The sequence below is a fragment of the Elephas maximus genome, chromosome 25 (genome assembly GCF_024166365.1).
Source record: "Elephas maximus indicus isolate mEleMax1 chromosome 25, mEleMax1 primary haplotype, whole genome shotgun sequence".
NCBI classification, from domain to species: Eukaryota; Metazoa; Chordata; class Mammalia; order Proboscidea; family Elephantidae; genus Elephas; species Elephas maximus.
In genome coordinates this window covers 36,441,806-36,502,753 of record NC_064843.1, presented here as the reverse complement: position 1 = coordinate 36,502,753, position 60,948 = coordinate 36,441,806, and the positions used below count along the sequence as shown (strand labels likewise).

The 60,948-nt window shown below is 46.3% G+C and overlaps 1 protein-coding gene and 1 non-coding gene across 2 annotated transcripts; both read left to right on the top strand.

The window, feature by feature from the left end:
* Positions 1-3,397: 3,397 nt before the first annotated feature.
* On the top strand, positions 3,398-31,416 carry BPIFB4 (BPI fold containing family B member 4). The gene is made up of 16 exons (XM_049869490.1): positions 3,398-3,503; positions 4,723-4,785; positions 5,254-5,773; positions 6,724-6,828; positions 7,736-7,879; positions 11,195-11,258; positions 11,719-11,779; positions 12,863-12,954; positions 14,558-14,761; positions 16,321-16,374; positions 18,972-19,142; positions 20,832-20,899; positions 23,252-23,294; positions 25,321-25,384; positions 27,840-27,916; positions 31,393-31,416. The coding sequence occupies exons 1-16, from the start codon at positions 3,398-3,400 to the stop codon at positions 31,414-31,416; spliced, it is 1,860 nt and encodes a 619-aa protein (XP_049725447.1).
* On the top strand, positions 22,919-23,026 carry LOC126067863 (U6 spliceosomal RNA). Its single transcript, XR_007515477.1, has one exon. It is a non-coding gene; the product is annotated as a U6 spliceosomal RNA (small nuclear RNA).
* Positions 31,417-60,948: the final 29,532 nt, after the last annotated feature.

Below are 60,948 nucleotides of genomic sequence, written 5' to 3'. Positions count from 1 at the left end.
AGAGGACGGGGCTGCAGCTGGAGAGCAGGTGAGCAAGGAGGCTCAGGGAGTTCCCAGTCCGGTCGAGGGTAAAAGAATTCATTCATTCATTCACTACACTGGCGTATGTGCCCATGCTGGGCTAAGTGTGGGCTACATGCCTGTCTTATCTGGAGAAAAGGCACCTCATTCTGGGGTCTAAAGGGCCCTGGGTGGTCCAGAGGAAGGGTAAGGGCTTGGGGTTATCAAGGAAAGCTTTCTGAAGGAGTTGACATCTCTGCACAGTTTTGATCAATGGAGTTGGGAAAAGAACATTCTAGATGGTAGGGACTGCACATGAAAAGGCCCGGAGACAGGGAGGCCAGGGGGTGATGAGAAGGGAATGGACTGAGTGTGGAAGGCAGATCGTCTTGTCTTGAATGTCAAAGGAAGAGGTCCAGGTTGTACCTAGGGACAAAGGTAGCCAAGGCAGGTCTTGAAGCTGGCAGTGACTGCCTCTGCGGGGTGGGAGCAGAGATTGACTGGGAAGAGGCAGAAGTGAACTTTCTGGAGTGATGGAAATGCCCGATATTGTGATAGCGAGTGGGCTATAGGTTTGTACAGAATTGTCAAAATTCGATGAATGAACACTTGAGATTTGTGCATCACACGGCATGTAAATTTTACATCCGAGGAAAAGAATCATAAACAAATCTTGAAGCCTAGGTAATGGCAGGCATGTTAAAGTGTTTAGGGGCAAGCGTACTGTGGTCTGCAACTTACTTTGAAATGCATTAAAAAAAAAAAGGCAGATTAATGGATGGATGGGTAGATATGTGATAAAGCAAGTATAACAAAATGATAATGGTAGATGTAGGTGGTGGGCATAAGATGACAGATACACAGCTGTTCGCTATTCAAGTCTTTCAACTTTATCATATGTATGAAAATTTCTTAATGAAATTTTGTGGGGAGACCTTTTGCAGGACAAAAAAGCCCATTTTCATGTTTTCCACACATAGGTGGAAAGTTTGAGGGGACAGATCTACATCCACCTCCCTTAATCCTTCAATCAGACCTGTGAGGCAGGTTTTACACCCATTTTACAGACAGAAATCATGTGAGGCTCAGACAGGAGAAGTGGCTGGCCCAAGGTGACACAGTGAGTTAGGGGATGAGTGGGATTTGAACCTTGGTCAGCCTGGTCCTGAGTCCAGTTCTGGGCACATCCTGTCTACCCAGACCGTGTAGAGCTGGAAATGTGATGCATTTGGGGGTGCTTCTGGGTCCCCGATCTAGGGGGCCTAGCTGGGGTCTCCAGGAACGTGCCCAGACCAGGGGCTGATAAACCCCAGCTCATGTGACGCCATTTGGGACTGAGCACAGCTCTTGAAATTAGCCACAAACCGCAAACCCTTGTGGTTTTGAGGCTCAAGGCCTGATTCGCATAGCAAATCTGAATTCCGGTCTCTGGTAATTACACAGTGTTTCCCTCTCTGGATCCAGGCTCAGACTCCAGCTGGTATATAAGGCTGACCTGTGAGCAGACTCAGCCAAGAGCAGAGGACCCGGTGAAGGGGACCTTCCTGGACTGAGCTGCGGGGACCTCTCAGGGGTAAGGAGGATCCCCTTTCTTATTCAGTGTCTGGGCTTGCAGGGGAAGGCTGAGGCCTGGGGAGGCATCCGTGTCTGAGGCAAGGAAGGGAGGGTCCCAGACTGGCAACCTGACCCCTCTCTGAGCTTCCTTTATCTTGCCTGTAATATAGGCATAGTCATGAGACCCTTTCAGAAGTTGATCAAAAGGGCCCTAATCACCCTGATTACATGCCGGGGCAGAGCCACACCCATCTTTTCCATGAATGCCAAGTACCTAGGACTTTTGCTGCCTCCCTGAGACTCCTCATTTGCTTGCTGATACCAGAAATCCCTCCGCTAGTGTCCATCTTTTTAACTGAGGGTGGCGATCTCTGTTTGAACACAGCTCTCAGGTGAAGAAGCCATTAAAAAAAAAAAAAAAAGGCCTTGGATATATCAGTCCTTCATATTCTAGTATAAACGAGTGCCTCCAGTTCTTTCCTGGGAGCAGATGGGGATGGGGAAAGAATTTGGGGAACTTCCAGAGAACTGGGAGCAGGGAAAACAGGAGAAGATACATAAGTGGAGGAGGCGGAAGGCAAGAATTTCACAGTTTAACCGTGTTGGGAGGCCATGTCCCGTGTTGATTACCTGAGGCTGGTGAATGGGTAGACCAGGCTGATGGAGCAAGAGAAATGGGCAAGGGCATGGAGGCAACACAGTTGAGTTTCCTGGAGACTGACCAGCTTGTCTCAAAATACCTGCTTCACCCATCCCTCCAATCTAACATTCCTCACCCACTTCTTGGGGTCTGAAATAATAGTCCAAAAACAATAACAATAGCTGCTGTTTATTGAGTGTTTACCAGGTACTAGAGGACCCTTGGTGATGCAGTGGTTAAATGCTTGGCTGCTAATTGAAAGGTTAGCAGTTCAGACCCACCAGCCATTCTGTGGGAGAAAGATGTAGCAGTCTGCTTCCGTAAAGATTTACTGTCTTGGAAACCCTATGGGACAGTTCTATTCTGTCCTATAGGGTTTTTACGGATTGGAGTCGACTCGACAGTGATGGGTTTTTTGGCACTAGGTACTAGATATGGTGTGTTAGTGATTCAGAAGCAGAGTTTCAAAAAAGATAAGGTCTCTTGCCTAAGGATTAGAACTCAGATAGCTCTGATCACCTGGTATAGAAAGGTCTCCTCCAAAGAGGTAGAAAATGATATTTGTTGGCTGGGTGTATGGGAGGATGGCTAGATGTATGTGTGGATGAACTGATAAAAGGCTGAACGGATAGATGGATGGATGGATGGATGGACATATGACTGGCCTGCTGGCTGGTTAGATGATGGATGGATGGGTGGATGGCTGGCTGGCTGGCTGGCTGGCTGGCTGGCTGGCTGGCTGGATGGATGGGTGCATAGATGAATAGGAAGGGGAGAATGGATGGTTGGATGAGTAGAAGGATGGATGAATGGTTGGATAGGTAGATGCTAGCAAGTGTTCCCCAGAGCCTGCCTGATCAGTTTACTATTTCACATAGAAATCACCATTACCCTTCCACCCTTGAGGCTCCATTTGGAAATCCCAGCTTGGGACATAATCCGACATCCCACCCTGGGACAGTTTGGTTATTGATGTCTGCCTTGTGTCCCCAGATTCATTTCAGTTTGAAAAATGCAGGAAGTTTCTGGAATTCTGGGCCCTACCCCACTGTGTGACATGGAGTCAGTTTCCCCTGTCCCTGGGCCTCAGGGTCCTGAAATAGCTCATGGCAGGGCATGCCTAGCTCCCCCTGCTGGCCATGTGATGGTGGTGACGAGTGACCATCTGATACCGTGTCTCCTTGGCAGGGAAGCAGTGCCAGCATGTGGACGGCGTGGTATGTGGCTGCCCTATCCGTGGCGGCTGTGTGTGGCATCCGCCAAGAGACAAATACTGTCCTCAGGGTTACCAAAGATGTGCTGAGCAACAGTGAGTCCAACCCACAGCGGGAATGGACATGGGGTGGGCAGGGCAGAACAGCCAACTCTGAAGGACCCTCATCCTCATTGGCAGATTCCACATCAGATGTTCAGGCGACTTTTCCTCTCTGGGCCTCAGTTTCCACCCCCCCCCCTTTTTTTGGCTACCACTTCCTGAGCACCTACTTTGTGCCAGGTGCCATGCTGGGGACATTATATTCCTGTCTCTTGAGGCAATAGAGAGCAGTAATTGAGAACTTGGTCTCTGGAGTCAGTCTTCCTGGGGTGCAAATCCTGACTATGTGACCTTAAGTCCATGACTTGAGTTCTCTCAGCCTCAGTTTCCTCATCTGCAAAATGGGTGTAATTATGGTTCCCATCGGGGACTGATAGGAGAACTAAATAAGAAGACCTCTGTGAAAACTTAGCACAGTTCCTGGTACATAGAAGGCCCTCAATTAGAGGGAGCCATAGTTATTCTTGCCTCCAGTTCTTAGGACCTCTCTGTGTCATCTGGCAAACAAGGCACACTCTCTGCCCCAGTGTCTGCCTAAGGCAATCATGAGAATAGGACATGAGATTGTTCCTAACTAAGAGGTCACTGAGTATGGCACAGGCCTCAATTTCCTTATCTATCAAATAAGGACAATAATTTTGGCTTTGACTATTGCCCAGGCATCAGTTGAGACAATGCATGAGAAAGATTTTTTAAGCTGTAAGGTGTGGAGAGATGGCCTTTAGGTGGCTCAAATAGTTCATGCTCAGCTGCTAACCTAAAGATTGGCAGTTCAAACCCACCCGGTTACATCTTGGATGAAAAGGCCTGGTGATCTGCTTCTGATAAGATGAGAAGCAAGAAAACCCTATGATGCAGTTCTGCTCTGTAACACACACGGTTGCCATGAGTCGGAATCGACTCAACGGCGACTGACAACAATAACAACAAAGGGTGGAGCACTTGGAAGGGAGAGTGAGGAAGTGAATCCATCAAGTTTTGGCTGAATGATGTCAAAATCTCATTAAAACCCAGTAGCTACTGAGCTCACCTAGGAGGTCAGAGCTAGACTGGCTGAAGGAATCATCTCTTTTGGCCTCTGCATTTATACCGATTGGAAAGTGAGGTCCAGAAAGCCTAGCAATGCTCCTGCTCTGATGCTCCGGGGGCGGTGCCTAAGGGCTGGAGGTGGTAGAAAGAGGAAGTTCTGACTGATGTCTTTGCCTTTCTGCAGCCATTTCGGGCACCCTGCAGAAAAGTGATGCCCTCCACTCGGCCCTGAGAGAGGTGCCATTGGGTAAAGCTGGTGGTGATGGTGGTGGGCCTCTCCTGGGGGGTCTGCTTGGTGGAAGTGGAGGCAGAGGTGGCGGGGGAGGTGGTCTTCTGGGAGGCCTTCTTGGTGGTGGGGGTGGAGGTGGTGGCAGTGACCTGTTGGGTGGAGGCTTATTGGGTGGTGGTAGCAGCAGTGGTGGAGGGCTGTTGGGTGGTAGTGGTGGGGGGTTGTTGGGTGGTAGTGGTGGGGGGCTGTTGGGTGGTAGTGGTGGGGGGTTGTTGGGTGGTGGAGGTAGCAGTAGTGATGGTGAACTATGGGGGAGTACTAGTGGTAGTGGTGGTGGGTTGCTGGGTGGCAGTGGTGGGGGGTTGCTGGGTGGCAGTGGTGGTGGGTTGCTGGGTGGCAGTGGTGGTGGTCTCTTGGGTGGTAGTGGTCTTTTGGGCGGTGGCCGACACCATTACGATGACTACAGACACGTTGAATTCCCCCGAGGTGTTGGTGGTGTTCCCTACAACGACTTCCATATCCGAGGGCCACCCCCAAAATATACCAATGGCAAACAGCTTGGTGGTAATTACAAGTATGGTCACATCGAGACCAACGACAACGCCGCACAGTTGGGGGGCAAATACCGATATGGGGAGATTTTAGAGTCAGATGGAAACATCAGGGACCTTCGAAATAGTGACTACCGCAATGCCGAGAATGCGTATGGTGGCCATAGGGGCCATGGACAGTACAGGTCAGCAGAGGGCGCACCAACCGTTGGCAGGCTTCACCGGAGAGAGATTCGGCCTGGAGAAATCCCACCTGGAGTGGCCACTGGGGCCCTGGGCCCAGGTGGTTTGCTGGGGACTGGGGGTATGCTGGCGGCTGATGGCATCCTATCAGGCCAAGGTGGCCTGCTCGGCGGGGGAGGTCTCCTTGGTGACGGAGGACTTCTTGGAGGAGGAGGCGTCCTGGGTGTGCTCGGCGAGGGCGGCATCCTCAGCACTGTGCAGGGCATCACGGGGTAAGAAAGGGCTGGTCTCAACTGACCAAACTACAAACAGGGGCGCTCACCCCCAGAGGCCTGGGGTTGGGGGAGGGATGGTCTTTAAGTGCCCATACACTTCAGGGCTTGGTGTCAAGACCATCTTCAAAGTCCCAGGTTACATGGTTTGGAGTCTTGCCATGAAACAGTCTGAGCTGAGTCCCAACTCGACCTTTTATATTTGTTGTGTAACTTTGGGCCATCCTTTTCCTCTCTCTTTGAGTTTCAGGTTCCTCATCTGTAGAATGGTCATAGTAATATAGTTTAAATGGAAAAAGCCCAAGGATTTAAAATTACATGTATAATTTCAACTGTGCCAGCCGTCTCCTCATATTCATTATTTAATGAAACAAGTACTTAGAGTTCTTGCTACGGGTGGCACACTGTGCTTGCATTGGGGACATAACCCAGTGTTTGGCCAAGAAAAGATACCTCTCCCCTGTCCTCACAGAACTTGCAGGCAGTTGGGGTGCATGGGCATTGAGGAAGAAGCCTGTAAATAATGATGCAATTGCAACAATGACAAGAGAATTTCATGGGGTGATGAGGATGTGTGTATGGGGAAGCTCACCTACCTTGGGAGGTCAGGGGAGGCTTTCTGGAAGAAGAAGACTTGTGCCGAAGTCTGAAGAATGCGCAGGAGAGACTCAGGTGAAGAGGGGCAGGGTCAGGGAGAAGGAATGGCATCTTTACATGGAAAAGAGATTCTGAGGAAACAGAAATGTGAATGGTGGTCCCTGGGCAGTGGGATCACAGATGGTGGCAACTTTTGCCTGCAACTTTTTTGTTTTCCAAGTTCTGTCCATGAACCTCAGGTCTCCCGAGAGTCAGGAGGAATGAATGTGGGACAGACAGGGTGTGAGGGAGGCGCTCCCCAGGTTGGGGGGGGGGCTGGCCTCCCCAGCGCTTTCTGCCCCCATCCCGTGTAGGCTTCGCATTGTGGAGCTGACCCTCCCTCGGGTGTCTGTGCGGCTGCTGCCTGGCGTCGGCGTCTACCTGAGCTTGTACACCCGCGTGGCCATCAACGGGAAGAGGTGTGTGTCCTTGGCCCTGGAGGCGCCCCTACTACCCCATGTCCTCACTGGGAGATCTTGGGCATGTCATCTCCTCTCTCTACACCTCAGTCCCTTGGTCCATAAAATAGGAATTAACAAGCCAGTGCATGTCTTGCCTCAAGGTCATCTCGATGTCTGTGTTGGCAGTGAGGGCAGCCTAGAGCGGTAGTTAAGAGCTGGGAGGCTGGAGTCAGGTGACAGCTTAGGTTCAAATTTTGACTCTCTCATTTACAAGCTGCATGACCTTGGTCCAATCTCAATGTCAGTGTGCCCTAGTGTCTTCCCCTGCAACAGGAATAATAAGACCACCTCCTTTTCCAGATGGCTGTGGCCATAAGTGAGAGGAGGCAAGCAAAATGCCTCCCTGAATAGTGCCTGCCATGTAAAACCAAAAGCCTGTCGCCATTGAGTTGATTCCAACTCATAGCAACCCTACAGGACAGAGTAGAACTGCGCCATAGTGTTTGCGAGGAGCGACTGGTACATTCAAGCAGCTGACCTTTTGGTTAGCAGTCAAGGTCTTAACCACTGTGGCACCAGGGCTCTGCCTGCCAGACAGCAGGTACTTATTAGGGGACCTCAGAGGGTGGGCTTTTGCATAGATTTATCCCCATAAGATGAGGTCAATGTCTACAAAGCTAGGTGGTTGGATGGTTACCTTGGAAACCAGAATTTATACATGGAGTTCATTTATTATTATTTACTTTAGGGATCAAAGAAGTTTTCCTGGTTTGGGACCCATAAAGATCAGGAAGAGGCATAACTGATGGCAGGCAGCAAGGGCAAAAGCCTGAGGTGGGGAGGTGCCGGGCTGGCCTGGATAGTGTGAACTGCCTGGCGGTTGAGGTGTGACTCATTGTTTCCCTGGCCTCTTGGTCTCATCCAGTCTTATTGGCTTCCTGGACATTGCTGTGGAAGTGAACATCACGGCCAAGGTCCGGCTGACCATGGATCGAGCGGGTTATCCTCGGCTGGTCGTTGAACGATGTGACACCCTTCTGGGGGGCATCAAAGTTAAGCTGCTGAGAGGGTGAGTACCATTGGAAAGGGGAGTGCCTTGGGAGACGGTAAAGTGGTCTGTCTTTGGCAAACAAAATGGTACCACCCACCTACCCATGGGCACTGGTGTGGGCAGAAGAGTGATTCTGCAGGAGTCGTGAAGACTCATGCTGAGCCATCCATACTCTTACCTCTGGCCCTGGTCTAGCGCTTCCATGGCTGGGCACTAGGTGGTGTGCCTTCAACCCAGGATGTGGGGCTTCAGCCAACCTGAAGAATAGTTTGATGATACATGCCTGCAGCTTTGCAATCCCGATTGCAATCTTGATTCATAATGATTAAGAGAATAGGCTCTAGAAGCTGACTTGGGTTCAAATCTTAACTCTACCATTTCCTTGCTGTGTGACGTTGGGCAACTCAGTTGCCTTCTCCAAGCTCCAGTTTCTTCATCTGTGAAATGAGAGTAATTCTTTTCCCCTTGGGGATTGAAAGAATGGTATAAAACATTTAGTGTAGGATCTGGCACATTTTAAGAGTTTATGAATATGTATCTAACAGGGGTGGCATGTCCATTGGTGCCCCAGCTCCTGGGGAAGTTTCTCTGTTGGTTCTGTTCAATTCAAGCTTGGTCAGGGCATGAGTTTTTTCTATCACACCCTCGCTATAAAGTAAGGCAGTCCCTGGGTTATGAGTGTCTGATTTATGTACAGCCCATAGTTATGAACCAACCCCCATAAAGCCTATTATATTAAAAATTTGAGGTATGTACACTGATTCATAATAACAAATGGGTGCTACTTTGCAAAGTGCATCAAAATATTATTTTTATTATTACTGTATTATTATGTTAAAGATGTTTTAGTGTATCCGAAAGTGTTTCTTTAATGTTTTTTATGCATAGAAAGATACAGTATATACTATATAATAAGACAAACATTTGACTAACTGACCTTAGATACAAATTGTACCCAACAGTTCGAACTTATGTACAAATTTGACTCAAAGACAGACTTGGGAATGGAATTTGTCCATAATCTAGGTATTGCCTATAGCCAAGTTCTCACTTTCTGTCCAGATATGTTTCGTGTGTCTCTGTATTAACTGCTACGCCGTCCCCAGGTAGTGGTCTTGGACAAGCACACACTCAGGACTGCTCAGAACTGAGTCCCTTTCTCTTCATTCCTTGATCTTCATCGTGGGAGATCCTTCTTTGGCCTCTCTCTTCCAGGCTTCCGGCCCTCTGCTCCTTCCCCTTCTGTCTTATTAATTCCTTGGCCAATCCCGCCGGCATTCATCTTATCTAGACTTTGGGAACAGAAAAACTCATTGTGCAACTTGATTCCAAATCTTTCTGATTCATATCAGCGTCTCTGAGTCTTTGTTTCTGGTTCAGGGTGGGTAGAGGCAGGGAGAATTGGCCCCTGAGGCCCCAGTGAGGGGAACAAGGGGGACAGAAGCACACCTTACATATTTTCACATTTATGTTTTTCACTAGAAAATATATTTGGTAATACATGGGTAAAAATCTAAAATGATAAAAATGCCCAGTGGAGAGCCTTCCTCCAGCCCTGTCTCCCATCTGCCCTGTCTCTCCAAGCTCACCATGGATCTTCCTTTCTTGAGTTTCCTTCCAGGTTCTTTATATAAATGGGAGCAAACATGAGCTGTAGACTCTTATCTTCCATCCTCCTTTGTCACACAAATGGGTGCATACTATAGATACACACTGTTTCACACTTTGCTTATTTCATTTACTTTCTTTGGAGTTTTCTGTATCTGGACATGGAGAGCTTCCTTGGTGTTTAGCTTTTTTACAGCTGTGTAACAGTCTATTATCTGCATGAACTGCCATTTATTTGCCCATCCCACTCTTGTTGGGTATTTCAGCTTGCCTAATCTTTTGCTCGAATGGGGCTACAATGCATAACCTTTTATGTACACCATTTCACTCATGAGCAGATGTGTTTATTGGATAATTTCCTAGAAGGGGAAAACAGTCTGTGCCCTAAATACACATGAATGAACTTCAAACTATGCCCCTAACACACGTACACACACATGCACATATGCATGCATGCTTACGCACACTCATGTGCACACACATGCATGCACACACATACACAGACACGTGCATCCTCAAGGGCCTTCTCACCCCAGAACTGGAATCAAGATAAGGCCCTGTAAGGCGGATCCACTTAAATGGAAGACCGAAGTGCATAGTGAGCTTTGGAGGAAATGTTCTAATTAGGATTTTACCTGAAGGACTTCTTTGCTTTGTCCGACTGGCACAACGTTGGACAGCCAGCTACAGCCTCTGCAGGCGGGCACAGGCAGCGCTCCGTGGAGGTGGGGTGGGGACCAGTTTTTAGGAGTCAGGTTGTCAGTGATCCCTCCTGCTTTGCTTCATTCAGCTAATACCAGTTCTCTGGTGGCGTAGTGGTTAAGAGCTACGGCTGTTAACCAAAAGTTCGGCAGTTCGAATCCACTAGGCGCTCCTTGGAAACTCTATGGGGCAGTTCTACTCTGTCCTATAGGGTCACTGTGAGTCGAAGTAAACTTGACAGTGTATAAACAACAACAAACTGGGCCATGCTTCCCTCATTACCCCTATCACTGCAGGGCCTGTGGAAACATATACTGGGATTACAAATCTATCTGTCTGCCTATCTGTGCATCTTGTCCATGGGTGAATTGCTTATTTTTGCCCTTAGTTAACTGGCTAGGAGGTTTAGTTAAGAGTTGTGTAATGTACTTAGAACTTGCTCTGGGCCACTTCTCTGGACTCAGTTTCCTTGTCTGAAAATGGGTCATGTCTCCCAATCTTTTTCGGACCGACAACTAGTCCTTTCTCGTGAACCACATGACAACATTTTATTGGCCAGTGTTCCTCCTTCCCTCCCTTCCACTGACATTTACTGAGTACCTTCTATGTACCAAAACCTGTGTTAGATGCTTGGATAAAGTAATACACTCGTTTTCCCTCTTGGAAAGTGACGCAAAGCTGCAGTGAACAGCCCATCAGTGGGTCCGATGAGCAGGAGGGAACCAGGGTTGTGATGACTTTTGCCATTAAAAGTGAGAAACATCACAGCCTGGCCCATTGTAGACCTCAAAAAACATTTGTCTGTTAGGAATGAATGAGTGAATGAATGAATGAAACGCCAAACAATTTGCCTGGGTAGCCTGTCCTTTTGGCCCAGAGTGAAAGTACAGTGTCCTTCCAGCTTTATAGAACCATGTTCCAACACCCAAGGTTCTCGCTGGGCTAGGAACCCCAGCGTGGACAAGCCTGATGAGCCCCTCTGTGGCTGTGAGCCTTGTCCTCATTCTACAATTCTCTCCTTAGTCTTCTCCCCAACCTTGTGGACAACTTAGTGAACCGAGTCCTGGTCAATGTCCTCCCTGACGTGGTAAGAACCTGTCCTGGGACAGGATCAAGAGACTTAGACTTTCCCCTGTCCAAGGTGCCACTGTCCAGGCCCCCTCCCTGGGGCATGCAGATGACCCAGAGGGACAGAGGGAGCCCAGGGCTTGGGGTTATGCTCTTGGAGCCTGGGCAGGACCCTGAGGAGTGTAGAGGGGCAGATTAACGAAGGAGGGAGGTGATGAAGCTGGAGACTCACACCATTCTGGTTTGAATCCCAGCTCAGGCACTTCCCAGCTATGTGGCTAGTCACATCCTCTCTCTGAATCTTAGTTTCACTGTCTTGTAAAATGGGAATTATGCTAGAACCTTCCCCACGATGTGCCTACCACCCAGCAAGCAGTCAGTAAATGTTAGCTACTGGTGCTGTTATTACTGGTGTACCCCCCTCCCCTGGCCCCCGTGACATCACTGGGGTTTACTTCATGGCCCTTTCTCCCTCACAGCTCTGCCCCATCGTGGACGTGGTGCTCGGCCTTGTCAACGACCAGCTGGGTCTCGTGGACTGTAAGTCCTTCCTGCTTTGCTTCATTCAGCCAACACCTATTAGTGCCTGCTCTGGGCCCAGCCCCAGGGAAGGCCCTGGGGACGTAGAGATATCTGGGGGGGAAGGTAGCACAGGGGGAGGCAGACCCACCATCAGGCCCTTGAAGTGTGGTGGGGTGGTGTCTGAGAGAGGGGCCAATCCCCCCAAGTCCCAGAGGGAGGAGTTTCTACATGGACCTGGAAGGCTACAGCCCTGGACTAGGAGTCAGGGAGCTGGGTTCAAGCCGTAGCTCAGCCTGAGAGCCAGGTGAATTTGGAAAGACTTTTCTCAGTTTCTCCATCTCTAAAATGAAGGGTCTAGCTTCAAACCACAGAGGGACTGGGCAAGTGAATAATGTGAGGCACTGTGGAGACTGTCCAGGTCCTCAGACCTGGGAAACAAGGACCAAACCCCAGCCCCTTCCTGGACCTCTTAGTGAATATTGCTGGGCTCACTCCAGGGCTGCCCCATACGGTTGTGTAGTTCATGCACTGCACAGTCCCAGGGGTCTCCTTTCACGAAGGCCACATGTCAGCATCTCCAGTTGTATCTTGCAGCCTGTATAGCCATACAGGGCTGTCCTCTCTGATAGTGCCCCTGCTTCTCTGGGACTCCATGGAGTTTGAGGATGACTTTCTCAGGCAGGTAAAAAGCTCTCCTTCTGTGGCCAGGGATGAGGGAGGAAAAGGCCAGAGGTGGGGCTGTTCATCACTAAGCAGTCAGAGAAATGTCAGCTTCAACTCAGCTCTATTTTGTGGATCCCTAACCTTCCTCCCTGCTGCACATTGCTTGACAGTTTACAAGGCTTATCATTGTTCGGGATCTCACTGAGCCTCCTCCATGTAGTCTGAGGTGTTACATTAAACTCATTTTACAGAGGAGGGAACTGAGGTTCCGAGAGGTGTAATGACTTGCCTGAGGTCTTGCAGAAAGGAAGAGGCAGCGTTCTTGCTCTTTCCTCAGTGCCTGAATCTGGAGCCTGGGCCCCTGGCAGCATGGCACGAGGAAGGAGGGCCTCTGGGTGGGTTAGGGGGACCTCCTAGGACCCCTTTCTTTGCCTGCAGCTCTGATTCCTCTGGGGATATTGGGAAGCGTCCAGTACACCTTCTCCAGCCTTCCACTTGTGACTGGGGAATTCTTGGAGCTAGACCTCAATGTGAGTACCTGGGCTTTGGAGCAAGGGGAAGTAGCTCTCGTCCCTGAAGGCAGGGTGTGGGTGAGGGTCCCCTAGGGTTCCTGCTGAGTGCCTAAGAAGCAACATTTGGACGTTTTTGAAGCCATGTTAGGAAACATTATCACTGCCAACACTTATCAAGTGCTTTACATAGATTAACTCAGTCCATCCTCATAGCAAACATATGAGGTAGGCACTCTTACTGAACCCATTTCACAGGTGAGAGGGCCGAGGCACAGAAAGGTGAAACCACTTGTCCGAGGTCACACAGTTAATAACTGTGAACTTAGAATCAGAACTCAGACAGCCTAGCTTCTAGCTACTAGAGCTGCTGCTACAGGCTTGAGTTTGCTAGAGGAATGATATGGCCAGCAGGGTGCTATTAAGCTTTTAACAGTGGGCTCTTCCCGATTTAAAAAAAAAAAAAAGAGCCCTGATTTATAGTGTTTGCCAATTTGTGTGCTGTAAATACTCCCACCATGGCTGATTTCAGGCTACTGATGGATGTCACTGAATGTGGGTGTGTACAACTGGCTCTCATGAGCTGGTATGAGCTGGCTCCAGCATATCACTGAATCTGGCCCCTAATTGTACATGGGCACACACAGTGTGTATTTCTCCTAGGCTGCACAAACATGGATGCTTCCCCTACTTGCTCTACCAGATACAGAGGTGCAGGTGTACACACATGTTCCCCTGTACACAGTCACACCTGTGAACACATACATATGCATGCCTAGTATATTCATAAACACTCATTCAAGAGATATGGGTACCTGCTGTATGCCAGGTCTGAGGGCTGGGCGATGGAGGTCCAGTAGTGAACAACAGAGACAAGGTCTTCCCCTGATGGAGCTTAAAATCTCTTGGAGGGGACAGATCATCAAAGAATCACTCAAAAAATGAAATTATAGATCATGAGTGCTATGAAAGAGGATCCAAGGTTATCAGGCCTAAAGCAGGAGGATATTATCTATCTAGGGAGATCAAAGAGTACTTCCTGGAGGAGGTGACGCTTGATCTGAAGCCTTCCACATGAGTGGGACTTAACAAGAGAAGAGTGTGTGGGATGGAACAACACGTGCAAAGGCGCCATAGTGGGGGTGGTGAGGTGGTGTGAGCAACTGACAAGGCTGGGCTGCGGAGGGTGAAGGACAGAGTGGCTGGAGATGAGGCTGGAGAGGCCCTCTGAGGCAGATCACACAGTGCCCTGTGGGCCACGGAGAGGAGTGTGGTCTTTAAAGATCGTAAAAACCAATGCGTATTGTGCAGACAGATAAATGTGCTAATTCATTATGGCAGGGGTGAGGTGGTAGTGAATCTCTGTCATATACATATCTAAAATATATGGTAATGTGCCATGGCATAATTATAAGTGATTATAAAGCAGGAACTGCAAGAGTTTCCATCAAAAATTGAAGAAGAGTTGGGGGCCATAAAGGAAGAAGTCACTCAGGCCCAATGGGTTTAATCAGAGAAGGCATCCTGGAGGCAGAGTTGCAGCTTCACCCCAGCCTTTGGCCTCCCCCGTCCCTTCTTCTCCCTGTGCCCCTCCCCATGATTCCTCTCCTCTCTGTTCCCTCAGACTCTGGTTGGGGAGGCTGGAGGCGACCTCATCGACTATCCACTGGGGCGGCCAGCTATGGCTCCCAGGCAGAAGATGCCAGAATTGCCCCCCATGGGCGACAACACCAACTCCCAACTGGCCATTTCTGCCAACTTCCTGGGCTCAGTGCTGACTCTCCTGCAGAAACAAGGGGCACTGGATATTGACATCACTGATGGCATGGTGAGCCATGGCCCCATCAGGGGGTGAGTGGGCTGGGCAGCAAACAGCTCCCTCTTGATCCTTTCCTGTCCCCATAGCCTCAGGACAATTTCTTTAAAGTGAGGACTGTAGACAGTTCACCCCTTGACTCATCTTCAATTCCTGGGTATGTAATCATTGTGTCAGTGTTTACCCAAGCATGCTGCCCAGGGGGATTTTAGATGGTTCACAGACATGGCATTAGGTGACATCAAATCATAATACGGTGAGAAAGTTGCTCCCTATTCAATTTTATTCCAAGCCTTTTTAAAAAGCATAATATATGTGTATATATATATATGTATTTATGTATCTCAGTATAAATTTTTAGAATAAGAAACTAAACGATACGTAAACATAAACTACCACCCATAGGTATGCTCCAGAGTTATTTTTCTCCCCAAGCCTTCTCTTTTGAAAATTTTAAGCCTTTAGAAAAGTTGCAGAGTAGTGCAATGAACACCCATGTCCCCTTTACCTGGATTCACCAGTTGTTATTATTTTGCCACATTTACTTCCTATCTGTCTGTCTATCTACCTACTCACCTATTTGTTGTTTTTGAACAATTTGAGTTTTTCAGACATCATATTTCACTCGATAAACTTCACTATGAACAAAGTGTTCTCTGAGGAAGCACAAGACAGATCATGTCAAACTGATTCCATCATGAGGAAAGTCTCCATTTGGTCCCAGTGCATAGCCAGCCCTCTCTTGCACTGATTAGTGCCCTCTTTTTAACTAAGACAGAACAGGGATCACACTCAAAGCCCTACGCAGGCAATAATATCCACCTAGAACGTAATGGCATTGTTTAGTTTTTATTGCATTTATTTTTAAAACTAGTATCTCTTTCTGTCAAGTAGATCTAGCTTCCCATTTTTAATAGCCTTATGAATTTCCTTTAAAAAAAAGAGCATTTGAGGTTTTAAAAAATAATTCAATTTAAAGAAGAGAGTAAATAAAAGTAACAGGTGGCTCAGGGATATGGTAAAGCCAAAACCAAACCTGTTGCGGTCAAGTCGATTCCAGCTCATAGTGACCCTATAAGACAGAGTAGAATTGTGCCATAGAGTTTCCAAGGAGTGCCTGGTGGATTTGAACTGCCGACCTTTTGGTTAGCCGCTGTAGCTCTTAATCACTAAGCCACCAGGGTTTCCCAGGGATATGGTGCAAGTCATGAATGCGGTGGACACTGCGTTATGCAAATAGGACTTGCTGGTGCTCACCTTGTTTGAATACAAAGTTACAGTTTTTAGAGAAGACAGATTCAGGATGCCTGTGATTCGGGTCTTGGCTCCTGCTCTGGAAGGGTGTCTGTGGTGAGCTTAACTGGCCCAGGCCAGTGAAGCCCAAAATGGCTACTGTGGACCATGTGGCCTGCCGGATGGGCAGGGCCTCCAAAGGGCTCTTGCTGTTTCTTTAAGGGGGAGAAGATGCCGTCAGTGGTTGTCTTCGAGCAAGTAGGGGTTTAGTCACTGTGTAAGGAACTCCTCTCTGTCCCTGTACCCTCAGGGACTCACAGGACTCTTCTGTCTTGCAGTTTGCAGAGCTTCCTCCGCTTACCACATCCACGCTGGGGGCGCTGGTTCCTAAGGTATGTAAGGCAAACGGTGACGTTGTCTTCAGGCTCACCTTCCTTCCAGCTGTCCCAGGAACCAGGTTGGAAGGGAAGGTGCTCACCGCTAGAGTGGGGTGCCCTGGTCCTCCTTGAAATGCAGTGACAAAGGCTTGGAGGCCAGATCTCTGTGACACGGTTGGGGTGGAAAGATCCTGAGCTCTAGCAGTGGACCAGCCTGCACAGATCTAATCCTGGCCTGCCCACTTCCTCACTGTGTGACTTGGGGCAAGACACTTGACTTCTCTGAGCCTTAGTGTCCTCACCTGCCATAAAAGGATACTAACATCTATTCCACAGGCTCATGGATGAGGGTAAAGGGGATAATGCATATGCCATGCCAGTCCAGGGCCAGACACATGGTGTGTCCACGGTGGCTTAGAGGGGAGAGCCATACCTTTGGTGTCGACAGACCTGAATTTGAATCCCAACTTAAAACGTTCCGACCATATTACCTTGGACAAATGACTGTCTTTCTGAGCCTCAGTTTTCTTGTTCAGAAAACAGGGTGATTGTGGACCTGGGATCTGAACCCAAGCACAGCGCAGGCATTTGACAAATGTTAAGTATTGTTATTGTTGTTAACAACTATAAAACTGTTAAAAAAAAATTTTTTTTTTTTTTAAAAAAAGGGAAGGAAAAACAGTCTTGTCCAATTAGTGTCCCTATACAGTTGAAACAGAGACAGGGTCTTTCTGGTCCCTGCTCTGGCCCCAGGCCCTTTACACAGCACCTTGCTGAAAAAAAAGTCCACACGCAGTAAGCATTACATAGGTGTAAAGGGTTGCTGTAATTTACAGGCATTTTCGACAATTTTCATCTCTTCTCGATGTGCCCTGTCTAGTTCTGGGTAGAATTCCAAGAAGGAAGCAAGGGAGGAGAGGGCCTCTAGGGGAGAAGAGATTGAAAAGTCTTCCTCCTTTCACCCCCTCCTCCCAACAATCTACAACAAACACCAAACTCAACAAATGATCACCATCACCCTCATGTGGTTGAAAGCCAAATGACAGAAGCACACTTTATCGAACATCGTGGTAACTAAGGCAGCTCAGGAGGCAGGTGGACCCCTCAATTAACTGAACCTTTCATTTATTGAAGCACCTCCCATGTGCTCTGCACATGCTTATGAAATACTTTGAGAATCCACTCATTTGGTTCTAATCACCCATCATCCACGGGACCATTAGGGAAGCGGACACCCCTTATACAGATGGGGAAACTGAGTCTCAGTGGCAGAGCTGGGCCAGAACAGGAACTCAGGCCTTGAAACTGGACTGGGTCTGTGAGAAGCGGGCTTGAGGATGGGCACAGGAGAATGTGTCTTGGAGACACAGGCTGAGGTGGCATCACTGGGAGAGGCTGGAGCACAGCTGGGAAGACATCCCAGGTCTCCTGCCTCTGTGAGGGGAGAGGGCCAAGTTACCTTCTGGTGTCCCATGAGTGAAAGTGTTGCTAATTCTTAGAGACTCTGTGGGTTCCAGTGGGGGTGGTTGGGACATCCCCTTCAAAAAGCTAGTTCACCAAATAGTTGGCTTGTTGAAAGCCAGTTTGCCAAAGGGTGAATTCACTGAGTGGCCAACTGATTGAACTGACCAGGTTTACCAAATGACCAAGAGCTTGGCCAAAATAGTCTCCACCTTAAATGTGCTCAGGAAAATGAACAGATTAGTCTTAGGACCATGACCTGCAGGGCCATGCATTGCATATGGAAAGCTTTCCATTTTAACAGGTTCCTTTATATTTCTTTTAAAAGCAATTTTATGGTTTTGCCCATATATTTACATTTATTTGGTATATTAAAAAGAGTATCCCTGAAAATATATATTTTTTGGTAAATCAGTTATTTAGTAAGCTTGGCAAGCTAGACATTTGGTGAATTGTCCTTTCACCAAAAGCTGAGTAATTCGACGATCAGTGTGCAGCAAACAGGCTCAGATCCCTTCCACTCTGGGTCTCAGGAGCCCCAGCAAATCCAGGTGGGTGAGACAGCCCTGGCTTTCCTCTCGAATTTCGCTAGGAGACGCCCTGAACTGTGGGCTCCCTTGCTGCAGGAAGGGTGTCCGGAGGCAGGGGGAGAATAGGAAAGGGCCTGAGCTTCTGAGTCACACAGACCTGGGATTGAATCTCAACACTCCTGCTGGCCGTGGACAATTGGCCCTGAGCCTCAATTTCCCTCTGAGCCTCAGTTTTCTCACCTGTCACATGGAGAAAATAACACTTCATGGAGTTGTGGTGACAATTTGATGCTATTTTCCATGTCCAGCCCTGATCCGGTGCCCACAGGAACCCCACCTTGGCAGAATGCCAGGCCGTGAGCAGTTCCACGTGTTGGGCGTTGACCTGGAGGCTTTGCCAGCACTCTTATATTTCATCATCACAAAGGGCCCGCGTGAGAGGTCCAGGGAGGGCAGCACCTTGCCCACATCCCCCAGTGGGCCGGGGCTCTGCATGCTGTTTGTGGGACTCAAGCTGTGATGTTGTAGAACCTGAAGGCACCTGAGCGTGAAGCTCCTGTGCTATATGTTTAGAGGCTCGCTGATGACCCTCCACTCACCCTGACCCGGTGCCACCCTCAGGTCTTTCAGCAGTACCCCGAGTCTCTCCCACTCACCATCAAGATCCAGGTGCCGAACCCGCCGACGGTGACGCTGCAGAAGGACAAGGCTCTGGTGAAGGTGTTTGCCACAAGTGAGATCATGGTCTCCCAGTCCAACGATGTCGAGACCACCATCTGCCTCATTGACGTGGTGAGTGTCTGGGGGTGGACAACCCTCAGCTGGGCCTCAAGACGGCCATGTAGTCCCCTGGGACCCACAGATCCCTTCAAGTCCCCGTGCTTGGTCGCCAGCCTGGTGACTGTGTGAGTGTGGCTTTAGGGCCAGATGATGCCTCTATTCTTTTACCACTTTTAGCTGCATGTCTCTGGGTGGGTTACTCTGCTCTCTGGGCCTGATTTTCCCACGTCTTTTTCGCTTGCCTCAGTCCTACATATCCTTCAGTCCTCAGCTCAAACGCCGCTTCCCCAGGGCGATCTCCCATGCCATATACAGTCAGAGCCCCAGTTGTTCCCCACAATGATTGTTATCCTTACCATTACTAATGCTATCACTTGAATCTGGTGAGAGATTATTTTTTTTCATAAAGCCAATTTTTTAATTTTGTTTATTTTGGGGGGTAGGGGTGGGGAGGGATTTTCCTACCAAAAGGCTTCTTACTTGGAGAGGGAACGAGTAGGGACCTTCTATGCCCTCTCCTAGGGGGCGGGACAGTTACGATTGGCAGGGAGGATACCCAGTCCTATCCGCAGTGGGTCGTCTAAAGTGGGTTTTGTAGGCAGCAAGACTCGTCCCGTGTTTTTTTTTTTTTAATTGTGGTAAAATACCCATAACATAAAACTTTCCATTTTAAAGTGTACATTTCAGTACCTAGTACATTATCAACATGGTAAATCATCACTGCCATCTTGTTCTAGAACTTTTTCATCACTCCAAAAGGAACTCCACACCCAGTAAGCAGTCACTCCCGTTTTTCCCTTCCCGCCAGCCCCCGGTGACCACTATCTGCTTTCTGTCTCTGTGTATTTGTCCATTTTGGATATTTTATACAAGTGGAATCATACAATATTTGGTCTTTTGTGTCTGAATTCTTTCACTCAGCATGTTTTCAAAGCCCACCTGTGGCCTGTATAAGAACGTCATTCCTTTTTTATGAGTGAATACTATTCCATCGTATGAATATACTACATATTTTCTATCCATTTCATTAGTTGGTAGACACGGGGGTTGCTCCCACTTTTTCGGCTATGGTGAATAATGCTGTATGAACAACTGTTTGAGTCTCTGTCTCCAATTCTTTTGGGTGCGCACCCCAGAGTGGAATTGCTGAGTCATACGGTAACTATGTTTAACTTATTGAAGAACCATTGGACTGTTTTCCATAGTGACTGCACTGTTTTATAATCCCATCAGTGCACGAAGATTGCAATTTCTCCTCATCCTCGCCAACCGTTATTTTCCTTTTTTGTTGTTGTTTTTGACTTTTTTAATGACCATCCCAGTGGACCCCTCTCTTTTAGAACTGGCACGTCTCAGATAAACTTGGTAAACATCTCACATCCCAGTCATTGGTATCCTGTGGCATTTGCCCTTCTGAGAAACGTGCACTCAGTCCTGGATGTGACTTACTTGTGAACAATAGTGAATGTGGGCAGTTTGTGATTTCTCACTCCCAGGAGAGGGAAAAACCATCCATTACGTGGTGAGCATTGTTGGAGGTCTCAGCTTGTAAAGGGGAGTTGACCAAGGCCTTGGGAACAGCGTGTTGTCATGCTCAGTGTTCATGAAGCACCTGGGCAGCACCCAGCACACAGTGGGTCCTCAGCAAACAGTGCTAATTTTATGACGGTGCTGATACTTTGTTCTTCCCTTTCCCTGCAGGACACAGACCTCTTGGCCACGTTTTCCGTGGAGGGAGATAAGCTCATGATTGATGCCAAGCTAGACAAGTAAGGGAGTTTCTCTGCCTTGGGCTCCTGCTCCTCAGAAGGGCAACTTTGGCAGTGCTGTGGCTGTGGCCGGCTCACAGAGGGGCCACCAGGGAGCCTTAGGGTTCTGCTGGCATGGCTGTCCGGGGCTGAGCAAATCCAGAGGCCTCGAAGGTGGAAATGGACTGTGACTGTCAAGTCTGCTAGCACATGCTGGGCAGGGTGGGTGAAGCTGTGAGCTTAGTAGAGAGAACCTACTGTCAGCAACGTCAATGACATCAATAACAATAATGATGTGTGCCAGCTCTGCTCTAGGCACGTGATGACTATTATTTTGTTTAGCTCTCAAAATGGTCCTGTGAAGTTAGGGCCATTATTCTCCTCTTTTAAAGAGAAGAAAACTAAGATCAGAGAGGTACATTTACTTACTCAAGGCCACACAGCAAGTACATAGAGAGGCTGTGAGCTGACATAGGCTTATCTGACCTAGAACTGTGTTAAGTGGTTACAGCACAGGTTTTGGAGCCAAGAAATATGGGCTCAAATCCTGATGTGACCACCAACTGGCTGTGTGACCTTGGCCAAGTGGCTTTGCCTCTCTGAGCCTGTTTTCTCATTTGGACATGGGGATAGCAGTCCCTACCTCATAGGAATCATGATAATAATAACTATTATTTATTGAATATTGTCTGTGTACCAGGCATTGAGCTATGTCCTAAATGTGCTTTAATCCATTTAATTGTTGACATCAGCCTATGGAAGTGTTATTATTAATTCCATTTCAAGACTAAATGAGACTGCATGTAAAATTTTCAGCATGTGCCTAGTCTTTTTACAACAAATATTTATCCAGCCTACAATGGGAAGTGTTCATAATTTGATGCTAATAAGAGCCTTCCAGAAGTTTCTAAGGAAGTAATGTTCACCTGAAGCCTGAATGAGAAGGGGCCAGCCGCAGGAAGAGCTTGGGCCTTCTGGCAAGGACAGCGGTGAAGGCAGACTTCACTGGGAGGGAAAGAGCTTGGGTGTGGTGAGAATGGAGTGGCAAATGGGGAGTGAGGGACAGAAGCGAAGTCAGGGAGGAATAAAATATGTTTGAAGCAGAGCGTCTTCTCCCCTGAGAAGATTTGCTTCTCTCCTGCTGGAGGTTGTGCTGATCCTTTTGAATGTCCCAAATGATGTTCTGCCCCAAGGGTCTGGTCTGGGCTCTTTCAGGTGGGGTTGTAGGCTTGCAGGTAAGATTCAGGTGCAGTGAGACTGAGACCTTCACAGTGCGGAGTGAGGCCTCAAATCCAGGCCCCGGGCCCTACTCCTCAGAATAGCCTAAACCCACTGCCGTCAAGTCGATTCCAGCTCATAGTGACCCTTTAGCACAGAGTAGAACTGCTCCACAGAGTTTCCAAGGAGCGCCTGGTGGATTCGAACTGCCAACCTCTTGGTTAGCAGCTGTAGCACTCAACCGCTACGCCACCAGGGTACATAACTCAGAATAGCCTAGCGGCTGAAAATCCAGGTTCAGGGTGTGAGTCCTGGCACTATCCCTCCTTAGCTCTGTGGTCGAGACAAGTTTCCCCCGGAGCCTCAGTCCCTCCTCCATGGAGTTGCTGTAAGGATTAAGAGAGGTAGTGACCATTACTAATGTGTGCAGAGCACTCACTTGATGCCAGGCTCACTTCTAAGCACTTCACATGAATTACCTCATTTAGTCCTTGCAGCCACCTACTTTGCAGACGAGGAAACTGAGGCATAGAGAGGTTAAGTCATCTGACCAAGGTCCCACAGCTTGTTGTTTTTAGTTGCAGTCCAGTTGGTTCTGACTCACGGCAACCCATGCGTGCAGCGTAGAACTGCTCCATAGGGTTTTCAAGGCTGTCACCTTTTGGAAGGAAATTGCCAGGCTTCTTTTCTGAGGCACCTCTGAGTGGGTTCAAACTGCCAGCCTTTTGGCTAGTAGTTGAGCTCTTAACCATTTGCACCACCCGTGGGCTCCTGTCCCACAGCTGCTATGATTTGAACCTAGCATGTAGAATATGGTATCTAGTGCTTGCTTCAGCAGCGCATATACTAAAATCGGAAGGATACAGAGAAGATTAAGCCTGCCCTCTGCTTGAAGATGACACTCAAATCCCTGAAGTGTTCCATCTTTTTAATAAAAGAAAAAAGAATATGACATCTAAAGCCCTTAACATCGTGCCTGGTACGTAGTTAATGCTCAGAAAGGTGGAAATCAGCATGGTTTTTATTAACCCCCCAGATGGAGAGAGACCTCTGTGAGGATGTCGGTGGGAGGCTTTTCGTAGTTCACTGAAATGCAAGCACCTTTTGATTCTTGGGTAATTGCCGCTTCCAACAGGCTGTTTTGTTTATCTGCAGGACCAGCCTCAACCTCAGAACCTCAAATGTGGGCAATTTTGATGTAAGTCCTAAGGCTGGACCCCAGGGCTCCTTCTGAGAGTGGAACCCAGGGAAGTCCCAGGGCATCCCTGAGAGGCTGCCTGGGGGCTGGGGAGTTAGTGTGAAATGAGAAACGCAGGTTTTAGTTCTGTCAGGCCCTTGGAGGTCAGCAGCCTCGTTCTGCAGACTGAGGCCCACAGAGTGAGTGAGGGCAGAGCACAAACTCCTGGCTCTTTCTCCTCCGCCTGTGGTGCTGTCCCACCGTAACTGGCAGCCTTGGGTGGGGCCCTTGGCCCAGATCTCTCCACTGCAGGGCGTGGAGGTTGGGGGGCGGCTGTGTCCTTGGGACTTCTTCCTTCCTGGAGTCAGGAGGCTTTGCTTTGTCCTGTGACCTTGGGCAGTATCAACTCACTCCAGGCCTCAGTTTCCTCATCTGCAAAATGGACGAGTTTCGGCTAATTTCTAACCTCCTTTCTTACCTAAACCAAAAAACCCATTGCCATCGAGTCGATTCTGACTTCTAGTGACCCTATAAGACAGAGTAGAACTGCCCCCTAGGGTTCCCCAGGAGCTGCTGGTGAATTCAAACTGCCGACCTTTTGGTTAGCAGCCGAACACTTGACCACTGTGCCACCAGGGCTCCATCCCTTCTTACCTAAAAGAAGGGGTCCTAAAATTCTGCTTTTCTAGGAGCCCCTGAATCTGAGATGTTGACATTCTAGCATTTGGTTCTGTTTCACCTACTCGTTCATTCTGGGGTATCCCCCCTCCCCTGCCCCAGAGCTTCAGAAATGCCCCCTCCTTTTTTTAACTAACAGCCAACTCAACAGAGGCTTTGATGAAATTTCCACCTGTGCAGAGAAGAGTCAGATCCACTTTGTTGCTCGTTTTGAAGCTTTTCTGACCCAAACTACTGCAGCCCCAGGGGTTGGTACCACCAGCTTTATTGTATCGGTGGAGAAACAGATGCCCAGAGAGAGGCCGTGCCTTGCCCGAAGCCTCACAGCTGGTTCGGGCAGAGTTGGTACTAGAGCTGAAATCTCTGGACTCTAAATGGAGAAAGGAGCTAACGTTTATTGTGAAATAAATGAATTTTTATTGAGCTATCTTAAGCTTTTTTTTTTTTTTTAAGTTTTTCTCATTCTGTCCTCCATCATCGTTTCCAAACTCAGAAGTTAAGGGACTTGCCTAAGGTTACAGAGCTAGTAAGAGACAGTGCTGGGATCTGAGTCCCATGTTCCTACCACTGTGAGGACCCATCCAGCAGGTGTTTTATACCTAACCCGTCGCCTCCGAGTCGATTCCAACTCACGGTGACCCCATGTGTGTCAGAGTAGAAGTGTGATCTGTAGGGTTTTCAGTGGCTGATTTATCAGAAGTAGATTGCCAGGCCTTTCTTCTGAGACACCTCTGGGTGGACTCAAACCACCGACCTTTCAGTTAGCAGCTGAGCATGTTAACCATTGGCACCACCCAGGGACTTCATTTTATAGATAGGAGCTTACATCTGATTTTTACATCCGTCCTAGGGGTAAGGATTATTCACCTCCATTTTCAGATGTAGAAACTGAAGATTAGAGAAGTTAAGGGAGATGATACATGAAAAAGCTCAATGCCAGGCATTTCACGTGATTTGCCTGTAACCCTTACCTCGTCCTTGCAAGGTGAGTGAGGGTCCAACTTTCCAGCTGATGCGGAGTCAGCTCTGACTCATAGCAACTTCGGGTACGTCAGAGTAGACGAGCGATCGATGGGGTTTTCAATGGCTGATTTTTCAGAAATAGGTCACCAGGCCTTTCTTTTGAAGTGCCTCTGGGTGGACTTGAACCATCAACCTTTTGATTGATAGCCAAGTGCTTAACTGTTTTCACTACACAAGGACTCCGAGCTGGGGCCACTAGCCCATTTTACAGCTGAGGAAATTGAGGGTCAGAGAGGAGAAGGAACCTGCCCAGAGGTCCACGGAGACCCCTGGGCTGAGCTCAAGGGGCCCATTTGGGTCTGAGCAAACCTGCTGCCTGAGTTCAGTTCCTGTTCTTCCTTTACAGGTTGGCCTTATGGAGGTACTTGTCGGGAAGATTTTCGACCTGGCGTTTATGCCCGCGATGAACGGTGAGAGTGGGTACCTGTGCTTTCCCAAGGGCTGTGGCTTGGGAATCGGGTGGTTGCTGGTTTGTTGGGTCTGTTAGAATATGGCTGTCCTGCTTCAAGAAGTTATTGTGAGAACTTCATTCTAAACTTATTGAAGCCTCTGAATATAAATGTTGTCTCCAGGGATCTATCAACTTCCCTATTTGCTTCCTCTGCTTTATTCTATTTTTCTGTTAGTGGGGCTGATCGTTTTGCTTTTCTAATTATATATGTAAAATTCTGTTTATATATGAAAATTACAAGTGTGTAAACTTTTAGAAAATCCAAAACAGTTTTATTTATATTGAGCCCTGGTAGCACAGTGGTTAAAAGCTTGGCTGCTAACCCAAAGGTCAGCAGTTCGAATCCCCCAGCCGTTCCTTGGAAACTGGGGCAGTTCTACTCTGTCCTGTAGGGTCACTAGGAGTCAGAATCCACTCAATGGCAAAGAATTTTTTTTGTATATGTGTGTGTGTATATGTATATGTATATATATATATATATGAACTCACCTCTCAGAGGCAGTTACTTCCTTCTAAACTATTCTTTCTTCATTTTTTTTCATACAGTTCAGATAATTTCTGTTTTTTTTTTTTTTTGGTGAAAATATGCACACCAAAACATTCAGCGGTAGAACGTCCACATTTACAGCTCAGCGACATTGATGACATTTTTTATGTTGTGCCACCATTATTACTATCCCTTTCTAAAATATTCTACCACCATTAACACAAACTCAGTGCCCTCCTGCACCTGGTAACTGTTAATAATCTTTGGTTTCTATACATTTGCTTATTTCATGTAAGTGAGATCACGTAGTGTTTGTCCTTTTGTGTCTGACTGGTTTCACTCAGCATAATGTTTTCAGGGTACATGCATGTGGTGCCATGTATCTGAACTTCATCTTTCTTTGTGCTGCATAATATTCCACTGTCTGTGTGTACCACATTTTATCTGTTCATCTGGTCGTGGACACTTTGCTTGTTTCCACCTTTTGGCTATTGTGAAAAGCGCTGCAGTGAGCATTCTTGTCCAGCTTCTGATTTATCGTTAAGCGTGTATTTATTTTTAATTATACAGGGACTACAGAGATACATTCTTGTAAAAACCTCAATCAGTGCAGATCAGGCTAAAGTTCTCCTTACCAACAGTCCTACCTCCTAACCCAGGGTCCTCCCCACAGGCAGCCATGATATCAGTTAGAGGATTTCTGGCCCAACCTCATAAATAGAATAGAGGGTGTTTGATCCTTTCTGTGGCTTCTTGGGCATGATTTCAGAAGGCTGCTTGTTGAGCTGTGAGTGTCATCTGGGGCTGTGACAGCTGGTCACACAGCCAAGTAACCCCATTATGATTGGAAACCTCAGGCACAAAGCCTCCTGCTGCTTGGCCTCAACCACTCTGCTTGATGGGAGGGAGAATAAGAAGGCCGAGCAAGTGCCAGCCAATGCCATCAGCTGTACCAGCTGGGAGAGACCTTGATGTCAAACAGACTCTTATTCTGGGTACCACTGGTGGAGGAGTGTCGATCCTGGGAAAACACTGGTCTCACAGCCCATTCACGTTCCCCATCTTGGGGATGATGTCAGGAACTGTGCTGGGCTGACCTGAGAGGCAAGAGATCGAGACTCTCATCCTAGCTTGGTCACTAAGATATGGTGTGAACTTGGGATAAGTCCTTTATCCTCACTGAAATGCAGTTTACCTTTCTGGAAAGTGGGAGAGTGGACTAGATCTCTGGTTCCCAAAGTGGATTCCATAGCACACTGAACACACAAGATACCCTGAGAAAAGGGTTCTCTAGCCAAGCAAGTTTGGGAAATGCTGAATGTATTTCTCTTGGGAAGATTCATAATGTCGTCAGTGCTCTGAAAATCCTGCTAAAGTCAGGAAGTCTGTTTAATTTTACTTATTCCAACTTTCCCCACTCACCCTTCCCTTCCTCCCTCCTTTCCTTCCAGAACATTAATGAGGAGGTTGGCTTGGGCTCTAACAATCTGAAAACAAACAGCATGGTGCTCATTGTTGGGACCCCGAGTGCATTTTCCATTCCTTTGTTCAGCAATCATTTGTCCTGTCCTGTGCGCCCAGCACAGGGCTGGGTGAGGCTGGGGACACCGTCCTTGTCCACACGGAGCTCACAGTCTGGTAGGGGAGGCAGATGGAGAAACAGAGAATTGATGTTTTGAGGTTTCTCTAGTGGAGGGAGTAGCCTGCAGGAAGCCTCACTCAGAGGTGACTTCTGAGCAGAGTCTCAGGGAAGGCTCAGATCTCACCAGCGAGGCAAGGGTGAGGGAGAGTGCCACCGGAAGAAGAAACCGCAAGGACAAGAGCCTAGAGGAATGGAAGAAATTCCCAGTCTTCTTGTAAATACTGGTGGCTTCCCCCATGCTAACACCCCTTGGCCGTGCTGACTGTGCCTAACTCTTTTCCACAGCCGTGCTGGGCTCTGGAGTCCCTCTTCCCAAAATCCTCAACATCGACTTCAGCAACGCAGACATTGACGTCTTGGAGGTAAGGGGAGCTAGAGGCCCGTTCTGCTTTCTCCTCCACGCCCTTTGTCCATCAGCCTTGGTGACTGCATGCTGCCAGGCCACAAATTGGGAGGTGGGGGGAAGGAGGGGAAGGAAAGGTTGGGAGATCAGGAGCCTCTTCTTTCAAAGTATGGGACTGAGGGAACAAGACAGAAAGCTGCAAAGGCTCCTTAAAGGGCGCTTTTCACGTCATGAGCTTTCTTAATCCTCACAGCAGATGTCATTAGCCCCATCTTACACATGGGGAAACTGAGTCTCAGAGTGGCTAAGGGGCTCAAAGTGTGAAGTTCTTTCATCGGGAAAACTTTTGTTGAGCACCTACTGTATGCCAGATGTTGTGCAAGGCGCTGCAGCAGTGAGCAAGATACAAGCCTGGCACTTGGCAAGCTCTCCCAGCTCGGTGGGGAGACCGGCCTTTGGGTAAATATTCCAGAAGTCATGGCCTAATTATAGTCATGACAGGTGCCTTGAAGTTCAAGTGCAGGGACTCTTGTTTCCACTATAGAAACCACATGTGCTCATCATCTGAAATCTGGGAAATATGGGGGAAAAATACAAAACAACATGCGCGTATCCTCCTAAAAGCACCTGCAAGCCAGACATCACCACTTGAGACATTTTGATGTTTGTCATCCCAGTCTTTCTGGCATTTTATTTTTAAACATGGCTCTGATCAGGGAGTCAGGAGATCATTGAGGTTCAAGAATGAGGGCTCTGGAGCCTGATGGCCTGGGTTCAAATTTGGGCTCTGCCAGTTTCCAGCTGGGTGACCTGGGTAAGTTACTTAACTTCTCTGAGCCTCAGTTCAGTCTTCTGTAATAAGGAGCTAATCATAGTACTTACTCGTTGTGCTGATTTTAGGATAAAAGAGATTCTGTGCGTAAAACATCTCGCACAATCCGTGGCACATTGTAAGTGTTCTAGAAATGTCCATCGTTATCAGTATTGTCATTATATCTGGGTACACAAAGGTGTTTCTGGATCCAGGATTTAGTTCTTTGGAACAGTTTCCCAGAAGTGGAATGACTAGACCTTTACCCCAGACAGACAATTTCCTTTCCAAAAGGTTTCATCCATGTGCATTGCCACCAGCAGAGTGCAGAGCACCCATCTCCTGCCCTGCCAGGCCTAGACAACGGCCAGGGAGCTGCGCTCCTGCACATGAGTGGGTACATGCGAGAGAGGTGGACAATGGCCTTGGATGGGCACTGTAGGCAGTGGTCAGATTCAAGCTTTGGGACAATCCCCAGAGTTCCCATTCTAGTCCCACCTCTTGAGTACCTGTAGGATCTCAACACTGTTCTGAGCCTCAGTTTCCTCATCTGAAAATGGGGAAAGAACAATACCCACCTTGTGGAGTTTGTGGTGAGATGCTAAGTGAGATAAAGTATTTGATTGTTAACTGTTATTATTCCCTTAAAAAGAGAGGCTAGGAAATATGAATGGGATTGATGCAAATTTATCATCATCATTATCATTTCTACCATTTACTTAACGTGTGTGTTGATCCACACACGTGGTTTGGTCTTATGAAGCCTCGGTAGATGTTTGTCCTCACATCATAGGTGAGGAATTTCGGTATCAGAGACGGTAGGCCACTTGCTCAAGGTCACGCAGCTAGTGAAGGCTGGGGCTGGGGTGTGCACTGAAATAATGGGAGACAGCTCACATCAGTGGTTCTCAATGGGCACTGCACTGTCCCCACTGTCCCCAGCACCTCCCCAGGACCTTTTGCAAATTGGTGGGGGGCAAGTTGTTCTTTCTGGAATAATTGTGCTTGAGCATTTTTATACCAAAATATCATTTTGTTATAAATTACTTATCTTTTATTTTTCCTTTATATTCCAGTCAGAATTATACAGGTTTTTACAATATATGCGTAAGTAGGTCATACAGTTTATGAATTTTATTTCAGAATAATAAAAAGGATACCACAAATATCTGTAATAATATGTAAAATGGAGTGTTTGGATCTGAAAGGTGGAGAACCGCTGGTTTATAGAAGCTTTCAGCCCAGTACCTGGCCTAGTAAGCCCCTTGTACGTGGTAGCTAATCTTATTATTGTTATCATTATATGGATCTAGAAGTTTTTGTTTTTACTTTTTATTTTGAAATAATTTTAGACTTACAGAAAAGTTGCAAAAACAGTAGAGTTCCAGAATATTCTTCACCTAGATTTCCCTAATGTTAGCGTCTTATGTAACACAGTAAAACCTACAAAAGCTGGAACCTATGTAAGGCAGAAACCTGTCTGAGAAGGAAAACTCAAATATTTCCCACTAATAGAGAGCGACGGAAAAGTGGTAAGACAGCACCCTGTCAAAGGCAGAAAGCTTGCGAGACCTGGAAAAATAAGGCAGTCCCATCAAGTTCCAGCTTTCACAGGTTTCACTGTTCTGTGATCAAAACCAGGAAATTAACATTCACTCAAAACTATGGACTAACTGCAGACCTTAGTCGCCAGTTTTCCCACGGATGTCCCTTCTTGTTGGGGATCCAATCCAGGGTTCCACCTTGCATTTAGTTGTCATGTCTCCTTCGTCTCTTCCAATCTGTGACAATTCCTCACCCTTTCCTTCTGTTCTATGACTGTGACTTTTCTGACAAGTCTGGCCTGTTTCCTAGAGCTCTGTAGAATCCATGTTTTCTCATGATTAGATTGAGGGTCTGCATTTTGGCAAGAACGCCACAGAAGTGAGGCTGTGTCCTTCCAAATGCATCGTATCAGGTGTACAAAGATGTCTGTGTCTTATCACGGGTGATGTTGACTTTGATCACATGGTTAAAACACCTAACGGGTTTTCCATTGTAAACTTACTATTTTCCCTTTTGGAATTAATTAGTATCTTCTGGGAAGACTATGCAAATATCCTGTTTCCCATCAGGCTTCTCCCACTAGTTCTGGCGTTCATTAATGGTTCTTGCCTGCAACAGTTACTATGGTTTTGCCTAATAGCGATTTTCTATTTCTGTTATTCCTTTTACATTTAGTAATTGGAATTCTACTGTAAGGAAAAGCCGTCCCTCCTTCCTCATTTATTTCTTTACTCAACTTTTTTTTTTTTTAATCAGTACCAACTCATGAATATTTATTTTGTTCTATGGGTTTTTTATGGGTTATAATTCATTACTCTTATTTATTTTGTTGTAGAATTTTTTTTTTTTTAATTATGAAAAGAAGAGTTTGGAAGAATGTGGAGAAGGGCTTAGGCCCACTTCTCTTATTTTGGGGAGGAATGAGATGAGGGGCAAGGATGGAAGTGACTTCTGTCTAGGCAAGCGGAGGACATGGCCAGGGTGATTCTCAGGCCCATTTGACGCCACTCATCCCCATTGCTCAGAGTTTTTGCTTTCCAGAAACATGACTTGCTCAATCCAAAGGCAGGTATGCCTGGCTGAAGCTGCAGCCAGAACCTCCTCACCCACTAACTGGGCTCTCTGTTCTGCTCTCCAAGGACCTTCTGGTGCTGAGTGCCTGAGTGACAAAGGCAGAGATGACAGATACTGCATCCCCCAGAGAAGCCAGACCCAGCCCTGGAAAGGCTCAACTTGGACACAGTACCTGAGCCCTAGGATGCTTCAGCCCTCCGTGACAAGTCCCTCCTCAGCCCTCCAACCCCCTTCCCCACATACCCCCACCCCGAGAAAGGACCCAGCCACTGCTCCCCCCACCCACTGGCAAACAATCCCATCCATGGTCCACGTCAGCCCTGGGTAGAGGGAAGGAGGTCACCTCAAAGACTGAGGCCCTGTGGGCTCCACTCCAGACTCCACAGACTCCACACTTCGTGCTTTACACTCTCAATAAAAGATTCCACTTTCCCTGCAGTCGGTTGGGTGAGTCTTGGTGAAGGGCCCTCCCTCAGGGTCTGGGCGTTTTTCTTCCCTCCTTGGCAGTCCTGGGACATTGGCAGTTAAAGCTACTGGTGGACAGAGGGTAGTTTAGTCCATGGCTGGGAAAAATGTCAGACACGTTCAAGGACTCACGGGTGAGCAGAAAGAGGCTTTAATTGGACTCTCACCACCTTCATTCAGTGCTCTCTTGGCTGGTCCCTCTTGCCTTTGTTTCCCCCACCCTCCTCAGCACATGAGGATGGCCAGGACTCGGAAACAATACGTTCAAAATCATCAGACTTCACACTCCCAGAGCAACTGCCTTGTAATATGACCCCTGTGTGCCATGGGGTGAGGGCCTCATCTCCTTTCTCAGTTTTTACTTGCACTCTCCTCTCCCCCTCCTCTGTTTTCCAAGCTCGTGGCTTGCCCATATCCAGAAGGGTGATGCGAGTATCCCAGACCACAGGCAGAGGTGAAAGGCAAACAAAAAACAATAACAAAAAAACCGTACCCTTTCTGCCCCATCTTTCTGAGAGCTAATTTTTGTTGAACACTTACTTCCTGCCAAGGCCTATACTAAGCCTTTGGGACTTGAGCTCACTTAACCCTTATGGCAGCCCCTGGGGAGAGGTACCAGGATCGTCTCTGTTTTGAAGATGGGGAAACTGAGGTATCAGGAAATTCAGTGACTTGCCCCAGGTTACACAGCTGGAAAGTGGCAGAGCTCGGGCTTGAACCCTGATCATTTAGCTCCAGAGCCCGAGCCCTAACCACACTGCCTTTGCTCATGAATTGGATGGGATGATCCCAGGCTGAACGTGGTCCCAAAGTTGCACAATTCGCAGAGGAAAGGGAACATGGAGAATCAGGCACCAGCACTGAAATACTTCCATCGGGAAGAGAGGCACATCACTTCTTCTCACACTTCATTGGCTGAAGAAGTCACGTGACCATGTCTGACCTCAAGGCATGTTGTCAGTTGCAGTAGAGACCCCATGTGTGCAGGGTTTTCAAGGCTGTGACCTTTCCGAAGCGGATCGCCAGGCCTGTATCCGGAGGCCTTCTGAGTGGGTTCAAACTGCCAACGTTTGTCTAGTAGTTGAACACTTCACCATTTGCACCACCCGGGGGGACTCTTCCTCAAGGCGTAAGGAAGTGCAATCCTTTCCTAAGCCCAGAAAGGGGAGGAAAACCAGATATACCGGTGAGCACAATGTCTTCCACATACCCCGTGGCCTCCTGGGTAGGTGGAGATGGAGAAGCAGCCGAGGAGGATCACAGCTCCTGTTGCCATAGAGATATGGCACAGACCCAGCAGCAGCCCAGAAAATGAGGAGGAAGACCCCAGATCAGTCCTTTATGAGTATGTCCTTGGTTTCTAGAAATAAAACTCAAAAAAAGCTAGAACCCGGCCCCCCATTCAGAGCACCTCCTCCTCAGCTCCCACCCCAAGGCTCCTGGAAACTCTGTCTGCCAGCACTCCAGCTTCGTACATGACTAATCTCACCCTGACGTTGGGAGGTCATTCAAAGAGAAAGAATTTTGGAGTCGACAGGGTGGGATTCAAATCCTATCTGTCATTTTGTGCCTGTGTGCCTTTGGCAAGACCCTTCCCTTTTCTGAACCTTAATTTCCTCATCTGTAAAATGGGAATAGTAATAACTATAAGGTCGATGTATGAGGCAATTTTTTCCTGTGGTGTTTAGCACTAAGAAGGGCACACCATAAGTGCTCTATGTTGTCATAATGATGACAACAAAAAAAATCCAAACCCAATGTCATCAAATTGATTCCAACTCATATCAACTGTATAGTACAGAGTAGAACTGCCCCATACGGTTTTCTCGACTTGTTGAGGGTTGTGGGTGCATTTTAACATGCCCGACATAACTTGGGATGGGCTTCTAGAGGAAAGGGAGGACCCTACGGAGGGCTTCACTGCCTCCTCCAGCAGAGGATCAAGGGAGAGACGGCACTGGAGACCTGTGTGACATTGGGATGGTGATGGTGGTGTGAAGACACTGAAGGCCTTATAGGAGTGGTCCGAGGTCTGAATTGTGTTATCATACCAAGAAAAGCCAATGGAAAGGCTTGAAGCAGGAGAGGAGGTGACTGTATTTGCATTAAAAAAACAAAAAAGGAACACAATCCCCTGGCTGCCAAGTAGAGAATGTATAGCAAGAGCAAGAGTGGAAGAGGGGAGACCAGACAGTAGGTGGGAGCAGTCATCCAGGGAAGAGATGATGGTAGTAGGACCAGTAGAAATAGTGACAAAGAGATGACTTCATGACTATTTATAGCAGGTTGTCATAACAAGGTGGAAGTAGGAAGAAGGTAGGCACGACCGGATCCCAAAGCCCCAGAATTAAGATCTGGGCTCCTTCCCCAGGCACCACCCTCTAAGGCAGGCAGGACAGGAACTCCCACCCTCCTTTTCTTGAGCCTTCTCCCTAAGGTTTGGGCATCAGCAAGACGACAGAGAGGGCTGGAGACTCTGGGTTCTGGGAGGGGAGGGGGAATGGACTGTGAAGACCCCCAGAGTGGGCTCTAATGATGTGTCTTCACCTCAGCACCCCGTGATGCCTCTCCTACTTCCCTCCCTGCTGTGTCTCTCTGTTTATTCCTTTTATAGCACTCAAGACAATCTCAAAATAGCTTCTTTATTTATTTACTTACTTATTATCTATCTCTGGGACCAGAGTCTAAGCTTCACAAAGGTAGGAGCCCTGTTCTTTTATCAAGTATGGAGTTCCCAGTGCCTAAAGCACTGGTAAGGAGCCCTGACATAATGGTTAAGGGTGGAGCAGCTAGTAGGTTTGAACAAGCCAACTTTCAGTTAGCAGGCGAGCACTTACAGCCTAGAAAACCTTATGGTGATGGTTCTACTCTCTTACATGGGGTCATTGTGAGTCGAAACTGACTCAAAGGCACCTAGCAACAATGTCCCAGTTTGGTTATAGTTGACAAATAACCTTTAGCACTCCTTCAAAGAGCTCACTTAGATATTTCTGCTACTATTGCTGAATAACAACCACCTCATAATTTAGTGACATCAAATATAATTTTAGTAACCTCACAGATTTAGTGGAAAAAGTTTGTCTCTGCTCCAAGATGGCCGGGGTCTCAAGCTATGAAAACTAGAACAGTTGGGGATAACTTGATGGCTAGAGGCTGGAATCATCTGCTGGCATCTTCACTCACATGTCTGGTGATTGCTGCTGGCTGCTGGCTGGAACACCTACACGTAGCCTCTCCATGTGGTCTCTCCACGACCGTGAGGCTGGGCTTCTCACAGCATGGCCATTAGATTCTAAGAGTGGGCATCCCACAAGAGTAAGATGGGAGCTGCATGGCATTTGTATGATCTCATTTTGGAAGCCACAGAGTTCCCTTCTGCCATATTCTGTTATATGAGGCAGTCACATGGGCCCTCCTACATTCAAGGAAAGGACATGTAAACCATACCTCTTGATTGGGGAGGGACAAGGTTCTAGAAGAGCATGTGGGATGGGAGATATTGTAGCCATCTTTGGGAAATATTGTCTGTCATAATAGGCCCCTAGTAAGTCTCCTTTAACGGTATGTGCGATTGGAAGTCTATGAAATGCGAGTCATTTGACAAATAAAGCTGTTATTTAACAAAATACATACAATACAATTCCATTTAGATGAGGTCCAAGAATAGGCAAAACTAATCTGTAGTGATAAAAATCAGAAATCGGTTGCTGGGGAGGGGAGGAATTGGTTGGAAAGGAGCACAACCTTAGGGAGCTTTCTGGGGCGATGATAGAAGTGTTCTATATCTTGGTTTGGACTGTGGTTACGTGGGTATCAAACTTTAGTGTCAAGACTCGTTAAATTGAACACTGAATATCTGTGCATTCTACTTTATGTCAATTATACCTCAATAAGTAGCCCTGGTGGTGCTGTGTTCAAGTGCTTGGCTGCTAACTGATAGGTTGGAGGTTCCGACCCATCGGCTGCACTGTGGGAGAAAGACGTGACAGTCTGCTTCTTTAAAGACTTACAGCCTTGGAAACCCTATGGGGCAGTTCTACTGTGTCGTATAGGTCGCTAAGAGTTGGAATCAGCTTGACAGCATTGGGCTTTATAACTCAATGAAAAATAAAGAAAGCAAAAACAAAAAAGGGAGGTGGGGGTTGGGGGAGCAGAGAACTTATATCCTTTTGTGGCCTAGCAAAGGACCAGGTATCAACATTTTGGAATCGCTGATTTGGAGGTCCCTGCCTTTTCCAGGAAACTTTCTGTCTGTGTTCAACACATCGAGATGATCATTTTGAACATGTTTATTTGCTAGTGTTAAAAGCTAAAGTTTGCACTTGACATTCAGACTATAAGATGGGTGATATTGTCCTCCACCAATGTATAGATGTAGAAACCTAGGCTCAGGGAGGTGACGTGAATTGACCCAAATCTGGCAGCTGGTAACTGGAATAGTTGGAATTTGAATTTGTAACATACAAATGGAGTAAAGAGGATATCACCTTTATTGAGGTATAACTCACATACCATACAGCTTACCCATTTAAAGTATACAATTCAACAATTTTAAGTATATTTGTAGAGTTGTGAAACCTTCAACACAATCTGGTTTTAGAACATTTTGTCCTCCCTAAAACAAACCCTGTGCGCATTAGCAGTCACTCTCCATTTCCCTCAAGGCCCCTACACCGTAGCCCTGTTGTCGTTAGGTGCCGCGGAGCTGGTTCCAACTTATAGCGACCCTATGTACAACAAGACGAAACACTGCCCAGTCCTTCGCCATCCTCACAATCGTTGCTGTGCTTGAGCTCATTGTTGCAGCCTCTGTGTCAGTCCATCTTGTGGAGAATCTTCCTTTCTCTTGCTGACCCTCCGCTTTACCAAGCATGATGTCCTTCTCCAATATGTGAGATAGTCTTGCCATCCTTGCTTCTAAGGAGCATTCTGACTATACTTCCTCCAAGACAGATTTGTTCATTCTTCTGGCAGTCCATGGTATAATCAATATTCTTTGCTAACACCATAATTCAATGCATCAGTTCTTTGGTCTTCCTTATTTATTGTCCAGCTTTTGTGTGCATATGAAGCAATTGAAAATACCATGGCTTGAGTCAGGGGCACCTTAGTCCTCAGACTGACATCCTGGCTTTTTAACACTTTAAAGAGGTCTTTTGCAGCAGATTTGCCCAATGCAATACATTCTTTGATTTCTTGACTGCTGCTTCCATGGGCATTGATTGTGGATCCAAGTAAAATGAAATCCTTGACAACTTCAATCTTATCTCAGTTTATCATGATATTGCTTATTGGTCCACTTGTGAGGATTTTTGTTTTCTTTATGTTCAGGTGTAATCCATACTGAAGGCTGTAGTCTTTGATGTTCATCAGTAAGTATTTCAAGTCCTCTTCACTTTCAGCAAGCAAGATTGTGTCATCTGCATATCGCAGATTGTTAATGGATCTTCCTCCAGTCTTGATGCCACATTCTTCTTCATATGGTCTAATTTCTCAGACTATTTGCTCAGCATACAGATTGAATAAGTATGGTGAAAGGATACAACCCTGTTGTACACCTTTCCTTATTTTACCTTCCAGCATTGTTGTTGTTGTTAGGTGCCATTGAGTCAGTTCAGGCTCATAGCGACCCTATGCACAACAGAACGAAACACTGCCCGGTCCTGAGCCATCCTTACAATCATTGTTATGCTTGAGCTCATTGTTGCAGCCACTGTGTCAATCCACCTCGTTGAGGGTCTTCCTCTTTTCCACTGACCCTGTACTCTGCCAAGCATGATGTCCTTCTCCAGGGACTGATCCCTCCCAAAAAGATGTCCAAAGTATGTAAGACGCAGTCTCACCGTCCTTGCCTCTAAGGAGCATTCTGGCTGCACTTCCTCCAAGATAGATTTGTTCGTTCTTTTGGCAGTCCATGGTATATTCAATATTCTTCGCCAACACCACAATTCAAAGGCGTCAACTCTTCTTCAGTCTTCCTTATTCATTGTCCAACTTTTGCATGCATATGATGTGATTGAAAATAACGTGGCTTGGGTCAGGCACACCTTAGTCTTCAGGGTGACATCTTTGCTCTTCAACACTTTGAAGAGGTCCTTTGCAGCAGATTTGCCCAATGCAACGCGTCTTTTGATTTCTTGACTGCTGCTTCCATGGCTGTTGATTGTGCATCCAAGTAAAAGGAAATCCTGGACAACTTCAATCTTTCCTGCATTTATCATGATGTTGCTCATTGGTCCAGTTGTGAGGATTTTTGTTTTCTTTATGTTGAGGTGCAATCCATACTGAAGGCTGTGGTCTTTGATCTTCATTAGTAAGTGCTTCAAGTCCTCTTCACTTTCAGCAAGCAAGGTTGTGTCATCTGCATAATGCAGGTTGTTAATGAGTCTTCCTCCAATCCTGATGCCCCGTTCTTCTGCATGTAGTCCAGCTTCTCATATTATTTCTTCAGCATACAGATTGAATAGGTATGGTGAAAGAATACAACCCTGGCACACACCTTTCCTGACTTTAAACCAATCAGTATCCCCTTGTTCTGTCCGAACAACTGCCCCTTGATCTATGTAAAGGTTCCTCATGAGCACAATTAAGTGTCCTGGAATTCCCATTCTTCGCACTGTTATCCATAATTTGTTATGATCCACACAGTCGGATGCCTTTGCATAAGTCAATAAATCACAGGTAAACATCCTTCTGGTATTCTCTGCTTTCAGCCAGGATCCATCTGACAGCAGCAATGATATCCCTGGTTCCACGTCCTCTTCTGAAGTTAGCCTGAATTTCTGGCAGTTCCCCGTCGATATACTGCTGTGGCCGTTTTTGAATGATCTTCAGCAAAATTTTGCTTGCATGTGATATTAATGATATTGTTCTATAATTTCCACATTTGGTCGGATCACCTTTCTCGGGGATAGGCATAAATGTGGATCTCTTCCAGTCACTTGGCCAGGAAGCTGTCTTCCATATTTCTTGGCATAGACCAGTGAGCACCTCCAGCGCTGCACCTGTTTGTTGAAACATCTCAGTTGATATTCCATCAATTCCTGGAGCCTTGTTTTTCGCCAATGCCTTCAGAGCAGCTTGGACTTCTTCCTTCAGTACCTTCGGTTCCTGATCATATGCCACCTCTTGAAATGGTTGAATATCGACTAATTCTTTTTGGTATAATGACTCTGTGTATTCCTTCCATCTTCTTCTGATGCTTCCCGCATCGTTTAATATTTTCCCCATGGAATCCTTCACTATTGCAACTCAAGGCTTGAATTTTTTCTTCAGGTCTTTCAGCTTGAGAAACACCAAGCGTGTTCTTCCCTTTTGGTTTTCCATCTCTGGCTCTTTGCATGTCATTATAATCCTTTACTTTGTCTTCTCGAGACGCCCTTTGAAATCTTCTGTTCAGTTCTTTTACTTCCTCAATTCTTCCTTTTGCTTTTTAGCTGCTCAACTCTCAAGAGCAAGTTTCAGAGTCTCCTCTGACATCCATCTTGGTCTTTTCTTTCTTTCTTGTCTTTTCAGTGACCTCTTGCTTTCTTCATGGATGATGTCCTTGATGTCATTCCACAACTCGTCTGGTCTGCAGTCACTAGTGTTCAATGCATCAAATCTATTCTTCAGATGGTCTCTAAATTCAGGTGGGATATACTCAAGGTCATATTTTGGCTCTCATGGACTTGCTCTGTTTTTCTTCAGTTTCATCTTGAGCTTGCATATGAGCAATTGATGGACTGTTCCACAGTCGGCCCCTGGCCTTGTTCTGACTGATGATATTGAGCTTTTCCATCGTCTCTTTCCACAGATATAGTCAATTTGATTTCTGTGTTTTCTATCTGGTGAGGTCCATGTGTATAGTCGCCGTTTATGTTGGTGAAAGAAGGTATTTGCAATGAAGAAGTCGTTAGTCTTGCAAAATTCTATCATTCGATCTCCGGCATTGTTTCTATCTCCAAGGCCATATTTTCCCACTACTGATCCTTCTTCTTTGTTTCCAACTTTTGCATTCCAATCGCCAGTAATTATCAATGCATCTTGATTGCATGTTCGATCAATTTCAGACTGTAGCAGCTGATAAAAATCTTCTGTTTCTTCATCTTTGGCCCTAGCGGTTGGTGCGTAAATTTGAATAATAGTCGTATTAACTGGTCTTCCTTGTAGGCGTGTGGATATTATCCTATCACTGACAGCATTGTACTTCAGCGTAGATGTTCTTTTTGATGATGAATGCAACACCATTCCTCTTCGAGTTGTCATTTCCAGCATAGTAGACTATATGATTGTCCAATTCAAAATGGCTAATACCAGTCCATTTCAGCTCATTAATGCCTAGGATATCGATGTCTATGCATTCCATTTCATTTTTGATGATTTCCAATTTTCCTAGGTTCATACTTCGTACATTCCAGGTTCTGATTCGGAACCTCCCAGCCCTAGGCAACTGCTAATCTACTTTCTGTGTTTATAATTTTGCCTCTTCTGAACATTTCATATAAATGGAACCATACCATATGTTGTCTTTTGTTTGTGGATTTTTTCACTTAGCATAAAGTTTTCAAGGTCCATCCATGTTGTAGCATGTATCAATACTTCATTTCTCTTCTCGCTGAGTAATATCCCATTGTATGCCTATGCCATGTTTTATTTATCCATTCATCAGTTGCTGGCCATTTGGGGTGTTTCTACTTTTTGGTTATTGTGAATAGTGCTGCTGTTAACATTTATGTACAAGTTTGTGTGTGTGTGTGTTTTCATTTCTGTCAGGGATATACCGAGGAGTGTATCATATAGTAATACACTGGGTCATATAGTAACTGTATTTTTGCTGCCAGACCCTTCCAAAGTGGCTGCACCATTTTCCATTCCCACCAGCAAAATATGAGGATTCCAATTTTTCCACATCCTTGTCAACATTTGTTATTATCTTTTTTTTTTTTTAATCCATCCTAGTAGCTGTGAAGTGGTATCTCACTGGGGTTTTAATTTGCATTTTTCTATTGACTAATGACCTTCAGCTACTTTGTATTTGCTTATTGTCCATTTGTATACATTCCTTGGAGAACTATGTATGCAAATCCTTTGTCTATTTTCAAATAGAGGTATCTGTCTTTTTATTACTGAGTAGTAAGAGTGGCTACAACAATGGGCTCAAACATACCTACTATTGTGAGGATGGCGCAGGACCAGGCAACATTTCGTTCTGTAATACATAGGGTCGCTATGAGTTGGAGATGAGTCGAGGGTAACTAACAGCAAGAGTTCTTTATACATGTTGGATACAAGGCCCTATCAGATATATGATTTGCAAATATTTTCTCCCATTCTGTTGCTTGTCTTTTCACTTTCTCAGTGTTATTATTTGCAGCTAAAAAGTTTTTAATTTGGATGAAGTCCAAGTTACCTATTTTTCTTTCTTTGCTTGTGCTTTTGCGGTAATAACTAAGAAACCACTGCCTAACCCAAAGTCATGAAGATTCACTCCTATGTTGTCTTCTAAGTATTTTATACTTTTGGGTCTTACATTTAGGCCTATGATATATTTTGAGTTATTTTCGTGTATTTTGCTAGCTATTCATTTTTTGACATGTTGATATCCAGTTATCCCAGCACCATTTATTGAAAAGTCTGTTCTTTTTCCATTGGATTGCCTTGGCACCCTTGCTGAAAATCAACTGACCATAAAAACTAAGGTTTATTTATAGACTCTTAATTTATTCCATTGATCTGTATGTTTATCCTTGTGCCAGTACTACACTGTATTGATTATTGTAGCTTTGTAATAAGTTTTAAAATTGAGAAGTGTGAATCCTCCAACTTTTTCTTCTTTGTCAAGATTGTTTTGGCTATTCTAGGTCCCATGTATTTCCATATGAATTCTGGGATCAGTTTGCCAATTTCTGAAAAAAAAAAAAATCCAGCTTCAATTTTGATAGGGATTGCACTGAATCTGTAGATCAATTTGGGGAATATTGCCATCTTACCAATATTGAGTCTTCCAACTCGTGAATATGCGCTCTTTCCATTATTGATTAATAATGATTAAAATTTCTTTCAACAATGTTTTGTAGCTTTCAGAGTATAAATTTTGCATTTATAGTGTTAAATTTATTCCTAAATATTTTATTCTTTATGATGTTATTATAAATGTAATTATTTTCTTAATTTCATTTTTGTAATGTTCATTGCTAATATATGGAAATGCAATTGATTTCTGTATATTGATCTTGTATCCTGCAATCTTGCTAAACTAGTTTTAATAGTTTTTTTTTTTTTGAGGGGAGAGCGGGGATACCTTCAAGATCATGCCATCTGTGAATACAGTTTTATTCCTTCCTGTCCTATCTGGATGCCATTTATTTCTTTTTCTTTTTTAATTGCTCTGGTTAGAACCTCCAGCACAATGTTTAATAATAGTGGCAAGCGTGGACGTTCTTGTCGTGTTCCTGATCTTAGTAGGAAAGCATTTAATTTTTCACCATTTAAGTATTATCAGGAACCCTGGTGGTGCAGTGGTTAAAAACTCAGCTGCTAACCAAAAGGTTGGCAGTTTGAATCCACCAGTCACTCCTTGGAAACCCTATGGGGCAGTTCTACTCTGTCCTATGGGGTCGCTATGAATCGGAATCGACTCATCGGGTTTCTTTCTTTCTTCTATATTCTTTGTTTGTTGAATTTTTTTTTTTTTAAATAATGAAAGGGTGTTGTATTTTGTCAAATGTTTTTTCTGCATCTACTGAGATGATCATATAGTTTTTGTCTTTTAATCTATTAATGTGGTGTATTACATTGATTGATTTTTCGGATGTTAAACCCACATTGCCGTCCAGGGATAAATCCCACTTGGTCATGGTGTATAATCTTTTTTATATGTTGCTTGATTCTGTTTGCTGGTATTTTGTTGAGGACTTTTGCACATATATTTATAAGGAGTATTTGTCTGTAGTTTTCTTTTCTTGTAATGTCTTTGGCTGTCTTGAGTACCAGGGTAATACCGGCCTCATCTAATGAGTTGGGAAATGTTCCTTCCTTTTCTATTTTTTTGGAAGAGTTGGTAAAGGACTGATGTTCATTCTTCTTTAAATGTTTGGTAGAATTTACCAGTGAAGCCATTTGGATCTGGGCTTTTCATTGTGGGAGATTTTAAATTACTAACTTAATCTCTTAATTTATTATAAGTCTATTCAGATAATTTATTTCTTCTTCAGTCAGTGTCAGTAGTTTGTATCTTTCTAAGAATGTGTCCAAGGCCCATAAAACAAAATGAGACCAAAGGGGCAACCAGCCCTGGCGCAAGGACTAGAAGGCAGGGGGCGGTGAGGGGGGTGGACGGGAAAGCTGGTAGTAGGGAACCCAAGGTTGAGAAGGGAGGGCATTGACGTGTTGTGGGGGTTGTTAACCAATGTCATAAAACAATATGCGTACTGTTTAATGAGAAACTAGTTTGTTCTGTAAACCTTCATCTAAAGTACAATAATAAAAAAAAGAATGTTTCCATTTTGTCTAAGCTATCCTGTTTTTTTTTTTTTTTTTTATCCTGTTAGTGAGCTTCCTCACAGCATGGTGGCTGGGTTCGGGAAAGAGCATTCCACAGTGGGGAGAGGGAATGCTGCAGATTTCTTCAGGTGCAGCACTGGAAGTTATACAGGGTCACGTCTACTGCATTATTTTGTCAGAACAATTCACAAGGCCAGCCTAGATCTAAGGAGAGATGAAATAGACTCCATCCTGTGATGGCATGAGGCAAAGAATGCGTATTGTTGTTGTTAGGTGCCTTTGAGTCAGTTTCGACTCATAGCGACCCTGTGCACAACAGAACGAAACCCTGCCCGGTCCTGCACCATCCTCACAATCGTTGCTGTGTTTGAGTACATTGTTGCAGCCACTGTGTCAATCCATCTCGTTGAAGGTCTTCCTCTTTTTCACTGACCGTCTACTTTACCAAGCCTGATGTCCTTCTCCAGGAACTGGTCCCTCCTGATACCTGTCCAAAGTATGTGAGACTACGTTTTACCATCCTTTCTTCTAAGGAGCATTCTGGCTGTACCTCTTCCAAGACAGATTTATGCGTTGTTTTGGCAATTTATGGTATATTCGTTATTCTTTGCCAACACCATAATTCAAAGGCATCAATTCTTCTCCGGTCTTTCTTATTCATTGTACAGCTTTTGCATGTACAACGCAAAAGGTCTTTTGCAGCAGATTTGCCCAATGCAATGTGTCATTTGATTTCTTGACTGCTGCTTCCATGGGTGTAGATTCTTGTCATCTTTCATTTACCACACACTCCATAGGAGGTAATGGGGAGGTGGGCCAATCTGAAGGCACAAGAATGTTCATCCCAGTGTGGTTTGTGAAAGTGAGAAACTGGAAAAAACCTAAATACCCAACAAAAGGACGATGGTTAGAATAATTGTTTTCAATGCATGTAGTGGAATACAATAAATACAATACAACTGTTAAAAAGAGGGAAAGATAGTCACCGTGTATCAGTACATTATAAAACACTGCAGAGTGTAATCCCATTTTTGTTTTGGAAAAAATTATCCAAATTTACATTTACAATGCACAGAAAAACTTCTGGAAGAAGGTATACCATAATTTTTATAGTGGTTCTTTTGGAGGGTGATGTTAATTTCATTTCTTCCCTCTCTTTTTTGAAAATCTGCATTTTCTTTTAAAAAAAATCATCACAGAAATAGATTTCTTGTGTGTATATATATGTGCGTGTGTGTGTATATATATATATATATAAAAAGAGATCCCAAAACAACCTGGGGATGACAGCTGGGCATGGAGCCTTAGGTCTTTTTTTAGATAAATTTCTTGGGTTGTGTAGCATCAGCCAGGCATTCAAGGATGAGGTTGGGCCCTGCCAGTGTCTGCCTGTAGAGCTGTTGGACCCAGTCCCCAGGTAGGCCATTTGCATTGGCATTTGGCTGATGTTCTGCAAGTCCTGCCAATCCCTGCTTTTTTCCTGGTCCTGTCTGAGATTGGGGTGCCAAGGCCCTATCACCAATCCCAGCTCTGGGAGCTTCCCATTTAGCAGATGGTTCTGGCCTAGAAACACTGCAGGACTAGCCCTTGACTCCCAAGCTGAGCCTATCTTGTCCGTGCTGTGGAGCCCTGGCTCTTGTCGGCCAATTGAGGAAGGTAAGTCCTTGAGTCAAAAAACTGTTGTCATCATCAGTCTTCACCATAATAACAGTCACTTACTGAGTACTTACTACATGCCAGGCACTGTGCTGAGTGCTCACAACAACTTTAATGGAGGTGTTATTATTTATCCTTCCATTATACAGATGAGGAGACCGAGGCTCAGAGAAGCTAATTGAGCTGCCCGTTGTTACACAGTAAGTCCGTGGAGGAGTTGAGAATCTTTCCCAGATCCATGAGACTCTGAAGCCAGGGCTTATAATCATCAATGCTCTGCTGTCAAATTAAGACCAAAAAAAAAAAATCACATGGCATTGTCAGGAGGGTTAAATATACCGTGATGATTTGATTTATTATTTAAACTGGGACAGCTTTGACATTAAAGGGGGCCCTATTAATAATTACACAGGACAACGGGCATAAGCCAGGAGATTCCTGTACAACAAGGACATATGGTCACCCTAGTTAAACATCTAGTGGTTGGATTCCAGCCCTGAGCCAGGAACAGGGAGGGTGCTCATGGTACCTGCAGCTTACTGTTCCAAACATGACAAATATCCCATATCAGTCAGCCACCTCCTGACACACCATCACAATTCTTTTTTTAATTTTTTTTTTTTTGGGGAAGGGGGTCATGTCAACATCAGTTTTATGTCAGTGACCAGAAACTCTGATGAGCAATTACAAGGGTCTTTGGCTAATCAAGCATGAGTGATGAGACCTTGCTGCCAGTTTTATCTGAGGCTCAGTGAAGATTAACATGGAGTGAAGTACTCACCTCCCCCTACTATGGGGGAGCCACGGGTTCTTCTTACCACCCCCCAGGGCCACCACACCCCCGCCTCCATCTGTGACCTCGTCTTCAATCCCTCTCATTCCTCTTTCCAGAGGCTTGTTTCCCCTGTTCCCCAGAGTCTGAGGTGCCTCTGGTTTTCTCGTTCATGGCTGTCGGTGACTGATGGGGAATCTCCTTTGCAAGGATTTAGAATTGAAATATTCTGGACAATTTACCTGCTGGTCTTGTTGGAGGCTGTCGTCTTCTCAGACATCTAGTCAGAGAGAATCCAGGCTATCACAGGAGAGGTCAGTTCACACTCCCTCTTTCATTTGGTCCCAAATATTGATCAGCGTCAGCTCCAGTATAGGCTCTGAACTGGGCCTCACTGGGGACAGAGATGAATTCACCAGAGCCCCTACCCTTTGGGTCCTCAGGATTCAGTAGAGAGACTGATACATAAGACCCAGAAGAATAAAATAACCCAAAAAGCAGCCAAGTACCAAAGAAAACAACCTTTTTTGTAAGGGCCTTGCAGGTGCAAACGTAAAGGTACCCATTTATCTGCGCCTTCAGTAAGCATATATTGAGCACCTGCTGTATGTGAGCACATTCACATGGGTAAACAGGGCATTAAAAAAATCCTGCCCGGATGACACTCACAGTCTAGAGGGGGCATGAACCCAACCCTGGTGCTGTGGAATTAAAAAATGAAACAAAACAAAACGTCTTTGAGTAGATTCTGACTCATGGTGACCCCATGTGTTACAGAGTAGAACTGAACTCCATAGGGTTTTCTTGGCTGTGACCTTTACAGAAGGAGATTGCCAGGTCTTTCTTCTGCAGTGTCACTGGGTGGGTTGAACCACCAACCTTTAGGTTAGTAGTCAAGTGCAAACTGCTTGCACTACCCAGAGTCCTTGCTGGGCAAGAAGGTGGGGGAAATCTGGCTTATTTCACTGAAAAAAGGTAACCATTGAGGACTGGGAGAAAGGGAGAAATTGAAGTATCTATTTGAAGATACTGATGTTTTCAACGTTTTGCTGTTTCAGGGCTGTGGAAGGATGGACTTCAGAAGGTTCAGAAAGACATCATGTGTGATAAATCCTACGTTGCTGGAGCTATTGCGGGAGTGTCGGCCTAGGGGGTGCTGGCAGAGGATGGCAGGGACGGCAATTTGAGTGGCGTGGGCCACACTGTCCAGGCGGGAGTGCTGAGTGTGAGCCACAAGGACAGCCAAACTCTGCTGGCTGGTGGGGGCACTGTGCTGAGTGACGAGCTGCTCTCTGACGCCCACAATGGCAGCAAGGGGCTAGTGGGGAGCATTGATGGGGTGCTTGGAGGAGGCATGCTGGGCATTAGCTGCTACGGCAGCAACTTTCTGGTGGGCGGTGTGGGTGGCAGGGTGGGCTGGTGGTAGACACCTAATGGCAGCGAGGGTGTATTTGGTGGTGTCAGCGGTGGGATAGCCAGGGGTGTGGCTTTACAATGGCAGCAATGTGGTGTCAGGTGCTATGGGGGCACAGTGGGAGGAGGTGTGCTTGCTGGGGGCAACAACATCAGTGGGGAGCTCTTGGGCAGCTTTGGTGGTATGTTGGCAGGGTGTGTGTAGGTCAATAAGTCCAGCAGCAGCTTCCGTTTGTAGGGGGTTGCTGACGAGGGCTCAGGAGGAGGCTTTGTGGTGGGGGGGCAGCAACAACAGCACTGCAGTGCTGGGGGGTGGCCCAGGTGCCTATGGGGGAGGTTTGACCTTTGACTGCCACTCACGCAAAGTGAAGGCGTCTTACAGCCTGAGGCGGTCTCGTAGGAGGCGTAGAATTGAGCGTCCACAATGGCGGAGGTTTTGTTTTAGGCTGGAGATGTGGTGCTTCAGGAGGTGGCCTGTCAGTGAAGCTCCGTAATTAGGACGGCTATTCCAGCAGGTGGTGGGTAGTCGTGGTGGGGGTGATGGTCTGGGGGGTGGGGTGCTCTTATGGGGGTAACAAGTAGTGTCAGAGCAACAGGAAGGCTGAGGAGAGTGTGTGTGTGTGTGCACACGTTTTTCTATGTCGGCTTTGCTTGGGGATGGTGGTTATCTCTATTATCCAGTGGTGCATTTGATGGGACGTGCCTTGAGGGGTCTCCTGCGAGGTTTGCTCACAAGGTGATGATGTCAGCTGGAAACCGTTGACACGCTCGCCAGCCCAGGGCTCCCACACGCCACACTCCCCCAGCTCCAGGGGCATTTCTGCTCTAAGTGACACCCTGAGCTGTGTCAGCCTCATCCCAGACCAAGAGAGCCTCTTCTCTGAGGACAGGTTTCCCAAGAGCTCTTGTTCCGTCCTGTTCTCCATGCTCCTGGCCCTGGCCTTCTCGAAGTAATTTGGAAATTCTCGGAGAAGACAGTACCCACAGCCCCACCTAGGAGTTCCCCTGGTAAGAAGAACCTTGTATCTCTGCTGTTAGCAGGTTGGTCTTTTGGGGCAGGAAAAGCATGAGGGGAAGAAGTGACCTTCCACATTTAAACCCACTAACCCAAGTCAGATTTGACAGAGAGGAGGGGCCTGGAAGGGTAGCAACCACTGTTTATTAAATGTCTGCCAAGTGCCAGGAGCAGGGCCAGGCATTTTTCACCCATTAGCTTGTGAGAAACTCACAGCCACCCTGGGGGATAAGAGAGGTATTATTCTCACTTTACAGATGAGGAGTGAGGCTCAGAGAGGTTAAGTGACTTGCCTAAGCTCACACAGCAAGTAAGTGGATAAAGTGGGACTTGACCCTGGGATTGACTCTAGAGCCTGCTCGCTCACTTCACCACAGTGAGTAGAGGCACAGAAAGAGGAAAACCTAGAGGGGTTGAGGAGAAAAAAAAAAAAAAAAGACTGGTCTGATCAGAGTGGTGAGCAGCAGGAGATGGGGCTGGAGAGGTAAGTTGGTGCCAGGTCATGGAGGCCTGAAAGGCTGGCTGAAGAGTTTGGATTTTCTCCTGTAGGCAGTGGGAAGCTTTAGAAGGTTCTTGAAGAGAAGAGAAACCTGACGTTGGCATTGGATATGCTGGAGGTGCACAACATGTGCAGAGTGAGAAAGGCTGGAGACGCCTGGCCAACTGGACATTGCCATTTCACTCTTCCCTGGTGCAGATTGGGTACTCCCTAAGCCTGAAGCCTGGACCTCTGAGGTATCCCCACTGACAAGCCCTGAGGTCTGAGCTCAGACATGGAGGGCCATTACGTGCCCCCAGCGACCACCTTCTTTCTCCCACACACTGAGGCTCTTGGACTGGGCGCTGGCACTCCACCCATGTCGTCAGTGGTCGCTTTCAAACAATTAGACTTTCCATTTTGCACATGATTTGGGGGCAGAGTCAGTGTCCGTGGTTTGATAACAAACCACCTAAATGCCTCCAGTGTGGGGTGCTGAGCACCTAGCAGGTGCTTAAAAAATGTGATTCCCAACCTCCTTGCACATCCTTACCTTTAACCTTTTCTGATTTGGAGGCAAGGAAACCGAGCCCTGGGGAGGTGAAGGAAATAGCCCAGGGCCACGCGCCAGGAATAGCAGGGCAGGATCAGGACCAGGTCTCCCGAGTCCACATCAAACTCTTTCCATAGCATCACCGTGCCTCAAATCTGGCCAGCAGAGAATCTCCAGGGCAGCATGTAAAATACAGATTCCCAGGCCCCGCTCCTCGCGGCTTCCGACTCCGTAGCTCCAGATGGGGACCTGGGAATCTGATTTTCATAAGCTTCCCAGGTGATTCTGATGCAGCTGGAGTGGGGTACATGCTTTGAGAAACAGTGCTTTAATTTACCCTCCCAGTTGTGTAGCTGGAAGAAGCCCTGGTGACACTTCTAACCAAAAGGTTAGCAGTTCGAGCCCATCGTCCCATCCATGGAAGAAAGATGTGGCAGTCTGATTCCATAAAGGCTTTAGCCTTGAAAACCCTATGGGGCAGTTCTGCTCTGTCATATAGAGTCACCATGAGTAGGAGTCGAGTCCACAGCAAACAGTTCTTGTTTTTCGTCTGAAATTGTACAGCCTGGGAACCCAGGCTCAGTGAGGAGCACACAGCAAGTGGGGGACAGAGTCGGCTTTAAAATCTAGGTATTGGACGCTCAGCCCTGAGCCCAGTTTGGCCTTACGGTCACGTTGTCTCGTCTCCCAAGTTCTGTCTGTCCCCCTTCCCTGTATCAAGATGTGAGCCAACTGTGACAGAGAGTCAACTCAACTGTCACATCCCAGTCCCAGCCAATTTCTAGGCAAGAGGTGACTCAGAAAAAGACAAAGACAGAAGCTGGCATGGCCTGGGCTTGATAAATGCAAGCCAGGCACTTGCCCTGCAGGGACCCAGCTCTAAGGAGCCCTTGTTCTGAGCCCCGAGTTGACCCTCTGGAGCCCTATCTCCCTCCTTACCCCACCTGAAAGCTGACATCTCACCTGTTGGCCTGTGACAGTCACCTGCCTTCCACCTGGGGGAATTTGGCATTCTCTTTCCAGCCACGGAGGTTGCATCTCCAAGCTTTCTCTGTCCTTCCCCTCCCTGCCTACATCCCTCAGCCTAGGCTTGCTACGGCCACCCCTGCAAGTTGTTGGGATGGTCATTCGAAACTTTCTGCTGTCAGTGCTCCAATCAGGACCTCATTGCCTGGTTTCTGGACCTGAAAATCTCCCGGCTCATGCTCCCTCCTGGATTCTACCCTATCCTGGGCCACAGATTCTATCTTCGATACAGCAATTTTTATTGAGCAACTACTATGTGCCAGGATACAAAGATGAGCAAAACAGTCTCCCCTCCCTATTGTTCTCTGAAGTTAGGCAACTTTACTGTTTGGGAGGCCAAGTTGGGGCTTGGAGTCTTTGACAAGGCAGTGAGTCCTGGGTCCTTGAACCCTGTGCAGCCATCAACCTCTAGGATCCAGGTGCAGGCTGGGATGTACCTTCCCAGACTTGGGCACCGTTGCCCCCCACCCTACCTCCCCCATGGAGAGTGGAAAAGCATGCTGTAGTTAGCATCTCACTTGACTTCATCTCAGAATTGTGAGACGCAGGAGGGATTGGGATTCCCGTTTCACAGGCAGGGGAACTAAGGCATGCGAGTGTGACTTGCCAAGGCTATCTGGTGAGGAAAGGGCAGTGTGGAGATGATGTGACCAGGCCTCCTGATCTTGGCTGCAGGGCCCTTTGCTAATCGTGTTAAAAGCCAGTTGAAAATCATTACTTAGACATTAGAGATAAGCTCTTTTCATGAGATGCATTCGGCCATCATAATAGCCCTTCACAGGAGGTAAAATCATTAACCCCACTTTACAAAAGAGGAAACTGAGGCTCAGAGAGGTGACTTGACTGAGGTCACCCAGTACATGAAGAGTGGGGCTAAGAGTCAAACACGGGTTGGCCTGATTCCAGATCACTCTTAACCTAAGCCGCACATTTGAAATTCAAATCCAGCCAAGCGTGGCATTTCAAGAGGGTCCCTGCTGAAAGTGACTGAAGCCCCTGAGCGTACACATGGTTAACATGCTCGACTGCTAACAAAAACTTTGGAGGGTCAAGACCACCTAGAGGTACCTCAGAAGAAAGGCCTGGTGATCTACTTCCCAAAAATCAGCCATCGACAACCCTGTGGAGAGCAGTTCTATTCCGACACACATGGAGTCGCTGTAAGTCAGAATCAACCCAATGGCCACAGGCATTTTTGAAAGTGACTAGAGGGTGTGGGTGTGAGGTTGGGAACCAGCAGTCCATGTCACACCAGAGGTGTTCACGCTGAACCCTCTTCTCAAACAAGGGTTTCCGGGCAGCCCGATAGAAACACAGATGAGAGTGAAGCTGGTTGGGTTGCTGGAGGAGAAGGTCTTGGAGTCCTGCCCACCGGCCCCTTTCGCTCCCAAGACAGCCCGAGATTAGTGAGGAGAATAATGGCAACAATGGTAATAAAGTACTACTAGAGAGAAATGCGAAGTATTATTACAATAGCAGCTGAGGTTCTCTGAGCACTTGCCATGTGCTGGGTGCCATCTGGCCAGCCCTTTATTTCCTTACCTCATTTATGGCTCCTCTCGTCCCCATTTTACAGATGAGAAAACTGAGGCTTAGCCAAGTTAGATAACTAGTCCAAGATCACACTGACAAAAAATGGAAGCCTTGGGATTCAAACCCAGACACCTCTTCCACACCATGATATGGATCTAGTGGGTTGGAGCAGGGATACAAGAAAACTTTCCAGAGTTCACATATATGGCTCACTTAAAGGAGTCCATTTCCAGATTCTCGGAGTTCCTATGTTCTCTGTCCCAAGAACCTTCCTCTTAAGAGCGACTTCTCCTTTCCCACCTTCCCTCCCACAAATACTCCTTCTCTCTCTTAATAGAAGAAAGACACTTCTCTCTTTCCCCCCACTCTCTTCTTGAGCACATTACTTGAGAGAATTGACCTTCAGGGCTCTGAACACAGGAACCACGAAAGAGTCTCCGATATCCAGGAAATAAGCCCAGCTGGTTTTCAGCTATGCTTTTAACAAAAGAGAAATATTGTTACTACTGCTATTATCAGGCTATGGCAATGTTGTAAGAAACAATTTTTGTTGAAAGCAGAGCCCTGGTGGCACAGTGGTTAAGCGTCCCGCAGCTAACCAAATGGTCGGCAGTTCGAATCCACCAGGCGCTCCTTGGAAACTCTATGGGGCAGTTCTACTCTGTCCTATGGGGTCACTGTGAGTTGGAATTGGCTTGACGGCAACAGGTATGTTGAAAGCTGTTCAAAGACTTGAGTAACACTATTTTAATAAAACTTTTGCTCCCATCTGCTTGTTTGTCTGAACAAATAAGCAGAAAGTTTTTCTTACAGTACTTAAGTCTCTAAAAATAAAAATTAAGTCTCTGATGGGTGCTGAACTGTGCCTCGTTCTATCAACAAGTAAATTAATCCATAGAGAAAAGAGCTATTAGTGTGCACAACTGCTAACCAAAAGGTTAGAGGTTCAAGTCCACCCAGAGGCACCTTGGAAAATAGGCCTGGTGACCTACTTCTGAGAAATCAGCCATTGAAAACTGTAGGCAGCACAATTCTACTCTGACATGCACGAGGTCACCATGAGTCGGAATCTGCTTGATGACAACCAGTTTTTTATGTCATTAAGACATCTATTTCAAAATCAATATTACTTTGTATTTGATTATTATTAAATTTTGTCTTGATAAATTGTACCTTACTAATAATTACAATAACAATCTAAAAATTTTTTAAAAATATTTTGTGCCTATTGTAAAAGATTTGAAAAATTTTCAATCAATATGCACATTTTTGATACAGAAAAGTACACCTCTTTACTTGCCTGTCCAATCTCATCTCCTGTTCTTCCCACCCCTACAACTTCACACCAGCTTCGCAGGCCTCGTCACTATTCTTCTAATATGCCAGGCGCACTGGTGCCTTAGGACTTTGTACATGCTATTCTCTCTGCTGGGACTGCTTGGGCCCCAGATGTAATTATGGCTGCCTCCCTTGTCTACTGTGGCCTTTCTCTAAGTCACCTTCTCCATGAAGCCTTCTTTAACCTCTGTACTAAAACCTCTCCCTTTTTCCCTCAACTCTTTATATCCTCTTCTTGCCTCCCCGCTCCTTTAGCACCTACCACCATATTGCACATATATTGTACTTATTTATTTTGTTTCTAGATAAACTAGAATGTCAGACCCACAAGGGCAGGGATTTTTGTCTGTTTTATTTACCACCAGTTTCCCCAGAACAGAGCCTGACGGTCATTGTTTGGTGTTTAATAAATTATAGTTGAGTGAATAAATGAATGAACGGGCTTAATCGACGACAGACTTCCAAGCATAAATATACATCACATTAGGATAAAGCTCTATGGAGGAAGTGGAAAGCAGACACAAGTTCAAGGAGAAAAAGAAATGTCATTGGACTTCCAGTTGTTAAAGAACTAGTTGATGTGTTTTTAAATGGATAAAGGTGGGACTCAGTATGATGGTATTTATATACCATTGAACATATTTATAAGAGTGATATAAATGTATTATTGCAAAATGTCAATATTTACAATCCTCTGAAAATGATCAACTTTGCAACTACTTCAACTCCTGCTGAAAATTTTGATATGTCAACCAAAAAATGAGGCAGGGTCATGTGACAATACTATACACCCACCGGAATGGCTAAGACGAAAAAGACGAAAAATACAAGGGCTGGCAAGGATACAGAGCAACTTGAACTTGCATACGTCACTCGTGGGAGTATAAAGTGGTGCATCTTTGGAAAATTGTTTAGCAGTATCTAGAAAAACTGACCACTCACAACCCTGTGATCCGACAATTCCTCTCCTACATACTTACCCAACGGCAATGTGTGCACATGTTCGCCAAAAGACGTGTGCCAGAATCATGAGAGCAGCGCTGTTTGTAATACTGCAAACTATGAGCCACCCAAATGACCAACCACAGTAGACTGGATACACTGCGGTAATTTATACAATGGGATACTATACAGCAATGAGAATCAGCCAGCAATGGCGGCAGACACGACAGGGGTGAATCGCACAGACACAGTGTTGAGTGAAAGAAATTAGACACAAAAGAAACCAGACACTGCATGATTCAGTTTACGCAACATGCAAAAACAGGCAAAAACTAGTCTATGTTGTTAGAAGTCAGGATAGCGGCTAACCTTGGTGGAGAGAGTGAGAGACTCGGGGAGAGGTTGGAAGGGGTTTCTGGGGTGCCGGTGATGTCATGTACTTTGTCTGGTTTCTGGTAACATCGGACGGTTCACTTTAAAAAAATTTCCTCCAGCTCTATGCTTATGATTTGTGCACTTTTACGTATGTATGTTATACTTCAATCAAAAAAGCAACGAAGGGGTACATGATTTTCTAATATTCTACTACTGAGTAGAAATTAAAAAAAGGCTGGAATCCACTCAGTTAGAGGTTGGTCTGACTAAAGCTAATAGCGCGTCTTTGAAAGTCCCTAAGACGATGCCCAGCATAATTCCTCAGAAGGACTGCAGACAGCCAGAGAAAGGGGAGCCCATCAGGGCTTTCTGTGCAGTCTCTGGGAAGAACATGCTGGCCAGCCCGGTTTGCCTTGTCCCCAACCAATGGGAGTCTCCAGCCCCTCATGTGCCTGTTTTACAGACGGTGTAAACTTAGACTTTGGAAGTGGAAGAGCTCACCCCAGGGGCCACCCTGGCTCTTTGGCTTTGACTGTCCTCACTCCTGACTCAGCCTGGTCACGCTACCCGTTCCCTCAGGCTTGACATCATCAGCCCACATGGGAGTGACTGTTTTCCTTCCTTCTGTGAAGTGAGGTGTGAAATGGACAAAGAGCCTGCAGGCAGGGCGGGAGGCCAGCCAGCCCTCTCCACAAAGACTGCCCACCCACACCACTCCTGACCTGGCCACGTTGTGACTGACTCCTGGTTCCCATACCTGAGGCACCTCAAGGGCACTGGTGCACCTTAAAAGGAAAGAGAGAATGGAGAGGTCCCCTGCGGTCCCATCCAGCACTAACTCGCTGGGTGACTGTGCTGATCCCCTCTGCCTCTAATATCCCTCTTACCTCCAGGAGGAACCCCGGAAGAGTCGTGCTGAAGTTGAGCAAATGGCAGCAGAAAGAACCATCCTTGGGGTAACAACAGCCCCTTCAATAGGTACTGCGTTTTACGGTTTGCAAGTTACCCTCCCCATCCACTAGGGAGGGGTGTGAAGAACAGTGCCCAGGGAACTCTGAGACCCAGAGATAGGAAGGGACATATTCATGGTCACATAACTGGCCAGGGGCCAAGCTGAGACCTGGCCCTAATGCCCTAGTTTCCCTTCTGTTGTGGAGTGAATTGTGCTCGCCCCCCGCCCCCTGCCAAAATGTGTGTCAACAGGCACACACATGGGTACATGTAGACACAAACACACATAAGTGTACACAGACATAGACATGCCTACAGACACACACCCAAATGCAGACACATAGATGCACCACACCCACAGGCACACACAAGCACACAAGCACACACAGACACAGATATGCCTCCAGACATGCACAGGCAGACACACACAGATGCTCACACACATGTGGGTTTCTGTGGTTTCAGAAAGTCACAATTCCTGGCCCAATTCCTGGCCCAGATGACCGTATGGCCTCATCCTCCTCAGTTCTTTGGGTCTCAGCCCTTTGCCCTGCCCTCTTCACCTCTGACCTGGTGTCACCAGAAGTGGTGCTCCAGGAGCTGTGCTCAGGTCATCTGCTCACCCCCTCTGTCCTGGCCAATCCCTTGGCCTGGCCTGCCTGCTACTTAAGCTCTTCTCCGCTCCCGGCTCTCACTCTGGAAGCAGAAGGGGGAGGCCCGCAGGTCCTGGGAGACTGGAACCATGTTCCAGGTAAGGGCCCTGCGCTCTCCACTCTCAGAGGACTGGAGACCAGCCAGGTGGTGGTGAGGAAGGAGTTGAAGCTGTGGGTTCTAGTTCAGGCTCTGTCACTGATCTGCTGGGTGACCCAGGGGCTCAGTTTCCAGATGTGAAAATGGGAGCCCTCAACTTCTTGTACATTATACCTGTCAAAGAGCCAACACTGCCTCAGGGAAACCCCACGCTCACTTGTCAGAGACCACAGTGTGTCAGCTCGTGGACATTCTGTAATTATTTGCTCTTTGTAGTAAATTTTAAGGACATAGACAATGCCTTTAATATTGTTGGGACCAAATTTCTTGCTCTGAAATTGTGTTCTGTTAAATGTCACCAACAGCAGCACCCACTTGGGGAGGGAAACGGGGCATGAGGAGTCAAAGAAGACATGGGAGGTGAGTGCTGGGCACGGGACGTGGCACTTAGAAGGCATTCAATACCTGACAGCTATTATTATCGCCACCGCTGCTGCTGTTGTTGTTGTATGGGGGCCGCCGTTAGCCGCAAAGAGTACAGGTCCTCCGCTTTTCAAGACTCCTTTCCACCACTTCACCACAGGTCCCAGGGGAGGAGGCAGCACAGTCTCTTGAAGAACTGAGCTCATGCAATAATAACGGGAGTTGTAATGGCTTCCTCCTCTGCCCAGTTGATGAGGAGACAATTCCCAGCCGACTTCATCTCTACAGTTCTATAACCAAAAACCAAAACCAAACAAACAGAACAGTTGCCGTGGGGCGACTCTGACTGACGGTGACTCCGTGTGTGTAGAGTAGAACTGTGCTCCACAGGGTTTTCAAAGGCCGATTTTTCAGGAGCAGATTACCAGGCGTTTCTTCCAAGACACCTCTGAGTGGACTCATACCTCCAACCTTCGGATTAGCAGCCGAGCTGTTGTTGTTAGGTGCCATCAAATCTGTTCCGACTCATAGCGACCCCATGTACAACAGAACCAAACACTGCCTGGTCCTGAGCCATCCTCACAATCATTGCTATGTTTGAGTGCATTGTCGCAGCCACTGTGTCAATCCATCTCGTTGAGGGTCTTCCTCTTTTTCACTGACCCTACTTTACCAAGCATGATGTCCTTCTCCTGGGGCTGGTCCCTCCTGATAACGTGTCCAAAGAAGCATTTTGGTTGTACTTCTTCCAAGACAGATTTATTTCTTCTTCTGGCAGTCCATGGTATATGCAATATTCTTCTCCAACACCATAATTCAGTGCGTCGACTCTTCTCCGGTCTTCCTTATTCATTGTCCAGCTTTCACATGCATATGATGTGATTGAAAATACCATGGCTTGGGTCAGGCACACCTTAGTCCTCAAGGTGACATCTTTGCTTTTTAACACTTGAAAGAGGTCTTTTGCGATAGATTTGTCCAATACAACATGTTGTTTGATTTCTTGACTGCTGCTTCCAAGGGCATTGATTGTGGATCCAAGCAAAATAAAACCTTTAACAAATTCAATCTTTTCTCTGTTTATCATGATGTTGCTTATTTATCCAGTTGTGAGGATTTTTGTTTTCTTTATATTGAGGTGTAATCCATACTGAAGGCTGTAGTCTTTGATCTTCATCAGTAAGTGCTTCAAGTCCTCTTCACTTTCAGCAAGCAAGGTTGTGTCATCTGTATATTGCAGGTTGTTAATGAGTCTTCCTCCAATCCTGATGCTGCATTCTTCTTCATATAGTCCAGTCTGTTGGATTATTTGCTCAGCATACAGATTGAATAAGTATGGTGAAAGGATACAACCCTGACACACACCTTTCCTGATTTTAAACCATGCAGTATCCCCTTGTTCTATTCAAATACCTGCCTCTGAGTGTCCTAGAACCTCCAGCCTTTGGGATAGCATCTGAACATGTTAACCATTTTGACCATCCAGGGACTTCTGAGGTGCTATGATTCTATAAAACCAAAAAAACCAAACAAATTACAGTCGACTTCAACTCATGGTGACCCCATGTGTTACAGAGTAGAACTGTGCCATAGAGTTTTCTTGGCTGTAATCTTTACGGAAGCATAGTGCCAGATTTTTCTTCTGCAGGGTTGCTAGGTGGGTTCATATCACCCACCTTTTTTCTAGTATTCATACACAAACCATTTGCGCCACCCAGGGACTTCTAAAGTTCTATAAACCCGTTGCTGTTTAGTCGATTTCGACTCATAGTGACCCTATAGGGCAGAGTAGAACTGCCATATAGGATTTCAAAGGAGCAGCTGGTGGATGTGAACTGCCGACCTTTTGGTTAGCAGCCAAGCTCTTAACCACTGCGCCACCAGGGCTCCAGGGTTCTATAGAGGGGGCTAAAGGGACTTCTGGATCTTAGATGCCATCAACTATATGATGCACCCCTCTTTTGCATGCAATGCCAAGAGAGAAACATGCTGTTAATTAAGCAAATTGATTGTTAAGATGCATCCTGATCTCAGAGAGAGTAAAAGGAGAGAAAATATATGTCTCAGAGTCAATGAAGTTCAGTAGTAAAAACCATGATGGTATAATCACCACGACAAGTTTCCCAGCCCTCAAGGGGCAAGAAGTACCCCTCCTGCCCACCTGCCATCCTCCTTCCTTTCTTTATTCCATGTCTTAAAGGTGGGGTTTAAGTTACACTCAGTAAAATGTACAGCTTGATGGTGTTTTGCTTATGTGTACAACCATGTAACCGCCACCCAGATCAAGCTACACAACAATTCCATGACCCAAAATGCTCCCTCACATTCGCTCTCAGTCAGTACCTGCCCCCAGAGTGTGATCTTTTGTAACTGACTAGTTTTCAACATAATGTCTGTGAGATTCATCCATGTTGCTTGCATGTACCATCTTTTCTCCTACATTTGTCTGTTTTTCTAAATCAAATTAAATCCAGCTCAAGAACCTAGACCCCCTCCTCTCCCCTCCCTAAGGTACACACATACCAAACAAGTGCTTTTTGCTGGTGCTCATGGTTCCTCACCCAGCCTGCAGGGTGGAGCTGGGCACCTCTACCCCTCAGCTTCCCCGTCAACTTGAGGCCTGGGGGAGCTCGGCACCCATTCTTTCTTTTATATGTATATATATGTGTAGGTATGTAGGTAATTTTATTTATTTTGCTGTTGTTGAGAATCACACTACAAAACATACACCAACAGTTTCTGTATGTACCATTTAGTGACACTGATTACATTCTTTGAAATGTGTAACCACTCTCACCCTCCTTTTCTGAGCTATTCCTCCCCCATTAACATAAATTCTCTGCTTTCTGGGAAACCCTGGTGGTGTAGTGGTTAAGACTTCAACTGCTAACCAAAAAGTCGGCCGTTCAAATCCACTAGGTGCTCCTTGGAAACCATATGGGGCAGTTCTACTCTGTAGTATGGGGATGCTGTGAGTCGGAATTGGCTCGATGGCAACAGGTTTTTTGGTTTCTGCCCTCTGAAGTTCCTATCTAATCTATACAGTTGATGTTGTCAATTTGATAAACAGTTCTTAAAAGAGCATAATGCTCAAAGCAGACATTTTTACCAGTTAAGCTAAAATTATTGTTTGGTTTAAGAAAAATTCAGAGGATATTTTTGGTTTAAGGTTTAAAGATTGTTATTGTTAGGTGTAGTCAAGTTGGTTCCGACTCATAGCAACCCCACGTACAACAGAACAAAACATTGCCTGGTTCTGCGCCATCCTCACAATTGCTGATGTGTTTGAGCCCATCGTTGTAGCCACTGTGTCAACCCATCTCTTTGAGGGTCTTCCTCTTTTTCGCTGACACTCCACTTTACCCAGAATGATGTCCTTCTCCAGGGACTGGTCTCTCCTGATAACATGTCCAAAGTACGTGAGATGAAGTCTCACCATCCTTGCTTCTAAGGAGCATTCTGGCTGTACCTCTTCCAAGACGGATTTGTTGTTCTTCTGGCACTCCGGGGTATATTCAATAATGTTTGCCAACACCATAATTCAAATGCATCAATTCTTCTTAGGTCTTCCTTATTCATTGTCCAGCCATCACATGCATATGAGGTGACTGAAAATACCACAGCTTGGGTCAGGTACACCTTAGTCCTCAAAGTGACATCTTTGCTTTTTAGCATTTTAAAGAGGTCTTTGCAGCAGATTTGCCCAGTGCTGTATGTTGTTTGATTTCTTGACTGCTGCTTTCATGGGCATTGATTGTGGATCCAAGTAAAATGAAATCTCGACAACTTCAACCTGGCTGACTCGTATTCCATTGTATGTATGCACCACATTTTGTTTATCCATTCATCTGTTGTTGGGCATTTAGATTGTTTCCAACTTTTGGCTATCGTGAATAGGGCTGTAATGAACATTGGTGAAGAAGTCTCTTTTTGAATCTGTTTTCGAGTCTTTCAGGTATTTACCTAAAATGGAATTGCTGGGTCCTATGGTAGTTCTATTTTTATCTTTTTGTGGAACTACCATGCTGTTTTCCACAATGGCTGTACCATTTTGCATTCCTACCAGCAATGGGTAAGGATTTCTATTTGTCCACATCCTTGCCAATATTTGTTATTTTCTGTTTGTTTGTTTTTGTTTTATCTTAGCCATCCTAGTGGGAGTAAAATGATTATCTCATTGTGATTTTGACAGCACTCATTCTTTCTTACACCTTCTATCACCCCGCCTGAGGTGTCATATTTTTAGGATTTTGTTAGCTTCTGTCCAGCGAGAGCCCAGATCCTGCCGTCCCACATCTGTCCTCCTCATGCCCCAGCTGGGTGAGCTTTGCCCTATTCTGGGGCCTCAGCTGTCAACGTCTCCAGCCGCAAAACATTATTCATTTTCCTCCTCCATCCAACTCAGTCAATCAGAAGCCTGGACTTGCATGCACAGGTGTGTGTGTGC

Coding starts and splice junctions, on each gene's coding strand:
- BPIFB4 (XM_049869490.1), top strand. CDS start 3,398: ATGTGGACGGCGTGGTATGTGGCTGCCCTATCCGTGGCGGCTGTGTGT. Junction 19,143..20,831: donor CCATCTGCCTCATTGACGTG/GTGAGTGTCTGG, acceptor CTTTCCCTGCAG/GACACAGACCTCTTGGCCAC. Junction 25,385..27,839: donor GTTTATGCCCGCGATGAACG/GTGAGAGTGGGT, acceptor TCTTTTCCACAG/CCGTGCTGGGCTCTGGAGTC.